This window comes from Micrasema longulum, unplaced genomic scaffold (assembly GCF_059751315.1).
Source record: "Micrasema longulum isolate JH-2025_06_02 unplaced genomic scaffold, ASM5975131v1 h1tg001608l, whole genome shotgun sequence".
Taxonomy (NCBI): domain Eukaryota; kingdom Metazoa; phylum Arthropoda; class Insecta; order Trichoptera; family Brachycentridae; genus Micrasema; species Micrasema longulum.
In genome coordinates this window covers 1-72,089 of record NW_028278789.1, presented here as the reverse complement: position 1 = coordinate 72,089, position 72,089 = coordinate 1, and the positions used below count along the sequence as shown (strand labels likewise).

At 31.5% G+C, this 72,089-nt stretch overlaps 2 protein-coding genes across 2 annotated transcripts; one reads left to right on the top strand and one right to left on the bottom strand.

Moving 5' to 3' along the window:
* Positions 1 to 37,477: 37,477 nt before the first annotated feature.
* LOC148274666 (trypsin-like) lies at positions 37,478 to 37,849 on the top strand. The gene has a single exon (XM_088236808.1). The coding sequence runs from the start codon at positions 37,478 to 37,480 to the stop codon at positions 37,847 to 37,849; it is 372 nt and encodes a 123-aa protein (XP_088092934.1).
* Positions 37,850 to 50,453: 12,604 nt separating this feature from the next.
* LOC148274665 (head-specific guanylate cyclase-like) lies at positions 50,454 to 69,299 on the bottom strand (the record flags this gene model as incomplete). The annotated part of the gene is made up of 4 exons (XM_088236810.1): positions 50,454 to 51,155; positions 51,983 to 52,137; positions 59,240 to 59,383; positions 69,133 to 69,299. Coding segments are annotated over 4 exons (665 nt in total), but the record flags the coding sequence as incomplete, so codon positions are not given.
* Positions 69,300 to 72,089: the final 2,790 nt, after the last annotated feature.

The window sequence follows — 72,089 nt, the reverse complement described above, 5'->3', positions numbered from 1 at the left end:
CCCGAATATTTAAATTTTAGTGGCCACTTTCAACGAGTTGTAAATAAATCACTATTAGAAAATGAAAATCAAGTTGGGGTAGAGTGGAGTTCGAACCTCGGACCTCTGATCCGTGAGTCCGCAATACCAGCCATCGGACCAAAGTCCGATTCGAATAATATAGTTAAACTTAACAAAATAAAATAAATTAATATTTAAAGCATTAACTCCGTGGGCAAACATTTTAAACATCTCGGAACCGGTAGACATAGAAAAGTCTGGAAGTAATTTTATAAAAATATTAAATAACATTTCGTAAAAGAGATTTTCACGATAATTTAATAAAAATCATTATTTAAATTTAGCGAGAACTCTCACGTCCTGCAAAAGGAAATCGACTGGAGACTAGCCGGTCTTATAGTGTACTAGTTATTGAGTTTAACAGGTATTAAATAAATTAATAATTGTAAAACAATTCATATCTATCTACCGTATTGTATTTGATCATGCCGTGTAGATTTTTTTCTCTACCTTAACCTGATCTCATTTTCTAATGGTGAGTTATTTACAACTCTTTGAAAACGGCCCCAAAATTAAAATATTTGGGTACATCATACGAATTTCATTTTCTAAAAAAATATAAATAAACATGCGGGTAAACTCCGCAGCTGGCTAGTGGCACCACTACTGACCGTGCTTAAACACATGTCCACAGCATAAAGTCCACTCCAGAATTTCCATCATGTGAAGAGGATCTAGTTTCTTGATTTTTTGTTGCGGGAGTACCTGAGAGAATCGTGACAACACGTCCGGGGGTAAAATAAATATTGGAAGACCCAGGTTGAGCTGGGACAATGAAATGAGGTTACAAATCATGCAGCACAGTTTTTACAAGTTGCAAATTGGAAAACGGCTGCTGACGACAGATGTAGTTGGAGGCAAAAGTTAAAGAAGAAGAAGATGTATTATTTGTTGGCCCCCAATTCAAGCCCACAAAAAGGAAGTTCAGTGTTTTTTAAAACAACAACAACAACAACAACAAACCATCACGCCGTTTCCCCGTAGGGGTAGGCAGAGAGGATAGAACGCCATAACACTCTATCTTGGCATAGAGACCTCGCTTCCTCTACATTCATACATCTTCTTATGCACGCACGCCGATTATTCCTACTTTTGACACGTCCATCTTCAAGTATTTGATGGACTTGATTTTAAAAAAATATATATATATATATGTTAATGTACTATTTAAATAAGCATTTTATATATAAACATATATCTTATTATCAGCGCAATGATTTTTTCAAATTTTGTATTTCTGAAATAACTCCACGAGTGACGTCAAAGGTTCTCTGTAAGTTCTACCAATTAAAACCGGATATCACTCCCATATCATTGATTGGTTCAAATAAACCAGTCACGTAGTTGAAAGTAGTGCGATTTTATATAAATATTGTTTTTTTTTTCCTACATTTTCATTAAACTTTTCGTACAATTCAATGCTCTAATTTTTATCGCACGCAAGAAGACAATTTTTGATCCAATTTCTCATAGAGCTGAAATTCCTTGTTAATCAAATGTTTCTATCCTCATTGCATAGTATTTTTTGTTGTTGGATATTTCATATAGTCATTATGTATCCTATAAAATTTCCTATTGTTGCTTTGCGATTGCGTTTTTTTCTCGCCTTGTAAATAAACGCCCATAGACAAGCGGTTTTTACGACATGACATCCATTTTTGACTGATGCGTAGCAAATTTTTTACCCACCCGTGCGCAAAGCAATTTACTCCTGCGAGGGAGGGAAATTAATCGGGCGTTCAAATTATCGATCGTGCGCGCTTAGCCTAAATATTATTTTCGAGACATAACAGTAATTATTGTTGCATTTCCTCATAAACTGTTGTGAAATCCGTTCACAATTTTTAGGGTATAAACTTTATTCAAAATGCACTCAGCGCCAGTTCGTATTGAAAATTCAATCGCGAAGCACTCGCATCAAGAATAACACTTTGAAAAGCATTAACTTAATCAAACGCAAGTGTTTTTTCAATTCCGTTTTTGAATTACGTTTTAAAAAATAATTATCCGACTACCGAAACTTATTTAAAAGCGTTGCTTACGGAGACAATTTTATTTTTAAAAATAATTTATTTAAAGTTAGCAATTAAAATATTGTGATCCAGTGTTCTTATTGTTCTAAAATTTCCATTTTGTTCGTATGAAAATTCAGTATTTTTAAAATTTTGTGATTAAATCGGGAATCGAACCCTGAATAAACGTGAATGAGGCGAACGTTTTAGCCGCTACACCACGTTATACGCCAAATTTGATTTATTCAAATGACGTCATTGTATTGCACAACAATTTGCAATATCGAAGTTTTACAAAGTGAGTGTTAAATTAGTGAAATTAATAATAATACAGTATTAAAATCGCTTAAATTAGTAAAAATAGAAGTTATTACGTGTTTTCTAAAAGTTCTGTTATAAAAATAAAGAATATTTATTTAAAATTCTAGAAGAGTAATTCTTATGTATTTTTCTTATTGTTGTAATTGTCAAATCTCAGAAGTGTTACGAAGCGAGTATCTGGTTTGATTTAAGTGAAATTAAAAATAATGTTATGAAATGTCGGTTTAATATAAGTGAAAATAAAAATATTTTTCAAAATGCTGTTTACAATTTCTATTAAATGCGTGTTACAAAATAATTATTTAATAATAATTTATTCCGGGCGTGGTTATTTGAAAAAACTTATTAAACAAGGTGGAAGCAGCAACTGAAATGGCGAAATATCAAGTAGAAGTCAGCAGTATGATAAAACTTAATTTATTACATTTGAACAGGGTTTTTGAATTTTTTTCATGCTTTTCTTCTCTAAATATACAAGAATTTATATTTTAACTATAAAATTTTAATCGTTTAGTACCTACAAAATTTAAAATTTAAGCACGTTTATTCTTACAAAAATCACGTTATTATTTTTTGAATGTTTTTGTGTCTGTTTTAATCATTATTTAATTAGCAAATAACAACTTTTTATGTGTAATGACGGAGGGTAGAGATGTATAAATTGTAGCGGAAAAAATCTAAATCAATTGATAGGTGAAATAGCTGATCGTCAAATAATTGATAATGTCGCAAGCTTCGGATGGAATACGGCGCTTTTTTTTATTGTCACAATTTTTGAAATTCAAATCAAAGAAAACTAAATATTCAAATTGAGATATTCAAAGCAAAACTTCATCGTTATCATTATCATTCCCTTTCCGCACCTGATGGTGCGTATTGGCGGGGAATTGTATTTATAGACCAATAGCGTTGTATCTTGTTTTTTTTTTGGTATACGAAGGTAAAATTTAAGGTAAAAGGTAAATCTTACGCTTCAGGTTGCTAGTCCAGGGAATATGAAATATTATTGTGTAAAAACACGTTTTTAAATAAATGTTTCATATCAACCATATCGGGAATCGAACCCGAGGCTTCTTGCACGGTAGGCAAATGCGCTAACCACTACACTATGAGACCAAATAAAAGGCAAAATTTTGTTTAATCTAAATTGATTTTTTGATTTTTTTATTTGAGATTTCCAACTGTTTTGCAATAATCATAAATACATGCGAGTTTATAATATGTAATATTAATAATTATTTATTGAAGATAACTTAGTAAATAAATACATAATAGTTTCATGAATACGAAAACCTTCAATTCTAAACATACAACCAACGGTCATTCCCTCTTTTTTTATATATTTATACTGCATTCATTTGAATAATCAAATAGCTATAAAAAAATGCATTTTATCATTAAGGCATCATTGTTCTAACTCAACGAGACTGACCCCTGTGTTGAGTTGAAACAATTTTTATGTATTCAGAATCTTGGTATTTCGGAATTAACTTGCGGATTATCCTTTTTTTTCTATACCCGATTCGCTGAAAAAATGTTTATTTTTTATAACTTTTTTCCGGTTATTTTATCGACGGTTGACGATGTCCTCTTTTTATTATTTTACGGTATAAGTGTTACGCCAGAGATTCTGATACCTAAATACGGACGCAAATTTTTATTTGCCAAAAAAGTGTGCAAGAAATGAAAGAACCAGATTAAAAAACAATAGCAAAAGAAAAGCGATTATTCGTAGAGGAGAACGCAAGGTAAGCAATTTTTTTTCAATGCTTATTATCTAAATAACACATTTTCGGAAAGTTTGTTTTAGTGTATTGATTGTTAATAAAAATATCAAATGGAGGTACCAAACTATAGGAAGACATGATAAAAACGTATTTTAAGAATGTGTTTTCTGGATTAAAATGACAAGTATGACGTCATTTCAATTCTAAGGTAAGTCTAATAACAATTTTAAATATTAAAAAAAAAAAAAAAATTAAATCAAAAATTTGCAGTTGGCAACAGAAAACATGCTATCGATGGCTTAAAACTAAAACATTGTAATTCAATTTTTGCCAAAAATGAGTAAAGTACTGAAAAGTATTAAGTATAACCTATATTTTTATGTGTTAAAACATTTCAACTCCTAAGCCTACCAATCCAAAGATTATATACTTACTAAGATATGTTGTAAATCCCGTAGACAATATTTTTAAAAGCATATATATAGTATCTCCATAACAATCTATTTATTTTTATATCAAACCAAAGCCCACGCCAAAATAGTGTATTTACATCAGATACAAAACGTTTTTTTTATTAAATAAAATCTAATCTTCTAAGATGTGCAAAACTTAAAAAGCAACTTTCTCAGTATTATGATTTATGAATGTACAATTTTTTATTTATTTTTTATTTTTATTTATTAAAATTTTGTACATAATGTTATTTGTACATTGGCGGGCTTATTACCAAATGGCAATTTCTTCCAACCAACCAATAAAATAAAAGTTTTATTTTTATAATTCAAGTAACAAAACACATTTATAGAAAAAAAAGATTAAAAAGTTAAAAATATATAAAAATAGAAATAAACGTATTTGTTAATTAATTACCTTAAATCAAAACTTTTACTCAATGGGAAAAAGGAAAAAAGAGGAAAGAGGAAAAAAGAAAGGAGGAGAGATTAAGGAAGAGAAAGGATTTTTTAGTTCTAAGCTATCGACTAACATATCAAAATAACAAGTTAGGAAAATAATTCTTAGGAATAAAATGTCATTTTAAATCAGTATTCTTATAAGAGCGTAAATTTGTTACTCATCATCATTTCCTTCCCGCACCTAATGAAGCATAGGGCACTGGATTGGTACACCAATCGCACCACATCTCGATCAATTTTGTAACGTAAAGCTAAAGTGATCAGTCTTACGCTTCAGGTACCAGTCCAGGGACTATGAAATATTTGAGTATAAAAACACCCTTTTAAATAAATATTTTATTTCAACCATGTCGGGAATCGAACCCGAGACCTCTTGCATTAAAGGCAAACGCGCTGACCATTACACCACGAGGCCGACAAATTTGTTACGAGGTATCTCAGAACTGTTTAAACAGGGTGGGTGTGTGTGCGAGAGTAAGAAAGTAAGAGTGAGAGTTATAGTTTAATATATATAATATATTTATTATTTAAAAAAAGATATCTTGAAAATACACGTGGAGAAATTAAAAAAATATTTTATTTTTTGTGGATGCCATACGTTTTGAATTCAAAGCAGAGATAGGTGAAAATGTTTGGCTTTGATTGCCTAAAAAATCTTTTTTATGCAATAGATAAGTTATGTCCTCTAACTATGAAACGAAAATGGAGTAGAAGTCTTTATTTAGGAGTTGACAGCCGATTAAAATATCAAGAGGCTATTTATAAATGCCAAATGCTTCACATATGAGGTTAACAATGCAAAATTAAAGCAGACAGGGAAAATTCCTAGGTAGAAGTTGTTAGGTTCGATTCCTGTCAATTTTTTTAAACAGAAGATGGAAACCGGCATGAAGACTTATTAAGTCCGTTGGTGAAAGCCATATGCTCTCACTATGGAACAGACATGGAGAGATTTTTTTTTTGTAGTATTTGATTTTCTAAAAACAAAATATTTTTACAAGAATCAACAGCAGATAAAAATGTAAAGTACTGTTTGTGTAAGCCATAAGCTTTAACTTTGAAGCAGATATGGAAAACTTATCGGTGAAAATTGTCGGGTTCGACACCTGACAAAATGCTTTCCTTTCAAAAGAGCGGGAAGCCAATGGAGACATTAATGGGGCATATATGGAAGCCATAAGCTCTAAATTTGGAGCAGACACGAAAAATGTATTGGAAAAGGTTGTTAGATTCCTGACAATACACTTTTTTTTCAGTAGTTAAAAGCACGCATAACGACGTACAGAGGCTGTTTGTGGAAGCAATATGCTCGCAAGTGCATAAATATGTATCTATATTGTAAGTTGAGCAGACGTGAAGTTCAAACTTCTGTCATTAATTTCCAAAAAAATATTTATTTTACAAGAATCAACAGCCAATAGAGCTGTGTAACTATTTGTGTAAGCCATTAGCTTTAACTTTAAAGCAAAATTGGAAAATTTACTGACAAAAATAGTTGGGTTTGATTCCTGACAAAACCATTTTTTTATACCAGAGTAGGAAGCAGGAGTAAAGACGTGTAGAGGCTGTTTGTGAAAATTATATGCTCTAACAATCGAGCGGGCATCAAGCGCCTGTTTGTGGAAGCCATATGCTCTTACTTTTAAGCGGACATGGTGTTAAAAATTTTATCGTTGATTTCCAATAAAACATTTTTTTACAAGAATCAACAGCAGATAGATATGTCGGGGGGGTGTTTGTGTGAGCCATATGCTCTAAGTATCGAGCGGATATAGAGTGAAAGTTTCTCTATTTGATTTATTTACAAGAATCAACAGCTGATAAAGATGTTAAGTGCTTTTTGTGTAAGCCATAAGCTCTAACTTCGAAGTGAACATCTAGAACTTTTTGGTGAAAATTGATGGGTTGGACTCTTGACAAATTACTTGTTTTTAAAAGAGCGGTAAGCCAATGGACACATTTAGAGGGTATATATGAAAGCCATAAACTATAACTTTGGAGCAGACATGAATAATTTATTGGAAAAGGTTGTTGAGTTGAAAACCGACAAAAAAACGTACAGGGGCTGTTTGTGGAAGACATTTGCTCGCCAGTGCATATATATATATATTATATAGTAGATTGAGCAGACGTGAAGTGCAAACTTTTGTCATTTATTTCCAGAACAACATTTTTTTTATGAGAATCAACAGCCAATAGAGCTGTGTAACTATTTGCGAAGGCCATAACCTCTAACTTTGAAGCAAAATTGAAAATTTTATAGATAAAAATTGTTGGGTTCGATTCCTGACAAAACTTTTTTTTTTAACCAGAGTAGGAAGCAGGAGTAAATACGTGTAGAGACTGTTTGTTAAAACCATGTGCTCTAACTATCGAGCGGGCACCAAGAGTATGTTTGCGGAAACCATATGCTCTCTAACTATCGAGCAGATATGACGTGAAAATGTATATCGTTGATTTCCAATAAAACATTTTTTATAAAAATTAACAGCCGATAGAGATGTCAAGTGGCTGTGCGTGTAAACCATAAGTTCTAACTTCGGAGCAGACATGAACAATTTACTGGAAAAAATCAGGGTTTGATTCCTGACACAATCCTTTTTTTAACAGCAGTTGAAAGCCATAGATGTAAAGAGGCTATTAGTGGAAGCCATATGCTCTCACTATCAAGCGGACATGAAGTACAAATTTCTGTTTTGATTTCCGTTTAGTTTTTTATACAAGGATCAACAGCAGATAAAGATGTAAAATGGCTGCTTGTGTTACCCATAAGCTTTAACTTTGGAGCAGACATGGAAAATTTATTGGTATAAATTGTTGGATTCGACCACCGACCAAAAAATTCGTTTTATGGGAACTGCAAGCCAATGGAGACATTTAGAGAGTATATATGGAAACCATAAGCTCTTACTTTGGAGCGGACATGGAAAATTTATTAGTAGGAATCGTCGGGTTCGATTCTTGACCAAACCTTTTTTTTACAGCTTTTAAAGGCCGATGTAGACATCAAGAGGCTGTTTGTGGAAGCCATATGCTCTAACTATCAAGAGGGAACTGAGTAAAAATTTCTGTCAGTGATTTTCATTTGAACATTTTTTTTATAAGATTAAACAGCATATAGAGATGTGAAGTGGCTGTTTGTGTGAGCCATATGCAGTAACTATCCAGCGGACACGGAGTAAAGATTTCTGTCATTGATTTCCGATAAAAAAAAAATTTACAAGAATCAACAGCACATAGAGATGTGTAAATATTTGTGTAAGCCATAAGCTCTAACTTTGGCGCAGACGTGAAAAATTTACTAAAAAAAAATTGGGTTTGATTCCTGACAACCTTTTTTTTCTACAGCAGTTGACAGACATAGACGTAAAAAGGCTATTCGTGGAAGCCATATGCTATAATTATCGAGCGGATATGGAGTGCAAATTTCTGTTTGATTTTGAGTGCAAAATTATTTCAAAAAGATTGACAGCCGATAAAGATTTGAAGGTGGCTGCTTGTGTTACCCAAAAGCTCTAACTTTGGAGAAGACAAAAAAATATTAATGAAAATTGTTGGGTTCGACTCCTGACAAAAACATTATTTTTATGGGAACTGGATGCCAATGGAGACATTGAGAGGGTATATATAGAAGCCATAAGCTCTTACTTTGGAGCAAACATGGAAAATTTATAAGTAGAAATTGTTGGGTTTGATTCTTGACAAAACCTTTTTTTTTTACATTTGTTAATGCCGATGTAGACGACAAGTGGCTGTTTGTGGAAGCCATATGCTCAAACTATCAAGTGGACATAAAGTGCAAATTTCTGTATTTGATTTCCTGTATAATATTTTTTACAGGGATTAACAGCCGATAAAGATATGAAGAGGCTGCTTGTGTTAAACAAAAGCTCTAACTTTGGAGTAAACATAAAAAAATATTGGTGAAAATTGTTGGGTTCGACTCCTGACAAAAACATTATTTTAATGGGAACTAAATGTCATGAGAGACATTAAGAGGGTATAAATGGAAGACATAAGCTCTTACTTTGTAGCAGACATTAACATTTTACTAGAAAAAAAATTGGGTTTGATTCCCGACACAACGTTTTTTTTCTACAGCAGTTGAAAGCCGTTTACGTAAAAAGGCTATTCGTGAAAGCCATATGCTCTAATTATTGAGCGCATATGGAGTGCGAATTTCTGTGTTTGATTTTCAATTAGTTTTTTTTAGAAGGATCAACAGCCGATAAAGATGTAAAATGACTGCTTTTGTTACCCATAAGCTTTAACTTTGGAGCAGACATGGAAAATTTATTGGTAAAAATTGTTGGGTTCGACCCCCGACAAAAACATTCGTTTCATGGGAACTACAAGCCAATGGAAACATTTAGAGGGTATGTATGGAAACCATAAGCTCTTACCTTTGAGCAGACATGGAAAATTTATTAGTAGAAAGCGTTGGGTTCGATTCTTGACAAAACTTTTTTTTTACAGTTAAAGGTCGATGTAGACGACAAGAGACTGTTTGTGAAAGCCATATGCTATTACTATCGAGCGGATAAGGAGTAAAATTTCTGTGTTTAATTTCTAGTAAAACATTTGTTCACAAGAATCAACAGCCGATAGAGATTTTAAGTTGCTGCTTGTGTAAGCCATACGCTCTAACTTTGGAGCAGACATGGAAAATTTATTGGAAAAAATTGTTGGGTTTGACTCCCGACAAAAAAAATCGTTTCATGGAAACTGCAAGCCAATGGAGACATTTAGAGGGTATGTATGGAAACCATAAAGCTCTTACCTTTGAGCAGACATGGAAAATTTATTCAATTTCAAATCAATTTCAATTCTTGACAAAACTTTCTTTTAACAGCAGTTAAAAGCCGACGTAGACGTCAAGAGGCTGTTTGTGTGAGCCATATGCTGTAACTATCAAGCGGATATAGAGTAAAAATTTCTGCTATTGATTTCCGACAAAACATTTTTTTACAAGAATCAACAGCCAATAGAGATGTCAAGTTGCTGCTGTGTAAGCCATAAGCTCTAACTTTGAAGCAGATACGGAAAACTTATTGGTGAAAGTTGTTGGGTTCGACACCTGACAAAATGTATTTTTCAAAAGAGCTGGAAGCCAATAATGACATTTAGAGGGTATATATGGAAGCCATAAGCTCTAACTTTGGAGCAGACATTGATAATTTGTAAGTAGAAATCGTTGGGTTCAATTCTTGACAAAACTTTCTTTTTACTGCAGTTAAAAGCCGATGTAGACGTCAAGAGGCTGTTTGTGTGAGCCATATGCTGTAACTATAGAGCAGAGGTAGAGTGAAAAGTTCTGTCATTGATTTCCGACAAAACGTTTTTTTACAAAAATCAACAGCCGATAGAGATGTCAAGTTGCTTCTGTGTAAGCCATAAGCTCTAACCTTGGAGCAAACATGGAAAATTTATAAGTAGAAATCGTTGGGTTAGATTTTTGAAGAATCTTTTTTTTCACAGAATTTAAAAGCCGATATAGACATTAAGACGCTCCTTCTATCTTTGATTTCCAGTAATAAAAATATTTGTTTTAAGAATCAACGCTGATAGAGATGTGAAGTGGCTGTTTGTGTAAGCCATAAGCTCTAATTTTTTAACGTGGGAAATTGTTTTGAAAAAAATTTTAGGTTCGATTCCTATTTTTTTTTCTCTGACGGGAGTTTGAAGTCGATTGAGAAATTTATAGGCTTGATGTGGAAGCTATTTGCACTATCTTTGGAGCGAAAATAGTGATTTTTTTTGTTGACGAAAAGTATCTCTTAAAGCCGTTTGTAAAAGGCAAATGCTCAAAGTTTAAAGCCGACGTGGGGTAGTGATTATTGAAACATTCGGTTCAAGTAAATTATTTAACTGTAATTGAAGACGTATAGAGGCTGTTTGTTGAAGCCATCAACTCTTACTTCGGAGCAAACATGAAAAATTCATTGGTAAAAATTGTTGGGTTCGATTCTTGACAAATGTTTTTTTTTACATGATTTGGAAGCCGATGGAGACATTTACAGGTTCTATGTGGCAGCCATATGCACTGTATTTGGAGCAAATATTGTGGAAAATATATTTCAAAGGAAATTATAGCCGACGAGGACATTAAGGTTTGAGAAAGCCATATGCTCCAAGTTTAGATCGGACTTTCAGTGATAACTATAGAAATTTTTGGTTTGAATTTATTTTTTTTATAATTGTTTAAAGCTGGCATATACATACACGTTTAGAGACTGTTTGTGGGTACCATATCCTCCAACTTTTGAGGGAACATGGAATGATGATCTTTAAAATTTTCTGTTTTATATTCCATTTAACATAATTTTTCTATAGCTTTTGAAAGTCGATATACTCGCAGACGCCTAGAGTCAATTTGTTAAGGCTATATGTTCTTACTTTGAAGCGGACATGGACTTACACTCTTTTTTATTCGTGTTGATAGCGACATCTAGAGGCTTTTTTTTTTTTTTTTTTTTTTTGGGGATATCAACAGTAATACATGTAATACAAATATAACAAATAACATATACAGAGAATAAAACCAATGACAGATATCCACAGAAATACATTAAATACACGTACAATACATACTAGTGTGTTTGTGTGAGTGTAAGTGAGTGAGAGGGTGGGTGTGTGGGTGTTATATTGGAAAGAGGGTGTCAGGTATCGAAAATATAAATATATATAAAATATTAAGAAATAGAGATAAAATTTAATAAAATAAAATAAAACTTTATTATTGAAACTAAGTATAAGACAAAAAAGAATGTTTTAAGACGCGCATTTTAAATGTTATTTTTTTACAATCAAATGGATCAATAAGGGGAAAGTTCAAATTATATTCACTAGCAAAACGTATAAGTGGAGAGTTCTGGGCATAGTTCGTACGAACTGCTGGCACATGAAATAGAGAGCTCGACGTGTGACGGGTGCGGTAGCCGGGGACATTTAATGATAACTCTGACAAAAGAGCCGGACTATCAAGGCGTCCACTGAGTATGTCATGAAGCACCCCCATGTCCAACAGTAGACGGCGATCTTCTAAAGTAAGCAAGTGGTGTTTTTTGCAGGAAGACATATAATTGAGATCGGTATACCTGCATCTCCAGTTAAGATGTCTAAGAAATGTCCATTGAATTTTCTCAAACTTTTCTTTATGTGTGACATATTGTGGAGACCAAACAGAAGAGCATACTCGAGCAAACTGCGAACATGGTAATGTAATCTGGTCCCCTCATTATGCTGTTCATATCAAGCGCCTTGAATCAGTTCAACATCGTTTTATAAGAAAAATTGCATGGAAGATGGGATTGGAAAGAGGAGACTATTCATATTCTGATATGGAGAGGTTTTTAAGCATATCAAGTCTTGAAAAACGCAGATGCATTGCAGATATAATCTGCATGTATAAAATTATGAACTGTCTCATTGATGCCCCTGAAATTTTGCAAAAGATTCTTTTTAACGTTCCCACCCGTAGACTAAGAAATAATGAAATGCTTTTCCTCGGTCACTACAGGACCAATTATGGTGCACAGTCGCCTTTGCCCAGAATGATCAGGCGGGTGAACGATCATCAAGATCTTGATTATTATGGTGTAAGGATGTCTTTCTTTACAAATCAGCTAAAGAATCTGTATAGTTAGCCTATGCTTTTTACTTAATCTAAAAAATCTATCATCTGTCTTTGCTGCTTATTTCTGTTCCTTATATTTTTTTATTCCTTTGTAAAAATTTCTTTTAATTGTAATGTTTATAATGGACTTTGTCCGTAAATAAATAAATAAATAAATAAATAAATAAACATGAGCAAAGTAGACCATTTTAATACACGCGATATCATTAAATACCTGACATGTACGAAGTACAAAACCAAGGTTTCTATGTGCACGGGTCAGTATGTCATCGAAGTGATTCTCAAATGTAAGTTTGCTATCAAGAATAACACCCAGATCGCGTACGGTATCAACTCTCTGAACAGGTTGGTTTGATAATATATAATGATATGGGATTGGATGTTGACCTCGCGAAAAAGAAATAAGCAAACACTTTGATACATTGACGTTAATACGATTTTTCAAATAGTATTCTGTCAAACGGTTTAGATCATCTTGAAGTTTAAGACAGTCAAGGGGATTCTTAACTTTGAAGTATATTTTTTTATCATCTGCGTACATCAAAAATCTTGCGTTCATAAATACAACATAAATATCATAGAGATACGCATTGTAAAACAATGGTCCCAAATGTGAACCCTGGGGTACTCCGGAGGAAATATCAGCAAACTCAGATCGAAAACCACCAAGAACAACAGCTTGGCTTCTATTGCTGAGATAAGATAAGATCCATCTGTGAACGTCTCCTTTTACACCCAAGTTTAAAAGTTTTCTCATAAGAATGATATGATCCACTCGGTCGAAAGCTTTTTCGAAGTCTGTATAAATTACATCAACCTGCTCAAGTTTGTCCATACAATGAAAAACATAATCTATAAATTCTATCAAATTGGAGATAGTAGATTTGCCTTTCAGAAACCCATGTTGTTGGGGAGGTATTCCTTTTACTATGATTGGATAAATCCGAGAATAAACTATTTTTTCGCACACTTTGCTGAAAGTATTGAGTATGGAAATACCTCTATAATTAGAAATTTTATTTTTTGAACTTTTTTTGTGTATTGGTAAGATATGAGCTTCTTTCCATTTCAGGGGAAAATATCCTTGCTTGAGAGATAAATTAATTATTTTATTGAGAGGGATACATAATGATTTTGCACATTTTACAATAAAATATGGAGGTACTCCGTCACTTCCAGCACCTCCATTTACGTCGAGTGTAGACAGGAACTTGTGTACCTCCCTTTCAGTAGTTTCAATTTTATCTATTAAACTACCGTCATCACAATATGGTGGTGCAAGATTTTCTACAGAATATGAAGTGCAAGGTTTGCTGAAGACCGAACTGAAGAAATCATTGAATCCTTGACAAATAGACTGACCACTGTTATATTTCTGATCTTTATACTCGAAGGATTTAGGGTAAGCAGAGCCACCTCGACGTTCTCTTATATATGACCAGAGTTGCTTGGGGTTGGATTTGATGTTTTTTTGTAAAGATACAACATATTTTTGAAAACAATCTTCCTGAAGTATTTTTTGTCGATGACGCAACAGAGCAAACTCATCGTAATCGAGAAGGTTACCAAACTTTTTCCATTTGGCATGAACTTTCTTTTTTTCTTTAATTAATTTTAACAAAGAATCACTAAACCAAGTAGGATATGAACGTTTGCGACTACGTGTGTCGAGAGGAATGTGTGTTACGATCAAATCATTAATTAAATCATAAAACCTGGAGACGGTATCTTCCAACGATAAGCCGAGGAATTGTTGAATCCAGTTAATTTGTAAAAACTTTTCATTAATCAGATCGTAGTTTCCTTTCCTAAACCTTCTAATTGGTAAACTGTTTTCCTTAAGAGGGACAGTAAAAATATCATTAATGAAAATTTCTAACGAGGGGTGGAAAACATCTTCCTTTACTAAAGGAGAATTAGAGCGACTTACTTCCGATGCAAAATTACTAAAAACAAGGTCGAGAATATTATTTTTAGAGTTCTTATTCAAATTGTATTGACGAAAGTTATTTTTTATGAGTAATTCGATCAAGTTCCTGGCTGATTCCTGTAACTCGGCTGACCCTTTATGGATATAAACCGGGGAGTCAAAAGAAATCCATTGAATATTGGATAGATTAAAATCACCCGCAACAAAATAATAATCATCGCCACCAAGTTCAAAAACACTTTCAAATATTGAAGTTAAACGCAATATATGTTGAGATAGGAAAACTTGGTTCTTACCCTTGTTTACATAGTTGATGCTGTCAGGAGGGGCATACGAAGAGCAAATATGTAAGTTGCGAGAAGCTGAAGAAGACGCAGCCGAACCCATGCGGGAGCGCAAGGACTCCGAAGGAATGGTAACCCACAAGCACTCCGAACCCACTCGCGACCACTCGGGACGCGCCCGTGCACTGAGGCTCCGATGTACCAGTATCATCACACCCCAACCGTCGAGCTTACCACTTTCCACGCGATCACGATCGCGGCGAAAAATATCGTACCTGCTGTCGCAAATTTCGGAATCGAGGATTCCTTCGCGTTTTGTGGGCATCATATGCTTTAACTACGGAGCAGACATGGAATTAAAAATGTATTGTGTTTTTATTTTATCTTGTTTGCGAAATACAGATCTTATTTGCAAGTAAAATTAAGGGGAAGAAGTTGTTTGTCTTTGTGTGCAATTTATATTTTAATTATTAAATTATATTAACACTTATTTTACCTTTCCTATTGCATGATTTAAAAAAAATTTAAGTTAGTAATCATTGGTATATTTATGGTCTTACAGTATGGTGTAATTTTACATTAAGGTAATCATTGAAACCAAAAATGCATGTTTGAAAATGGCGACATCGGGTTTTTTATGATGTAAACTCTTGAAATGAGCTTTCTATATTATACCCGTAAGATAAGTTTTAATTTGGTGAGAGGAACAAATAAAACAAGTCTAGCGTTTTAAATGGTTTTGGGTATGTGGAGGTTTTTTATGATTACACTCATGTAGTCGGATATTTTATGTTGAATTTATTTTACTAATTTTTTTTTATTATTTCATTATAATGTTTTCAGGTTTTATTTGCGCTTGCGTTGACACGAGATTTTTTCGAGAAATTTAATGCTTGAAGCAAATGATTGTTATCTTTACTTTAATATAAGGTACTACACAAACAATAATAATACTTTCTTCTAGATTCTTGATGCTTTTAAACATTTTTATTTTATCGCAACATCCAGTGGTGCATAGCGTACTGCATTAGTGCTGCGATTGCTGTGTTTTTTAATTACAGTTAATTTTATTTATAAAATAATCCCATTTGTTCTTTTTTTTCTCCATAGGTATCATTGAAGCTGCTATCAATTCCTCGTTTATTTTTTAACAAAATTCAAATGTTGGTTTTTCTTTATGTTTTATTTTACTCTACATTAGAAATATAATTTACTAATTAACAATTTTATGTTTTTCACTCAGGATGGAAACGTTTGGAGCGTTATCCAGTGGACAGAACGAGGCTAAAGAATAAGATAGTTGTTTTTTATCCCAATATCTACTATTTAATTTTTAACTGTATACGAACATATATATTATGTTAACTCTTGATGTTCAGCTTTTAATATGCATTTAATTTTAACATTTGTGTTATAATTTATTGAATATTTATCTTAGATTTCTATAATTGTTACTGTTATTTTTATACTATGTTGTATTTATTTATTTCATTAATTTTTACATAAATTTTACATTATTGATTTATATTTTTGTTTTGTTAAAATAATATTTGAATATTTAATCATCTAAATACGAACCACGACTAATAATTTTATTTATTTATTTTGCTTTCAAAATAATACAACTAGAATAAGGCCAACCCATCTTCTCTGCTAACGACTCCAACCAGAAACAAATTCTGCGGTATGGAGTCTTCATACTAGCAGCATTGTCCAGTTTCGGGGTGGCATAGCGCCATCTTCGTTTACATTCGGAATAATGTAAACACGCAGCCTGCACCTCGACCTGGTTGCAGCAAATCAGTTTTCAGCAAATCACTGCATCAAAAAATGAAATAAAGTAATTATTTTTTATAATATTTATAGATGTTATCCAAAATAACACATTCGTTTATAAATAGTTAATTGATTGTCATTTATTATTTTAATGAAAGGGCCAGCGCATCTTCTCTGTTCACCACTCACACCAGAAGAAAAGTTCTACGAGGTGGAGTCTTTATACGAGCAGCATTGTCCAGTTTCGAGGTGGCATAGCGCCACCTTCGTCAACATTTCTAACAATGTGAACACGCAACTTGCACCTCGGCCTGGTTGCAGAAAATCGGTTTTCAGCAAATCACTGCATCGAAAAATGGGATAAAGTAATTATTTTTTATAAATATTTATAGGTGTTTTCTAAAATAACACATTCGTTTACAAATAATTAATTGACCATAATTTAATTAATTTAATAAAAAGGCTAGCGCATCTTCTCTGTTCACTATTCCAACCAAAGGTAGGAGGTGGAGTCTTTACACGAGCAGCATTGTTTAGTTTCGAGGTGGCATAGCGCCACCTTCGTCAACATTTGGAACAATGTAAACACGCAGCCTACACCTCGGCCTGGTTGCAGCAAATCAGTTTTCAGCAAATCACTGCATCAACAAATGGGATACAGTAACTATTATAAAAAATAAATTAAAGGTGTTTTCTTAAATAACACATTCGTTTACCAATAATTAATTGATTGTCATTTAACTTATTTCATAAAAAGGCTAGCGCATCTTGTCTGTTCACTATTCCAACCAGAAAAAAAGGTACGAGGTGGAGTTTTTATACGAGCAGCATTGTCCAGCTTCGGGGTGGCATAGCGCCACCTTCGTCAACATTCGGAACAATGTGAACGTGAACACGCAGCCTGCACCTCGGCCTGGTTGCAGCAAATCAGTTTTCAGCAAATCAGTGCATCGACAAATGGGAAAAGGTAATTAAAAAAAAAAAAAAAAGGTGTTTTCTAAAATAACACATTCGTTTACATATGATTAATCGATTGTCATTTAATTTATTTAATAAAAAGGCCAGCGCATCTTCTCTGTTCACCAATCCAACCAGAAGAAAATTTCTACTAAGTGGAGTCTTTATACGAGCAGCATTGTCCAGTTTCGGAGTGGCATAGCGCCACCTTCGTCAACATTTAGAATAATGTGAACACACAGCCTGCGCTTCAGCGCGGTTGCAGCAATGCAGTTTTCAGCAAATCACTGCATCAACAAATGGGATTGAGTAAAGATTTTTTATGAATATAATATATGAGTCTTTTTTACAACAACACAATGAAAATTAATAAATTAATGAATTATCATTTAATTAATCTGATAAAAGGCCATGCGTGGCCCCTAATTCTCTTAAAACTGTTGGTTTCAAATTAAAATGAAAATACTCCTGTGATTCGTCATTACTAAAACTATTAGTAATGACGCACTGTAGCGGTTTTTTTCTTAAATCTATCAAATTGTTAGCATACAAAGAAAGCTAACCATGTAAAATGCGATAGAAAAAAATAATTTAAAGTTTTAGATCTGGATTATGGATAATGGAATAAAAAAGCAAATCTTCTCATGTCGCGTTTTTTCACAAATTTTGATAATTATATATTAATCAATTTCATGATCATCATCATTCTCTTTCCGCACCTAATGGTGCATAGAGCACTGAATCGTTACACTAACTGTGGCGTATCTTGATCATTTTTGTTACATAAAGGTAAGACGATCAGTCTTACGCTTCAGGTACCAGTTCAGGAACTTAGAAGGATTATATAAAAAAGATAATGAAATTTGATCAACAGTTCACATAAAATAAGAAATATAAAAGATAAGATTACCAACGACTAAAAAAACAATATCAAAACACATTTTGAAAAGGTTTAAATTGAGTCACCTGAATAAATAAAAGAAACGTAAAGATTTGAAATCATTTATTTTTCGAATAAATATTTTCGATGAATTTTTCTCTAATATTTTTGTAATATTAATATTTAATGCATTACCTTTGTGTTCAAACATTTAAACTAAATGTTATTAAATATTTGTATATAACCACTTACCGACTTTTCGATGTGTACCGATTTTGAGACGTACCCGTCTCTTCGTCAAGACACAAGACACCAATATTTTGATAAGCACATGCACTCAAGTGCATGTTTGTCCTAATCAGTGCATGTGCTTATAAAAATGCATAACGTGCTGGTTTTATATTTTTGTGCAACAACTATGGTGAATGTGCATAGTAGGTTTTGCATGTTGGTTTAAGTGGTGTCCTAACGAAAAGACGGGTACTTCTCGAAACCAATAGATATAGAAAGGTCGGCAAGTGGTTTTATATAAATATTTAATAAGATTAAGTAATTTTTTTTTGATAAAAATATATTATTTATTAAATATTATAATATTGGTTTTTAAGATTCTATGAACTTACTTTATAACGCATAAACAATAATAATAATGTTCAAATAATTCCTTCGACAGTATTCAGTGTTTTTTAACAAAATGCATTTTCTATTTTTTATAAATACAAAAGAATTATGTTTTTAAGACCTGAGAAGGGCTTTTTTGAACCTATATTTGCACCTCAATGGTGGAAAAGACACGCATTGATTCACCTATCATCATATCTATCACGTCTATCATTCGTATCATGAAACTAATTTTGTTTATTCTTTTTTATAGTTTACCAAAACGCGGAGTACTCTTCAAAGAAAATCTCGTTTCGTCCTCCACTCTCAGTGATCTTCTGCAACGGTTTCTGCACGAGAAGTTGAAGAAATCAATCAAACAATCTAAGGACCTAACAATACCTTAAAATAAAATCGATGATATAACATTTTAAAAAATCACTTGCACGTGATAAAGTCAGATCCGCTTTCTGTAGTTCACATAAAAATATTTTTTTAGAACGAATAACATTTTTAAAAAAAAATATCAAAAAAAGCAAATGGTTGCTTACTTCTACAGGGTAGAAACGAGAAGGAAAAGGAGGGAGTCTGATACTGCGCCGCGCTCCCCTCACTTATTCCCTGCAGAAGTAAGCAACCATTTGTTTTTTTAAATATTATTTTTTAAAAAAATCTTTGTTCTAAATATTAAAAAAAACGCTTTTTGTCTTCTTGCCCATACTGATCATTGCGGTGTCTAATGTGACAGGGTTTAAAAAACCCACTGTATATATTTAATCACGTTATTAGTTATGTACCAACGAGATAAAATGTTTTAAATTGAAAAAAAACAAACAAAATTAGGAATAGTGAGTTAAATACATAAAAAAAGACGTATGCTTAAATTATGGCTACTAGAAAAAAGATTTTCGTATTAATGATAGTTCAAATTGGTAATATAATAAAATTGAAATATGGTAAAGTACGTAATGTATTTAATTTATTTAAAATAAAATTGTTGTTGATGTAGGTTATGTATGAAACAAACAAAGTTATATATAACCTGCTAAGGAGTTGTATGCTTACAATCCAGCAAGACTTTATTTTAAATTATCGTGTAATTATTTTTGAAACAAAAATAAAATGCGAAAAGAAAGATAGGAAATTTTGCTAAGAAAGAAAAAACGTAAAAACTTATTGGAAACATTAAAAATATAAATAATTGCGAATTTAAAAAATTAAACTGACTTTTGTAAAGCTTTAAACAATGTATATAATTAAAAATGAACTATATGTTTAGTTCATTCAAATGTTGGTAGACAAGGACTTGATTTTATTTATTTATTTATTTAAACGCCTTGTAGGCTTTTACATATATTTAAATATAAAGAACAGACATATTTTACACAAAAGTAGCAAAAAATTTAAAACGAAGTAATAAGAAAAAGAAAATAAAAATATATAAAACCAATCTTACATATGGTACATACATACATATATTCCAGTAGAGAGAACAGAAGTGTTGTATTAAATATATCTATATCATTTGCGCATTCTTTTGCAAACACATGAATTCTCCTCATAGGCGAGTGTGCACTGTAGTTAGTTGTAGATACATTTATATAGAAGATTTTATCTCTTGGTAGTTATTAAAATAAACATTTTGTAACAGAGATGAAGAACATTTGAGAAGAAAGAATATGGAAGTCTAGGTATTTAAAAGTCAAACGACCTGTTTAGTAGGCATCGTCAAAGAACATTTTTTTTTTTTTAATGCGGGTGAAATAATTCAGCCAGATTGATAACTGCGTCAGTAAATATTTAATTTACAAAAACTGAGATTGAAATCCCTTACCACTTACATTGATCCATTTCAGAGGTCATGTGACCACTTTTTAGATCCGCTCATTGCAAAGACGAATTTTTAGCTTAAATAAACCGCCAGAAAACCTTTGTATAAAAGATTCGCGTTATTTATAGTTATAAAAATTACAAATATTAAAAAATAGCAGAATGAAAGGTATATGGTTCTTCAAATATATGCAGAATTACACATCATGTAAAGTGGCTACTTAAACTAGCCAATAATGTCATAATCCGTGTGAATGCTTAGAATCCATATTGCTATCTCGTAAATGTTCTAGGGTATATTTTTATTAAGTACGTTTGAAAATAAGTAATTGTTGTATTTAAAATGTTAACCAATGTAATAATATAACTCTTTTGTCAAATAAATTATTTCAGTAAAATATGGCTTGTTTTGGTTCACTGTACTTCACTTCTCACAAAATTACTCATGGAACGGGGGGACCAAACGACACCAGTACCTACTTGTATGTAGCGTCAGAAGAACAAAACTTAGGAAGTGTTTATGATCGTGCAATAATTTATTCATGTTTTCACGTACACATATTTTACTCATTCGTGTATTTTATTCATTTTTGTTTGTTTGCCGAATTCTAATGTACATACAGTGAAATTGACCCTTATATTATTAACATCCTTTTTTTGTTTTAATATTAAACGATTGAAAAATTAAAAAAACAAAAGCAGAAAAATGCTTCTTTCTGTTATTTTCACGATAATAAAAAATACGGATCAAAATCGGTCTATGGGGAATTTGAATCCTCCTTTTTAGTTCCGGCTAGGTTAACCTGGTTTTGAGATGACAACCCATTTATTTTTTTTATTTATTACTCTTCTATATTATGATTCAAATCATGACTGTTTTTTTTTCCAATTTAAGTGATAAATCAAGATATCCTCATTATTATAAACATTACCATAAAATTATATTATTTGAATTAAATTTAGTAGAAATAGATTTGTAAAAGTAAATGTTGCAGGGAAAGCACTCCCTTCACATACCCGAAAACCATTTTGAAGAACGTGGGTCTTCCCATCTGTTTCGTTCATACTAAAAAACAATATGGTTTTTGCCATTTTTACATTTTCAAATTCATAAGCGGCGATATAAATTTAATTAAAATCTGCTTCTTTTATTGGCCTTTTCACTGTCGAGTTTAGCACATTATATCGTTGGGTTTCTGGCACAAGTTGATAACTACAAATTTCAAAAAAATAATATGTCGTCATAAATGGTATTAATTAATCTTTGTTTAAAAAATAAATAAAAAATATTCATATTTTATAAATCAAAACATAATATTTTATAATATTCAGCTTGCAGTTTTGATTTAAAAGTGCAATATCTCACTTCTGACAAAAACCCGACGATATGTAAGGCTTACGTCAGATATTGTCATTCTTTCTCGTATAGGAAACCCGAATAAATGTAAAAGTTGATTTTTTTTCTATTAAATTTAGGTACAAAACTATTTGTATACATACATACATAAATATTCATAATATTTGTACAGTGATGAAGAGTCAAAGGTTAAAGTTAAATTTTAAAAATATATAATGAATTAAGCAAAACAATAAGTTTATGAAGGAAAAACCTTTAAAATTTATTATTTTAATAATATTGATGTTTTTTGTTGATATTTCTTCATCTACAGGGCTTATAACCTGTCAATGGCTGGTTTAAGTGGCCACTTCACACTCTGTGTAACATTCACCATTTTGCCTATATTTGAACATCTATATTCCTCCAATTCTTCCATCTGTTGATGTTTGTGAAGTTAAAGAGACTTCTATATTACCTTCTCTTAAATGTTCTTCATCTCTGTTGTAATATGTTAATATAAACAGCTCCCCAGGGAGTTGAATCCAGTCCTTGTCTACAAAAATTTGGACAAACTCAAAATATTGTTGATAAATTACCTGGTCCATGAAGAAGTATAGAAATTGAAAAAATAATATTTTCAGACGTTGCCAAGTATGTCGGTGAAATAATTCAATTAGATGAATCTCACCAGCATAAATAAAGGTTTCAGCTCTTTAACTTCACAAACAACAACATATGGAATAATTGAAGGAATATAGATGTTCAAATATAGGGAGAATGGTGAATGTTACACAGTGTGTAAAATGGCCACTTAAACCAGCCATTGACAGGTCATAAGCCCTGCAGATGCCTAGACTTCTATATTACCTTCTCTTAAATGTTCTTCATCTCTGTTGTAATATGTTAATACCTATTTGTCTTAAGATGCAGTCCAGTTTCCTGCGGCTGACTTTTTTATTTCGTTTAACTTTATATACCACACAATACCGCATATTTGCAAATCTACATAAATATCACAAAACATCCTGTCGCGCGTGTCAAGATCAAACTGGTTTGACTTCCCCGCATATTACGTGGTCAGACCTTAAATCGCCAAAAGGGCGCCCTGCCCGCGCCGCAAAACGCTCGCCGCTATGGTCACGCTCTAATTACTAGGGATTGGGTAATTATATTATTATTTATATAATTTTCAGTAACAAAAGAAATCTTTAACTGACATACCTACACAAAAAACGTTCCCTAAAATAAAAAAAAAGATTTTCAAACAGAATTAGAGTGCACAGATAAATAAATTATGTGAAATTTAAAAAAATTTCAAATAAAAAAATAAAAAAAAACGATTCTATAGGAAAACTGCAAACAATTTACTATGAATGTATTTTTTTTTTTTATTAAAAGTTGTATGTGAAATAAATAAATAAAATATACCTCAGTATTACGTTATTGAAATTATTTTCCATTTCTGTTCATCAAAAAAATTACGCTCCAAACAATTTTTTTACGTTCGCGTTTTTAAAGAAATTGCTTTACATCTATTCTGATGTAAGTATTAATAATTCAAATAATGTATGAAAATCGATGTGGGTAAATCCACAGAGAGTTGAATGCCAGCCACAAAAAGGCTTTATTATTCAATTTTCTCAGAAAAAAAAGTAATTTATAATTCCATTACTCGGTCGAAGGATTCCGAAGAATACAGTCTGGTGGGAAATAAAATTGAATCAATATTTAACAAACTGTATGGATAAAAATGAACACAAAAGATCAGTTTTTGATCCACCTACCAATTTGTAAATTATCATAAAAAATGAACATTCTAAAAAAGAGAGTATGAAAGTCTAGACGTATAAACGTATGACCTCTGTTTACAGAACTAATGACATATATTTTCTGGGCATTTGACTTGTTGGCAGATTTAAGTGGTCACTTTACAAACAGTTCAACATTGACCATTTCGCTTATGTTTGAATACTAAAAACCCTACCTCCTTTCCCGGATTAGTTTTAGAGGCCTTGAGGCCCCTTGTCAAATCCACCAATGGCAAACACATTTTTTTTAGGTTCAATGAACGGTTTATTACTCTTAACTTATAACTTGCTACTTTTAAATTAATTTGTACAATTTTGACGGCGATAGAGTATGTTAGTTCATTGGCTTGTTAGTTAACCGGGATAAACAAATCTGGCCGGGAGTACAAGACCCGTCACCACCCCTTCATAGGCCATGAAGCAGTACGTATAGAGCAACCTTTTCACATTTTTTTTGTTTGGAAAACCAAATTTCTTTATTGATATCGGTGAGATTATCCTGGCTGAATCTTTTCACATCTGAAAATCCTCAATTTTCATACTTCTTCTAATACGTACTACCTTTAATCAACGCAACAATGTTTTAAATACATACGATAAATGTTTTTTGACAAGAGACTTCAATAATTTCTTCTCAAATATATTTTCCCTTTCCGTTCCGTCAAATTTCAATCTTGATTACACTCCTAGTGAGTGGAAAACAGTTTTGTCTATAAGCATTTGAACATACTCAAAATACTGCTGATTTTTTTTTTAGTAAAAATTAAATAAAACCGTCACGATTGGTTATATTATTTTGTAAACAATTTAATGTATGACCAGTATTTTTATCACGCTTTTATTTGTAAACTCGTGTTGCAAATCTTAAATTGTTTTGTGCAAGGAGTTTATTACGAATTCATTTTTTATTTCACGCGTAACACATGAGAACGTACTGTTGGTAGAGTTGTTAAACCTTCTAATTCGAGAATACAAACATTTTCAGGAGACAATTGAAACACTCCAAAACTTTTAATATTAGCTCAAAAAAGCCTTTTTTTTATATTTATTAATTTCAAACTGATTAAATAAATTACATGTTTGGAAATATTTTTGTGCTCATATTAAAAGTTGAGGACTGTTTTAATTGTCTCCTGAACATTTTTGTAATCTGGACTAAGAGTTTTTCAAAAATCTTTATTAATGCATTACACCGATTTCATGACATCGTTAAAGTCCACACTGCACGATAAAAAATAAGATGTAGCGGATAGATTTTCATTGTTTTATAATTATTATTTATTAAATGGTAGGAAAACGCACTAAAAAGTACACCGTGAAGTCTACTAGTAGTCACATAATTTTCTTTTGCGGGATTTTTACCAATAGTTGCCGCTGTATTAATTGAAAATGGTATGAATATTATGATAAAAGTCTGTCTTACCTTATTTCAACGTGTAGTGTGGATTGAGACGATACACGTGAAATAGGTTTTCGAATCCAAGTACCGTGGGTGGTAAAATTATCATATCCAGAAAGGAATTAATTATTTTATTTTATTGTGTTCTAATAAAAAAAAAGATAAAAATAAACGTAAGACAAAGTTACTATTAATGTTATATGCTGATTGAAACCCCGTTTAAAATCCGTCTTACATCCAAATTTTCCAAAACGATTTTATTGGATTTAATTATTCTCTGTCCGTGCATCCATACAATCGTTCATTCCGAATATTTCTGAAAAAATCGAAGGTACCTCAAATTAACCGTAAAAATACGTTATTTTTTCAAAAACAGCAAATGTTTACATTCATTTGTTTGAAAACAGCAATAGCCCACATCAATTTGTATTTATGAACAAAAATATTTTTTTTTTCCCAGCATTTCTACCACTATGTAGCGGCGCCAACCACTATCACTCATTGTTTGACATTTAAAAAGTGTTCTGAATATTCTTTTAAACAGGTTTTTTGACAGTGTTTACAAAATATTTTCACAAATCGAAATAAGAAGAGTTCAACTAAAAAAAAAACGGCTATTTTTATTTCAATCATTCGTACAAATTTTTATTTTGTTTTCACTAAAACCTACAAAGGTCGAAATAGTGTCCAAAAACATCAAATATCATATCACGATACCATTTTGTTTAATATTCCATACTTTCAATTTTTATAAATTTTCATGATGCTTTTTTTTTTATTGCTGTGCCTTGTTAAGTCCCCCCGACGTTAGTGATCACTACGGCGATAGTTTCTGGTCCAGCGGTACTCTGCAGCCAGGACAACTGGTTGTTGGATGTTCTCGCTATAGTAATTCCTGAGAAAAGATGACCAGAGTGGTTTCCCGTTGCCTTCTCTGGTGGATTTTTCTGTCGGGGTTGCCTTCCCTTTGCTGGTGAGTTTTGGTTTTGAGGCGCCAGAAACTCGCCTTTTATCCCCTTGTTATCTGCTGTAATGAAACCATTTTTTACTTTTATTTATTTATTTACATACTTAAGTTTACTGTTCATTATTTGAGACAATAAGTCCAAACTCCATGGGACTAAAAATCCTGTGTTGAGATGGGACAAGCAATTATATGACACAGATACATGAGTATATCACTACAAATATAGAATTAGGAACATAAAAATTAATTGTAAAAACATATATATGGCACATCAATATGGTAAACAGTAAACTCAAGCATTTGGAAAATCATCACGGAGTTTCCTACTCAAATCCCTCCCACTAAGGAAAATCCAGTCCTTAACTCCTTTCTTAAAAAATGTAAACTTAACATTAACTAACTAAACATAACAAATGTAATCTCATTGCTTAGGGTTTGCAACGTGGATGCTAATGAGTTAGACTAGTCAGTAGTTTTGCCGGTGGAATGCAACTGGAAGTTTGCAGCATTTTATAGAAATACCTTATCCTAAGAAGGATACTTAAGAGTGAAATATATGGTTGAAGGGGTAAGTTGGGCAACTCCACTAACCTGCTATTTTGTTGAAGCGTGACTTGGTGCTGAAACCTGGTGAAGAAACTGGCAATCTCGTGACCCTGGCACAGCTCCTGTTCGGAGCAGGTGGTACGGGTTGGCAAAGATCGGTTTTAAGAGTTTGTTTTTTTTTTAAAAATAATAACCCGCTAAGCCTCTATTTTAGAGGCTTGTCAGCCGGTGGGAAAGAGGAAATATGGAAGGAGGTAATGAAAAATTCACCACAACACCCAGACCAATTGAGAAAAAAATCTTTCATGAATTTTTTTCTTGCAACTGGCGGGAATCGAACCCGCGACTCCAGTTTCACAGTCGGCCGTCTAACCAACTGCGCCACGACGCCTGTCAAATTTGATAGCACTCCACTGGTTTGACGTAAGTTAACTACTGGATTACATGTGGTTTTGGCAGGCACTACATGCGTTTTAATTATTGCGTATAGCTGCGCTAAGAAATAGGAAGTAGGACGGATATGAATCGGTAGATATAAATTAGTTGTTGAGAGTTGGTTCGAACATGTATTATACACCTAGAATTAAATTAAATAAAAAAAAATTATAAAGATTGAAACATAAAATTATAAAACAACTTTAACTTAGTGTAACCAAGTACCTCTCGAAGCAAAAAGAGCTTGTCACTTTTTTAAAGAGGAACGGCATTTAAAATAAAACAAAACATTATGCTTCATTCCCTTTCCACACCTAATGGTGCATAAGGCACTGCATTGGTACACCGATCGCAGCGATTCTTTATCATTTTTGTTACATGAAGATAAGATAAAAGAAAGACATGTAGGGACTATAAAATATAAGAGTATGAAAACACTAAGCAAATAAAATAAATAGTAAATATCTAAGACATAGAATTATGAAGAGTCCAGACGAAGCGTAGAATCATATTTGAATACATCGGACTGTGTCCAAAAATGCCCCAACTATGTCGCACTTTCACCGTGCGAAAACTTAAAGTCTCCGCGTAATGTTGCCATGTTGCAAAAAATATAACCATAACACAAATGTAATTAATATAAAAATTAAAAAAAGCGATTTGTTAATTTCTCTAAAATTTTATTGTACGCGCGAAAACATTGATTGACACAATATAACTAAATTGTTTTTAAATTTTTTTTAAAACATAAAACATAGGAGGTAAAACAGAGCATTTAAAAAATAAAAGATTATAACATAGCAATGAAATGCATATTGTCAGTAAAAATAGTAAACGGAAAATCCCACAAAGGCACGGCCTGTTCGTGGGTAAACAAGAAATGTTTATGAATTGTTTGTAAATAAATAAATAAATTACTTCCAGGTTGAGAAACACTGATTTTGAAGGTAGCTACCCCAAACATACTCGATCAATTTTAAAAAAAACTTATTTTTGTTAAGTGCTAAAGTTCTGTATAACATAAGTTCTTCCGCTTTTAGATTGTGAAAACAAGTACGTTGTGAAACTATTTTAATCTTACTACTTATTCTTTATACGAGTCACAAGTTGGGTTAATTTAAGCTTTGAGTATCGTGAAACAAGATTATTTTCGTTTTATTTCAAATAAAATTCGACTCTACAAACTTTAAAACGTAAGAACTTCACTTTTAAATTATGAAATACTAAGCTTCCAAACAGTCAGCCAACCTAGCGATGAGAATATAAATTCGTGTTATTAATTTTCTGGAGATAAAAAACGAGTGATACTTACGAGTAAATGATGAAATATTAATAATTTAGATGCAAAATATTATCACTTATAATTGAATGTGAATTTAAAGAAAAAAAAACAAAACATTTTATAATATTTAATACATACTGTCCGTAAAGGTTTATAAATAAATCAATTTCAAACAAAAAAGTTTTAAAATCCACAAATTTGGAATAACTTATTACCGGTTTTATTGTTTATGACGCTTTCAGATAATAATAATAATTACGTATAACTTATATAGCGCTATTTTCGTAATATCAAAGCATAAATTAACCCAACTTGTGACTCGTATAACGAATAAGTAGTAAGATTAAAATAGTTTCACAACGTACTTTTTTTCACAATCTAAAAGCGGAAGAACTTATGTTATACAAAACTTTAGCACTTAACAAAAATAAGTTTTTTTAAAATTAATCGAGTATGTTTGGGGTAGCTACCTTCAAAATCAGTGTTTCTCAACCTGGAAGTAATTTATTTATTTATTTACATACATAATATATTGAGTTTTTCTAGTGACATTTCTTGGTGGAACTGCATTTTAATTATAATTATAAAAATACTTTATAGTTTTATTCCACTTTTATTTATAATTATTTTACCAGTGACCGGGTTTCGTCGTGACTGACATTCTGACCGACATTACACCAGTCTGACGATGTCGGTTACGACGAAAACCGGTCACTGGTAAAAAAATAAAAAAATAATTATAAATAAAAGTGGAATAAAACTATAAAGTATTTTTATTATTATAATTACATACATAAGTTTATTGTACATTATTTGAGACAAAATGTCCCAACTCCATGGGACTAAAAGCCCTGTGTTGAGATGAGACGAGCAATTATATGACACAGATACATGAGTATATCACCACAAATATAGGATGAGAAACATAAAAATATAATTGAAAAAAATATTTATAAAAAACATATATATGGCACATCAATATGGTAAATAGTAAAGTCAAGCATTTGGAAAATCATCAAGGAGTTTCCTGCTCAAATCCCTCCCACCAAGGAAAATCCAGTCCTTAACTCCTTTCTTAAAAGTAATTTCTGTTCTTGAGAGCTTAATACGTTCTTTCAAAATATTGAACACTCTCGATACATGAAAGATGTCTCTGAGCAAAGGTTGTACGGGTTTTGGGTATGACATAATTCATGCTCTGGGAAAACCTCGTAGGGATATTTTGCTAAGACCTCTCCTTATTGTTTGACCAGAAGTGTGTAAGTGTAAGTGCTTCTTTTAGGTACAGAAGTCTCATATCCAGCACCTTCAAGTATTGGAACAGCTGTTCTGACGGGTATGTTGGAGGGTGCGGGAACATTATTCTCAATAATAATTTCTGTGAAATTATGAGCGGCTTGAAAATGGATGTCGCACAGCCCCCCAGCCCTCTGTTTCATAGGTTTCCGTGCATTGAAACAGAGCAAAGTACACACTTCCGAGAGTGTCAATATCCAGAATGTCTCTAAGAGAGCAGAATAGATGGCACAGCTTTCTCAACCTAGGGTTTAGTGACTGGACCTGAGCCTCCAATCGCAAATTCCTATCAATGATAACTCCAAGGTATTTAATGGAATCAACCTTAAGCAGGTCTTGAAAAACTGCTGTCCGCAGGCTGCATGCGGCCTTATTTTCCCATGTTATTGCAACATGCTGTATCTTAAAAAAGACAGTTTTTTTATAAATGATTTAAACAACATTTTTTTATATTCCTCGCAAACCAGTATTACGAATAATTTAGCGTTTTGTAAAAAGATAGATAGCTCTCTTATTAACCCAAATAAAACAATAAATAAATGAAAAACGTATTTCGCAGTTATAATAAAATTTGCAAAACTACGTTAAAAAAATGTTTATTGATTTATAAAGGCAATTCGCTGTGACTCAAACATTTTAAATGTGCTCGTTCTGTTTCATGTTTGACACGGCAATTGCGCTGTAATGGCAAAACGGCGTATTCGTAGGGTTGTCCTGGCAGAGCGCTGTATTTTAAGATGCAGTATTTGGTTATTACATGAGTTTATGTTTTGCACTTACATCATTATGTCTTCGTCAATTCAAGAGTTATGATGTTGCGCCTTGAATCCGCAGCCTGTAGTACGCAGATTATGTGCAATTCTGTACGCAGGCACATAATAAATGTACACTGTATGCTTAACTACAGTTGTATTAAATATTATAAGGCCCAACTGTGTGACCAATATTCAAAAGTAGATATATTTTTAATAATATGTATTACATTTACATTTTTCGTAATATTATAAGTTTTGTATGATAAGTTATTTTATTAAATGTTATTAAATATTTCTACATAACCACTTACCGACTTTTCTCAGTCTACCGGTTTCGAGACGTACTCGTCTCTTCGTTAGGACACCAATTAAACCAACATGCAAACCAACATGCGAAACCCACTATACACCTTCACCATAGTTGTTTCACAAAAATATAAAACCAACACAACATGCATTTTAATAAGGACATGCGCTGATTAGGACAAACATGCACTGATTAAATTATGAAAATATTCTCTTGTTTGAGAATTAATGAAATTTAGGCAACAACTATGGTGAAGGTGTATAGTGGGTTTTGCTTGTTGGTTTAGTTGGTGTCTTGACGAAGAGACGGGTACGTCTCGAAACCGGTACACAGCGAAAAGTCGGTAAGTGGTTATATACATATATTTAATAACATTTGGTAAAATGTTTGACCACAAAGTTAATGCTTTAAAAATTAATAATAGTTATTTTATGTTATGTATAATTTTTATGTGATAACATTTACAAAAATAATATTATGTGGAAGCCTCTAATTGGACTTTATGATATGTATTTATAATATAATTGTATATTGCGAATTTAAAAATGTATGTTGGCTTTCTAATAAAATAAATTAAAAATAAAATATAAAATAAAATCCTTGGAAATTAACTTCAATAAAACACAAAAGTAAATTCGTGTTATGCAACTCAATGAATATAATTGATTGTGCGTTGTTAAGCCAAAATATAAGCTTATTGCCAAAAAATAGGTGAACTTGCATTTTTTTTTGACTCGCGGGCTATAATCGTATTCTTGAAGATAATAGTTTTTTTCTCTTTTTTAAACTGAAAAAAAAAATTGAAAGATTTCAGCGTAGAACCACATTTGGAATGGTTCACGTCCATCCCGCTAGTAATCGAACAAAAACCTCAAGAATACTAGGCAAACGCGCCAACCACACATACTGAGGTGAATGTATTTTCACTCGATTTTATTTTTAAGGATAAACAGTAGTTTAGTAGTTTTTTAGTTGGGCATCGAGTTAAAAACGCTTGTCCAGGGTTCTGGTTTTTTTTCATACACAGAACTATTTTTTGTCCGCCCGGACACATAATAAATTAAATCAAGTATTTGACTGATAGTTTGACAGCTCTGTAATCTCAACTTCCTGCGGTATTTTTCAATCAATATTAATATTTTTTCATTATGATGAGCAAATATTCATACAGTAAAAATACCAGAGTATTTGTGATGCTGTTTTCCTGATTTTCTGTGAGTCTACTGAACGTGACTAGAGTGAAAATTTTTAATTGTTTAGTGGCAAAGTTCTATATAACAGTAATACCAACGGAGACTTTAAAGCCACACAAGATAATTACTGTGGAACTTTATCCTACTTTAAGTGCAGTGCACTTGATACCTCTACCGTCCATAGTTCCGTTTAACTTTTTATAAAGTTTGCAGAAAAAACTTTTATGTTATCATTAGTAATTAAAATTAAAGAATAGGCAGTAGAAAAGAGGAGGCCACAATATGTTTTGAGTATCAAACAAAAGGTTACTGATTGCAGAAAACAATTGGACAAACTAGAACATATAGGATTATTCCTTTACTTTATTTTTATTTGTGCAACGTTCATTTTGGATATATTGTCTTGTGATACGATTTTAAAAGAAAGGAATGCATAATGATAATGTGTTTCGATAATTGAAACGGTATTAATTATGAAAAATAATATAAGATATTTATTGTGGATACATATAATCGGTAGAATTTCATAATGAAATTCGGTAATGTATCCAAAATAAAACTCTTTTAAACAAATTAATTTTACTTTTATTTTTTAAATGGGCTTTCCTAATATACCCATAATGTACCTAATATAATGCAATCAGTATACCCCCCCCCCCCTGATAAACAATTAGCACTATCTAGCACCTATGTATAGTTACACAGCAATTATTTTTTAATATATAAGGATACTTTGTAAATATTAACGCCAGTTTGATAATGTCCTTAGAAGACGAAACGCGTCACATATATTAAAATATATATTAAAGTGCTTTATTTTGGATACCTTACCAAATAATAATATGAGAGACATACCCTGAGAATTAAAAAAAGTGATTTAACCCCGGCCTTAACTTAAATATTAAAATTAGGAATTATAATTGAACTTACGCCCGAAAACGCAGGCGGAGTGATTAGGCTTTCGGATTCTCGAGCTGCAAAGTGCAGGCAGAGTGCTGATATCGCATGATTCTGACTTCGGTCCGATGATGGTGGAGAAAACCGCAATAGCGTGCTGATGGCTTCTTCGGTGAGAGCAGGGCTTGACAAAGTTCCTCATCGTCGTTTCTCAATGCGCACCAAACATATTGATATATATATCGGTGCAAAAGGTTCTGCATTTCTTTCGATTGCAACGTATTTTGTCCGCGATTACAAACGCTTTATTTATCGGAGACATCTACATATCGAGACGGTATACCGGTTAAGTAAAATCAATATATATGCATGAAATATCAATTAGCATCAGCATTATTAAACACGAAGTAGACACATTGTGTTTTTCATATTTTTTTGGTTAATAAAATAAAAATTCAATGTTAACTTTCCGTTGCTCATGGCCCCTGGATCATTTTTGTTTCGTTGTAGGTAAAATGATAATTCTCACGGTTAAAGTGCCAGTCTAAAAACAATAAAATATAGCAATGTAGAACCATCATTAAAACCAGTACTTCACGGCCTCTTTGCTAGAAATCGAACCCAATGGGAACCGTGTGAGTTGAAGTACTCTCTTATGGTGGAGAAGGTTCAGAAGAAATTTCTTCGGTTTCTCTACACGAGGGAGTGCGGATATTATTCATGGCTTTATCCCACTGAGTTCCTCCAGGGTGTGCTCGGTCGCAGCAGTTTGAAGACAAAAAAGAAAGTGTATTTAACTACGCACTTCTTTCGGTTGTTGCGCGGTATTATTGACAACCCTGAAATTATGCGGAGCATTAGTTTTTATGTTCCGGATAATTACCTTAGACAGCGTCAGCATAAACTTTTTCACATTCCAATATACAAGACCAACTTACCAATGGTTATGCTTGTTGAAAAGGCTATCTCTATATTGAACAATACTACTTTGGACATTGACATTTTTCACGTCTCAGAGGGAGTTTTTCGTTACAAGATTCTTTAACTTTTTTAACATATTATTCTCTGGATATATACTTATGTGTTTTTTTATATTTGCCTAATTTTACCTTATTATTTTAATTATTTCTATATGTATGAATAAAGGTATTCCATTTTGTAATGTACATATATATAAATAAATAAAATTGAAAAAAAAACATGGTTGGCAAGTACGCCAACCACTACATAACGAGGTGGAATTTTTCCAATCGATTTCCAATTTTCAGGATTTTTACCGGAGAGCAATTTTCGAGTTAAAAACACTTGTTTAGAATTCTAGTTCTTTTTTATACTCAGAACTGTAAACTTTATCCGGCCGGACACAATATACAATACAAATTTCTAACAAGATATAATAAACGCGTTGATTCGTCAAGCTGATTTTGTATAAATCAAATGTGTGATTATTTGACAAATAATAAATTGAATTATTTTTACTGCCCATAAAATATTAAAATCTATTGTATTCCTTATATTCAACAGTTTTTTTAAGTCGTATAATGCAGGGGTGTCCAAATTAAAGCCGGCAGCGCCGTAGCAGACTAGACTTGACCGGCTGGTATACAGCATGCCGCCTTTTTTTATTGCTTTGTAAAATTTACAGTTTACGTAAGTAAATCAATTAAAATGAGATTTTTTTTTTTTTATTAAACTTTCAACTAAAAAACACAAAAACTGAAGTAAATAAAAATTAAACGTTTTAATTAATAATATAAGATTAATCCTTAAAACTTACAATCAGTGTGACATATTCTACATAAATCATTATTTATATTTTATTTATAATTTATTGCAAAAAAATAAAATACATACTTAAATAACAGGGAATATATATAAAACCGATTAATATAAAATGAAAACGGAGTGATCTCTGTTTATGATAGTCTCCATCTAACCAGGCACAGCCTGTTGATGATCCAAGATAGAGATTTTTTATCTTTAGAGCGTAAGTAGTCCTGTACTAATAAAACAATAACAAAAAAGAAAAACTAAAATTTATTAATTATAAATGCCTAGCTAATCAAATGTAAGAAATTAAAAATCATTATTATACAAATCTAACGTATATATATGTGCCAAGAATACATGTGACTTAAACATAAATAATATAGTATAATACATAATAAAACATATATAAAGCAATGAATTACATAAAAATATAAATAATATGTGTACCAATTATTAGTACTACGTTTATTGATTAACATGTATTTTTCAAAAAAATCTCTCGCTATACTATTTATATGTGCAGTTATTTTTATTTTAGAATTTGTTTTTCATTTTGAGTCTTTTATATTTGGCAAAAAATCATTTAATATTTTGGAGCTATTAAATTGTATTGTTTTTTACCAAAGGCAGTTGATGCAAATGGGACAATACAGTTGCCGAAGTAGTGTTTATATTCTGTTCTGTTCTTTTGACCTCACTTAAACCGGGTTGTGGTCCCGTAGGTCATATTGTGGATTCAGTGATCAAAAATCAAGATTCAAATTCTCCGACCATGGCGCGATTCCCGTTTTTACATTCGATTATTTAAGACATTTAGGGAATGGTCTAAAAATTGAAATATTGATGTAAATAATATGAACTAAAATATTTATTTTTCAGTTATAAAATAATCAGAATATTAAATTAAGCATTATAATAATCATGATAAATGATTTTATGCCCAATGATAAAAACAGTGCCTAGTTCGAAAGGGCGATCGTGTGCTGACTTTGCATATTTATAAATATTTTATCTATAAGTGCGCACTACAATGGAGCCAAATGCGCAGCGGGTATGTGATGAGCCGTAGAAGTCTGATGGGGGTAGAGGAAGCCAAGAATATCCTCATCAGGCGCCTTTTACTGTGGATAGCGTGATAGATGATGCAGCGCCAAAAATACATCACTTGCCGGCTTATACCGAAGCATAAAATTGCGCATAATTCAAAACTACAGTATGTATGCTTTGTTTTGGCCCTAGGGACTTTGTGAAGAAGTTAATGTGGTCCTTAAGCTAAAAAGTTTTGAGACCCCTGGTACAAGAATGGATGTAAAAATATATAATTTATGAAAATTCAATTATCGTAAAAATATAACTTTGCTGTTATATTATCTTTTGCTTTTGGACTTTTGTAGCTATTGAATGCTTTGTTGTAACCTATTTAATAAAAAAACTCTTATTAAAGCAAAAATAATTAAAAAAAAAAAATTATAGCTCTAAGAGCCTATGTATTTATATTTTGAAATGCATTTTTGAAATAAAATACGTCGATTCATAAAAAAAATACTAAATTTGTCTACGTATTTTTCAAGGGCTCATCAGAAATAAAGAAAACAGTTTTTACATTAATTTTAATTTCAACTTGAAAAACTCGTAATTCCAGTCAAATAAAATCATAGATTTGATTTTTCCATTCAATAATCATTTCAACCAGTTTCAAAAATAATTTTTTTCTCAGATAAGCGCCAAACGTTTGTTTTTAAAAGGCGATAAAAACAATGACATTTTTCATAGTTGAAAAAAAAAGGTTTAATTAAAATAATAAAAATACGTATATAGTTTTATTCCACTTTTATTTATAAATTTTTACCATTGACCGTGTTTTGTCGTGACCGACATCGTCAGATTAGTTTGAAATTTAAATTTAGTTTCACACCAGTCTGACGATGTCGGTCAAAATTTATAAATAAAAGTGGAATAAAACTATAGTCGTATTTTTATTATGATAATTAAAAATGCTGTTCCGTCAAGAAATGTCAGTAGAAAAACTCAATATAAAAGAAAAACTCTATAAAAGGAATGTATTTTTCAAATTATTATGAAAACAAAACTTTGTTATCAGTGTTACACCATTTTATTATTTTACAAGAACACAACTATAGTTTCGGGAGAGCACTCCTCCCATCGACGGGTGATATAACTAGGTTTGGTTCGGTTAAGTTTTATATCACCCGTCGATGGGAGGAGTGCTCTCCCGAAACTATAGTTGTGTTCTTGTAAAATAATAAAATTGTGTAACACTGATAACAAAGTTTTATTTTCATAATAATTTATAATGAAGTGTTACGAAGTGAATGCCGATTCAATTAAAAATATAATGTATTTTTTGTTTGCTTCAGTGAGAATTTGCCATGACATGCTTTTTCCATCACTACAAATCCCCTCATGAAATTTCATTTATGGCTTTGTACTTTTCCACGCGTTTCACTAATGCATGGTAATTTATTTTCTTTTATTTCAGATACAATTGATAACATAATGACGATGCTTTTACTTTTTGTGTTGTGTTTTATTACTATGGTAGTATTCGATTTTGAACCAAGTTCGAGAATTATCGGAGGCCATTTATCAAGCAAGGATGTTTCCCTTTATCATGTCTCTATCTTAAACGTGCGGTTTCGTCACTGTTGCGGTGGTGCTATTATCAGTCCGACGTGGATAGCCTCCGCTGCTCATTGCAAGTCAGCTTGTGGACCGGACTTGCGCTGCGCCGTGAGGTACGCCACAGGGGGATCGCTAACCGACGGAAAAACTGCTCTAATTAGATTGTTTATTACCCATCCCTTGTTTGAAGAAAAACCTCTTGTAAAATATGACGTAGCGGTTTTAGAAGCACCGATGATAATGAACGAACTCGCGAAACCCATACCAATTGCAAGTATTAAGTAATTAGGTGTTGGTATTGAATTTTTAAATAATGATTTGTTACTGTTTATTTTGAAATTATTAAGACTAAGTGACAGGAGAGTTATAACTGATTTATTAAATTTATATAAAATAATCCATTCCATGTTTGACACCCCTGCACTTTTATCACTAATTAGTTTTAATGTACCAAAAAGGACAACTCGGCAAACCTACCAATACTGTGGCAACAATACTTCGACATCATATGGTAAAAATGCAGTCATCAATAGACTTCACTCTCTAGGCAATAAGTACCAGGACATTGGTGACTCATTTCACATGAAATTTATTACATATAGAACGGCTCTTCTTCTTTATTTTATTGGTAATAGTTCTAGGTAACTATTTGTTACTTTTGTTAAAAATTTGTTTTAAACTTCTTTATTAGTGTTTTTTTTTTCTTTTTTCGTCTCTTTTCTTAATTATTTTATAAGTAAAAAATATTTCTCTTTATCATTTTTTTACATCATTATATATTTTTTATACATAAACATATACTATTTACCTAAATATTAGTTTTCAATAATAATACATATATATATATATTTTTTTAATGTTATTCAAAATTTGCTTCTTAGTTATTTTTTAAATTGGTTCAAAGTATTTCTAATACCAAATTATCTTTTTTTATCCATAATTCTACAACTGGTAATATTTTATTATTTTATATAGTTTATATTTCTTAGACTTTCTAAATTAATCATATTGTTTTAAATGCTCTGTATTACTTATAATTATGCTTACATGTATGTATATTTAATTGTATTTGTAACTAATATGTAAAAGGCACTAAGTGCCGTTTATCTCAATAAAATAAAAATAAAATAAAAGTATAGAAGTCCCGATTGGAGAAATATTGTCATCGGCCAGCTGGGACTGGGTGGCAAACAAAGATGGAACATGCTCGCAAAGTTTGAAAGAAACTGAGCTTAAAAAATTTCCATGTCCGACAGTTTTGGTTCCTTCTTTTATCTGCGCCCTAGAAGTGCGCTGACTTACCAAGGGTTATTGGTTGGAGTGACGGGATTCGGCACCAAAATTCCATCAAATTTTCTGGCGTTTGCTGAAAGAAATGTTTCCGAAAAAATCGAAAATCGTTTCTCAGTCCGCTGCCATCCTGGATCGGTGACAAATTATGGATTCGTTTCAACTTTCAAAGATTGGATAAGTGATACCATCAAAAATCACACAGCAAAATATGATATTGAAAATCTTCCCGAACATGAAGAGTGGGATGATACTTACATTGATCGAGTTCATGGATTCGACCGGTCTTCGCTGAAATTTTGTTCACCTCTTCCTTTACCGTAAAGAAAACACTATTAATAATTGTTTATTAAATTGATGAATTACTTCAAATAAATTGATAATAATTCTAATTTTACTGCTGTTATTTTTATACCTTATATAAAATCAGTTATACCTTAATTCTCCCTTCCCGGTAATATGAAGCTAGTACACATTGCATCTAATAACTTAAATATCTTCATAAATTTTGGCGTAAAATTTTTCGTCTTCCTCCGTTTTACATTTATGTATCTGTTCGCATTTAAAAAAAAATGCTTGTTGAGAAAAAAAGGCATTTTATCAAGAATTTTAGAAAAATCGCGGGTCATGTCACAGAGTACGAACTCTCTATTTTTTTTGTAGATAGGAAGTCAGTGTTAAATACGGTCCCAACATCGCTTAACCCTGAAAAATGCCTAAAAATAACATTCAAAAGAAAGACCCGTGGCATCGATTTTAATTACAAATTAAATAATACAAATATCAAATCTGTCGAAACAGTCCGTGATTAAGGTATCCTCTTAGATGAAAAATTAACTTTTAATCGTCACATCGATGGTATTACTGAAAAATCTTTTAGAACACTAGGATTTATACTACGCACAGGCAAACCGTTTCAAAATACCGATACTCTTAAAAAATTATATTTTTCTTATGTTCGTAGTTTACTAGAATTTTCTTCACCTGTCTGGTCTCCTTATTATAAAATTCATTCCTGCAAAATTGAAAGAATTCAAAAAATGTTTATAAAAAATTTAAACCGTAGATTACATCTCAATTTTCCAGATTATCGCCAAGCGTGCGTTTTTCATAATATCCAAACTCTCGCTGATAGACGAACCACAGCTGATATAGTGTTACTCACCAACATAATATCTGATAAAATAGATTCCCCCGAATTGGTTAACCGCATTCACCTTAAGGTACCACAGAGACAAACGCGTTATACACAACTTTTCCACATACCTAAATGCAGAACAAATTCGTCAAAAAACGCTACGATTAACCGTATTATGGATACGTATAACAGGAAATTTAACGAAATAGATATATTTACCAAAAATATTAAATTTATCAAAACTGCCATAGGTAATAAATTGTCTTTGTCCGCATCCTCCTCTCCGTTGCTCTCTATCCCTGAACATATATAAGTTTTATAGTGAGAAGATCTTTTAATATAATTATGTATCCCCGTACTGCGGGCCAACTGTTTGTGACACCTGATTTTTATAATCCGAATCATTTCTATTAAACTTATATGTTATTCTTATTTATATATTATGTAGGTGCATATAATATGCATTTGTGTGTTCGTTTTGAATCAACGTTCGCGTATTGTCAATCCTTATTTTATTGTTGTCATTATTTCGTATTTACTGCATTTTGTGATTACCTACTGTATTGTATAGGACTCGTCGCACATTATTCATTCGATGTGTATCAGTTAAATTTAAAAAATAAAATGCTTCTTTTTTCTTCAGAATACGGTTTTGAAATTTAACATACTTAAAAAAAAAAAAAAAAAAACGATTTATATCATTTCGTCATTTGAATTTTAACAAAAAGGTTTCTAACTTTTTACTAAGCTCTTTGTTGTACCATTTTTAATACAATATACAAGTTTTAAGCAAATATATTATTTTCATACTTACGCACCCATACAAACGCACCCTGTCACTCTTTCATTCCCACACGCACATGTATCCTCTCCCTCATTCGTTCACGCATACACACATTCACATACACATGAATACAAACGTCACATAAATAAAATTACTAAACTTCTTTTCTTATATATTATGTGTCATTATATTTACAGTGGATTTTTTTAATTGGCTTTAGTATTGTTAAGATTTTTCTAATTATTTTGTTTTTGTTTATGTAATAGCTGTAAAAATCCCAAATAAAATGAAATAAATAAATAAATAAACATCACTGTGACTGAGCTGATCTATTGTGACCCGTCCCCCCTATTAGCCGTAGTCTTTTAAGAGCCTGGCTGCTTAGTGGAGGGCGAGTACTCTCATATTGTTAAATCTCCTCCTCGAAGCCTAACTTCTTAAATTGTTTAACTTTTATTTCTGTAGATAGGGTTTCAGTGCTAAATAAGGTCCTAACATCACTGCGACTGAGTTGATCTATTGTGACGGGTCCTCTTACTTAAAATTGTTTAACTCTTTGTAGCATAGTGGTATGAAAAACGTATCACATATTCTATCTATTTTTTTATACTAAAATCGTGATAAATATTCATTACAACATTGATATAACAATATCATAAATATATCATTTTCGCTAACATAAGTCACTTGAGATTTAGAAAGTTCTTTACTTAACAATGTTTTGAGTATTTTAGAATGTTTGAAGACAGACATACTAATTATATTCAGATATAATTTTGTTGCAACGGAGAAGGAATATGTTAGTCCAGGGCTTATGAGCTGTCATTAGCTGGTTTATTGTAAAGAAAAATAAACAGAATCCTGTATCATGTGGGTGAGATTCATCCGGCTTAACCAATTCACTTGCTAGTCAACGCCTTAAAACAGTTTTTCCTTGTTTCACCTTCTTCTTTTACCAGTTAAATTTAATCAACAATGTTTTGAGTATGCCCAAATGTTTGTTAACAATGTTTTCTCTCTATTTTGCAACAAATTTAGTTCTTTACTTCCTTACTGGCACGATTGTAGTCAAATTCATACTATCCGGAATAATGTTTTCAGTTTTATTTATTTTTTTACATTCAATATTGAAAGAAATAGTATTTGTTTTTTTTCTTTTAATGAAATAAAAAGCTGTGCCTCAAAGAGTTAACCAATGGTCCATCAAGAAAGCAGCTTTTTTTGCAAATAAAAAATATTACATTTGCGAAGAATGCGCATAGAAATATGTTTATTCTAATATCAAGTTAAATATACTTTCTACACCCGTAGATTTTAAAGAGTACAATTTAAATAATCAGGTTGTGATCCCGTGGCTAGTGTTGCGGACTCACGGGCCAGAGGCCCGAGGTTCAAACCCCACTCTACCCTACCTTAATTTCCATTTTTTAATAGTGAGATTGAAATATTTTTGTTAACAATGAGAACGCTAACATTTCTTTATTTATAAAAAAAATAAAAAAAATACCCTTTTTTAAAACTTTTCGCCTTTTACTTTGATACCAATTTTTTCCGTTTCTTTAATTTTTAGTAAGTTATTTATTTATTGATATTAAAATATAATTCAACGAATCATAAAAAAATAATGAGTCCCCATGTAATTTTTAAACATTTATTATCTGGAGTGTTTTTCAACCTGCGGGTAAAACCGGGGGAAACCTTGCTACGAGTGTCGCGGGCCCAACCAAGGCAAAAATGTAGGTTAGGGAGTGGCGCCAGATTCTAATAATTTGTCGTTATCCCTTCTCAAGACTTTAACTTGTTTCTTCATGACTACGTCCCCCCCCCGAACTTAGTATTTGATAAAAAAGAAACTGTTATTCTCTAGAAACAGCTGAAACGGTTTCACAAAAAATAATTAAACTATTACAGTAACAAAAAACTGGTCACTTTATAATTAATTAACAAATTAAACCGTTTTTCTAAAATAACAGTTAAGAGTAGTGTGGTTGTGATAATTTTCAACCACGCTTCCTTTCTTTCAAAAGCATCCGTTTCTGCAGTCCTTGATGACCACTGCTAACACGTCTTTGGCATTTCCCATCAGAACACGGAGCTGATTACTTAACATTTGCTGAACAGCATAGATTAACGCACAGCTGACAGCCGACAGAGACCTGGAAGTCATTTTTGGACACCAGTATCTTTAATTTATGCTCAAGTATGAAGTAAAGATGTGGATGTACCATTTTTTATGAATAATTTGTTATGCATAGTTAAGACACTAAAAATAAAAAGATAAAAAATACTTTATAATTAAAATACGCAATAAAGAGAAAATGTGTTTATTTAAACATGAATGTTTGTGATTAAGCTTTATACTTTTTTTTACAAAAAGCCCAAACATACATTTTACATACATATACACAACTAAATAGATACGTACATACAAACATAAAAAGATGTTGTTATATTTTAGGTATTTTCTAATTACAGTTTTCTATTAAGCATAGATCTTTGTATTTTGTACAATTTATTGAATAATACTTTTAATCTAAAATAACTCAGAGGCTTAATGCATGAGCGTAATAGTTATATCGCCTGAACGCCAACCTTTTTATTATTCTCTAATTTGTATGAAAGTTTCGTAAAAAATAAACACAGTGAAAAATATTAAAAGATAACGATTCACAATTTCACACATGCTAAAGGTCTAAAAGAAGCTTTTATTATTTTATATTTTCTCATTGAATTATTTTTGTTTTTTTTACAATGAACGAATATCAAATTTTAAGTACTAAAATGGCAAGGATGATTGTTTTCAATGATGTTCAACCCTTAAATTCCTATTGGATTAAATTATCGCTTTTGGCATAAAATTATGTATGCAAAAACCCAACAGGACTGATCATTGTCCTTGAAGATTTAATACAAATTTTTATGTCTAATTTTATAAACGAAAGGGGATGATGGGCGTCAGATCAAAGGACGTTAATATGATTTTGCTCTGCAAAATTTAGTATTGTGGTGTCTCTGTTCAAGCTCACTTTTCTAATAGATAAAATTTGGTATAATACATCAGTTGAATGTACGATCACATTTAAAATTAAAGAAGCTGAGATGCATTGCGTGTTTAATTCATTAACAAAATTCTCAGTACAATATCATGTATTTGAATAGAGATTTATGAAATTATGACATTATCTCGTTATCAACTAATAAAAAAATATTTTGTTATTATTTATATTGAAAATTTCAGGCAGTTATGTTTTTTTTTAGTGAAAAATTTCCGTGTAAAAAACACAAAATGTAAGATTTTTTTACGAACTTAAAGTTTGTTGTTGTTAATGACTTCGCAATTTATCGTTTTAAGCAGTTGAAGGAAATATCATGAAAATTGTTCCGTTTTCAAAACCACATTTAAATTTGCCTTAACAATTTTTTTTCTCAATTACAGCAGTTGTTTGTTGTACTTGAAAATAGCTAAAAAATGTATGAATAAGGAAAATAAATGTAATTTTTTTATTTTTATATATGTTTTGTAAAGATGTTTTAAAATCATCAAACAGATTCCTTTTATTTACTTATGGTTCCTTACTAGCAATTTTTTTTTGTTAGCAACCATGTTGTCTACGTCAGGATATTTTTTACATTGACTACTTCTGCTTTTCCACGTCCACTCCTAAGTGGAGTATGTAGACATAACCAGACGCTTATTTTACCTATCTCTAGCCAGCGCTCCTCTCTCCAATTCTGCGTCCCTTAGTTTCACCGAATAAAGTTTGCCTTCTAAAACGGCGGAAGCCCGCAAGTGTAAAGAAGAGACAACTTTGGCCAAGGCGTCCTAAGGCGTCCGCAGTGGGTTTCCAGACAAGGTTTTTCACCGCAACCCTTAAAACGCTCGTTAAAGGAAGCTGCTGTGTTTATTCATGAATTTAATATTAATCTTAGGCAACCCGTTGCCACGATGAATCGATTAGAAGCCTGTTCCATCAATCTTGAAAATTTATTGTCGAGTTTTTCTTTTGAAATTAAATTTTATGATCGTACTGCAATTTCATGAACATTAGAAAAATACGTTGTTTAATTAATACACAATTTTTACCAGTGACCAGTAACTAAATACCAAACGTTTATGATGTAAATAAAATGTCCTTACCCAACTTGACCGATCACATTGGAAGTGGATTCGTTTATCGCGGTCACGTGGTCAAACACCAAACGGCTAAAAAATTACGGTGAGAAACTCTTTTTGTGTCGGTCACTGTGAATAAGCAACAGATTTCTGGCTGATGTCAGTCAATACGAAACTTGGTCACCGGTAAAAATGAAAAAAAAAAACATTTAAACCAGGTTGTGGTCCCGTGGTATTGTGAACTCACGGGCCTAAGATTCCAGGCTAAAATCTTACTGTACCACAAATCGATTTTCGTTTTTTCAGCACATGTTATTTAGGACGTTCAGGAACGGGTCTAAAAATAATAAATCTATTTGTGCAGAAAAAGAATTTCAGTACTTTTTTTCTTACTGAAAAAATATATGTTTTTCCCTTGTAAATAATTCCAAATATATTTTTTGCCGTTCCATCAAGAGATGTCAATAGAAAAACTCAACAATGTATTGTAAAGATTAATGAGTTTGCATTTAGTTACCTTAAAAGTTTCATATTATATCATTTTAATGTACGTTTTTTTTATATTTCCATTCAAATCATGCATTGAACTCATAACATGATTTTAAGAAAACTATTAAATAATTTTTGAGGTAACTTTGCTTAAAAATCAGTATTAAAAAAAATCTCCTGGAGCTTACGTACAGCGCAGTAATCAACATTTTAAAGTTCCACGATTTTGATTAATGAAGCTATTACCGAATATTTCACTAAACTACGTAAATTTTATTTATCAGTGGGTTATATTTTATGTGATTTGTTTTCTAAATTCTACAGATGTAATATTATTTATACATTTTCAGTGCAATTAAAGCATTTAATTTTTTGCAATACATTTAGATTTTAGAGTTAGAGATATAGGTATTGTAATATTATTATAGGTATTGTTTTATTATTAATTATAGGTTAAAGTACATTTATGAGTATTTATATAGTAAACTTAATTATTAAAATTAATTATGAAGTATTTTAACTCATATATTATAAAACATAAGCAATGGCTAACATATTACCTTATACATAATCACAATACCAGATAAAAAGTAATTATTTGACTTCCATTTAGAAAGACAGTCACTGAATTTAATTGTATAAATTTATATACACGGCTTTTCTGCCATTCACAAAACATATTCTTAAAGGAATGTTTACAAAATAATATAATATTATATATCAATACATACACCAATGAAAAAAACGTACATATGATTTATATGGCAGTTTCAAACATTATGATCGCCAATAAAATAACCAACTACTTTACACAAATCATTACTATTTTAACCCGATCTATTGAAATGGGTTTCTTTTTTTTAAAAATAATTAAATTGGTAATTTTGATGTTGTGGTTCATCATTCTCTTTACGCACCTTACCGTGTATAGCGCACTGTATTGGTACACCAATCGCAGAAAATCTCGATCATTTTTGTTACATGAAGGTATTTTAGTGTAAAAAACATCTATTTCAATCAATATTTCAAGACCTCTTGCATGGTTGAAATACCGCAATTAGATTACGTACAAAATGCTCAATGCATAATTAAGTTAAGGTTCGAAAATGATGCTTGTATATGCCTACAATTTCAGAAGAGAAGTTCATTCGTAAAAATGTTAAGCCTTCCATACCCAAATAAATTATTTTGGAAAAAAAAAACATTTCGTGTTTTTAATTTTTTTTTTGCACCTAATTTTTTAAAAGCACTAGCTCTTTAACTGATCAATCAAACGAAATCGACAAAACTCGTAAAATATGTGTTTCATTACAATGTAAGTTTTTTCAGTCAAATTAGTTTGGTTTTACATGTTTAAAAAATTATTAAGAAGACTGCAAAAATTTGCAACAAAACAAACAAAACGGTTTTATATTTTTGTGCAACAACTATGGTGAAAGTGTATAGTAGGTTTTGCATGTTGGTTTAATTGGTGTCCTGACAAAGATACGGGTACGTCTTGGAACCGGTAGACCGGTAGACAAGTCAGTTTTTGGTTTATTCAAATATAAAAAAACATTTTATACAATGTTTGATCACAGGGTTAATGCTTTGAATATTAATAAAACAAAAAAAATTGCCAAAATTCCAAAATAAACAGAAAAAAATAGGATACTTGTTATCAAAAAAATAAATTCTTTATAAATTCCATGTATTTAATACAAGGATGTGAGGGTTGAGAGTCTTTTCGATGGGGTAATTTAATTACGAACTAAATCGTTTAGAATCACTTTATTTATTCAGTGTTTCAACAGTGGTAAGGTAAGGTTTATCAGGTTAGCAAAAGGTAAAGTAAGGTTAGGTAAGGTGTTGGCTTGGTACCAGCGCATTATTATTTAAACCCCTAGATTTCTAGCAATGTCGTAGTGTAAGTTGAGGTGAGAGATAAACGATTCAGGGTTAGTTACAATTAAAATTAAATATATAAGGGTGAATTTGTGTTAAATGCTGGTAATATGATATAATACTACAATGAACTTAGTAACGTAGGCGTTCAAATGCAAAACTGGTACCTTGGAATAGATTCACTAGACTCTTAATTAATTTTTATCATACTTTCAATTAAGTGAATAACCTGTTAGGCTTCTATTTTATGGGGTTATCAGAAAATTTGAAAGAACGAAAATGAAAGATAGTTTTGAAAAATTTACCGCAACACTCAATAAATAAAATTAAAAATTGATAAAGTTGTTAAAATAAAAATATGAAAAGCACATTATTAAAGTATACTTAATATTAGTCAGAATATACAGCAGTGAGTGCGATCTGCAAATATATATTAAATATATTTTTAAATAGGTACATACAAACGATACTTAAAAGTTACGTTTTTTTTAAATTTCTAAGTAATTATTTCTTGTCAGCAATTTATTTTGTTTTTTTTTTTAAATATTTAATCCTCTCAGACCAGAATCCATTCCTGTGGATATAAAAACATTTTGAATTCTCTACTCCGTACTAACGAAATTTTAAGTAATTTTTTAGTTTTAATTTTTAATATGTTTTGAAACTTTTTGACATTAATTTTTAATGAATATTGTCGCTAAATTCATGAATCATGTTTTTATTTCTTAATATAAATGTTTATTTAGTAAAATAAATAATATTTAACTCATTTTACTGGAAATTCACTTGAAATGTAATTTATTACAACGAGAGGATTCGCTCTAAAACAAACAAACCAACCAGAAGCCAGCTGTTAAACAGAAAAAAACAAATTTTCCGTATAATACTGACTGCCAACAAGATCAGATAAAAATATTGGCGTACTTTGGGATACCAGTAATTAAAAAATAAACTCTGCCCCCTTTAGTTTCCGTAGGTTCCGTTAATAAACAAACCTAAAATATTCAACATATTTAAATATACATCCGGGCTGATGGGGTTAAAATTTTCTACTGAGTTAATCAAAAACGAAATTCTTACCTTGAATAGAAACAAAAACTTCAACACAGTTTCACATTCCGTATTTAAAAAAAATACTTTTTAAACCAACGTGCGTTCAAATCGAAGCATTTCTCTGATATGAACAATGTGTTGTTAAAATTATTTCCATATAATATAATACATTGTGGAAGCAGGCCACCCTAGCGTTTCAAAATGTTCCCAAAGTTCGATTGAATTACAGGGAGAATTTAATTGCTTTGATATGGTTTTAATGTATTTAGAGTATTATTAAACGTATTTTATTAGGCGCACGAAGCATGACGGAAAATGCATTTTTGGTTGCAGTTTCCGCATATATTTCTCATAGGATTTTTAAATTTGCGATTTGAGATGTCCATCACTTTATAAATTTACGTAATAACATATACGCATAGAATTAATGGTTCATCAATAATATTGCTTCTGCTGAAATAATGCGAAGTGATATTTCTGTTATTTGTCTCTTAAATATTTTTTTGAGTATGATTAAAATCAATGAATTCATAAATTGTCAATAAAAAAGTTGTTGTGGAAAAAACAGGTGGTATTTAAAAAATATTTTTAGCACAATGGTTGTATGAACCAAATTGCGTTCTTAATTAATAACAATGAAATGCAATACACATTTGAATCAGAGATTAATTATTCAAATTAATTTAATTGATTGCATGATTTATCACACGAATAATAATTCAATTGGAAAAGTCCATTCGATTAAATATCTAGTTGTATTTTGTACTGATCGAATAAATAATGAAAATCTTATTTACACCAAATGAGTTTATTCGATTTCAATTCGACTAATAGACGCGCGTTTAATTTATTCTTATGCAAGTGGACTAATTAATGAGTTGCTTCAACTTCACTCCGAATAAAAGTTAGCAAGTAAGACCAATTGAACAGGAGATTTACTGAAGCTAAAGCTTTAATTTCAATGAATTCATTCAAATGATCATTAATTTTTTCGGATTATTCAATTACTAATCAATTCGTCTTGCCCTTACTTACTCTAACTCTACTTACGTACTCTAACCACATTTTTGTCGATTATGAGTTATTTTTTGTGTTATTAAACTAATTTTTATCTAGAAACATAAAAAAAAAACACAAATACATGTAGGTATAATCGATATAAAAACACATTATTTACAATTCGGATAAAATGGTTGATTAACTGAAAACAAATAATGAAAAACCTTACAAGCTCTCTCCGCTAATGTTTGTCATAGATTTGCAAATATTGCACTTTACGCAGAGTACGTCTAATAGATCATTACATTAATTTGATTTATTATATAAATATTTGAAATTAAATAAATATTCACACCGCAGTGATCTTCAAATATATCGATTAAAAATATAGTATAATATACGTACAGCAACCGGAAGCAAAAAAAAACATCGGGCTTAAGAAAGAGACTGCCGGCCATAATTGGCTAACTTCGACATTGTAGAGCGTCGTCTGTATCGCACGCGTCCGGTATCTGTATGAATGACAAAGACGACGCTCTACAAAGCCGAAGCTAGCTGACAAGACAGGCATTTTTTTCTCAATCCAAATGTCCTTTTTTTATTTCTAGTACTTAATATGTTTACTTAAATATAAAACATCATTATTTCATTTCAGCATTTGATTTAATAACTTTGATAGTTAAAAATGTTAAAAAAGTAAAAACGCTTTGCATTAATCAAAGTAAAAAATAGAAATAAGATCAAATTTAAGTAAGCAGCTTACAATCTAATAGTTATCAACAAGTTTAGAATCTTGCCTACATATTTACAGTTTTTTTCTAAAGTTCTCCGAAACGTATTCACTGTGGTTGTAAGTAGAGATTTTTAAAAATCAAAAGACAACAATTGTAAAATGAAAAATCTGATCTTATAGACAACAATGAAATATTTGTTTAATTGAATTGGATACCATGGGTACAATTATATAAATAAAAAATATGAGGTAAAATAAAGGGTAATATAATGAACTTTTTTTTGTATTTAAGGTAAACAAGAAAAAAATAATTACTTATCCATATTATTTAAGATTTAAAATTTTAAAAAAAATACACATTAAGGTATTGAGATCTCTTAAGACAGTTGTGAAAACAATTAAAGCTTTTTTGTGATACATTCAAAGTAAGTTGTGTAGGAATATTTCAAACTATACCACAAACATCTTAACAAACTTAACCGAGAAATCCATCTTATGCAAATCGTGTTGCTTTAAAATAAAGAGGATAGTGATACATCTAGATAGTACTTTTCAGACTACAAATCTGTTTCTAAAAGGCCAATTTTGTTTCGAGATTTTGGACTTAGTCTAAATCCTTTAATTTCTTGACGCAATGGTTCGAAACGATGCGTCGTTAACGCCGACGCTTTTAGTGATTCCGGAGGCATAGGTTTTAAGGGAAATCTCGATAACTGCGAAGGCTTGACTTGGGACAAACTCGCGTTAAGATTAGGAATCAACGCCATTGTTCGAGATTTGAGAGGTTTATCAGGGGTAGAAAGAGGCAGATTTGACGCTTGTAAATTTTCTGTGCTTGTTGGCGTCGAAGCCTTAAAAAAACTCATCTGAGACGCCCGTTTTGCATTGTCTGGGCGTCGCTCTCACCGCTACTCCTTTGGCTGGCCGATGTCGTAATCCTTCAAGGCTTGGATGATGTGGGATTCTTGAGAGGCTTCAGGGTCCATGCCGGGATGCAGGTAGCGGTTCAGGAAGTGACATGTGCCAGGAATGTCTTCGGGAAATGAGTTAGGAAGGCAAGAGCGATCACGTGCCTCCATCTCGAATCCAGGTGACTTAATCAACCATCTTTAAATGAAAAAAGTTAAAGAGTTCAAACAAAATCGAATGAAAAAAACATCAATCTTAGTTTTAACCATTTTTTTTGGTAAAAAATAACACACAATAATATTATTTAATATTCATATTGGCTGATAGACAAGATTAAAATTTTGAAAACTTGCGGTTGAAATGCAATATCACAATCACACTATCATAATTTATTTTTTTATGAAGAGATAATATAACATGATTTCACTTAAAAAGGTTAAAACTAAAACATTTTGAACTGAAATTTTCGATTCTTACTTTTTTGTTAAATTTATGATTTTTAATTCATTAGAACAAATTTGTTAAATACTTTTTATTATTACGCTTCAGTACTAACAAACCTGTGTTTAGTCTAAATTTCATTAAAGTGTAATCTGATGGTCAAAAAGTATTTATATTTTGGCTATTATAAATGACTCTAAAGTGCATTGCGTCCAATGTTTATTTACTTAATTTTTTGAGTAGCGTGATTTTTAATGAACGTCGTTTTAAAATAGCGATAACGTATGATTTTCTTACTTCTTATCAAATAACAGCTTTAAACCGTACGTTATATTCCATAAATTCATTTTATAAAATCAAATCGACACATTTAATCAAAACTGTAAAAAAAAAACTTAGTTAACCTGTTAAAAATATATGCAGCAAACTTAACTAAAATTTTAAATAAAAACTGAAATAATTATGCCTTTGTGTTTTGCACGGCCTTTTTGAGTGTCCAAAATAATCCACGTTTGTTAGAAGGCTGTTTCGCTTTAAATTAAGTAACAAAACACTTGGTTTAATTAAATGTAAACTTAACTTACTCATATGTAGTAGGACTAACGTTGATCTTAAGAGGTTCTGAACCAGATTCAAATTTGTTGGCGAGTGTACAATTGTGTCCGAATAGGCAATATTTTAGCATAGTTTTTCCAACAACTCCAGCCAGAACTGTACCCGTATGAAGTCCAATGCGCATCTGTAAAATAAAACACATTTAAAATGATTTTTTTTCATTTATTTTTTATATTATTTTGCAATGCCTGAACATTTTAAAATACGCAAGACTGCCAACAGAGGCTGCTGTAAAAACACAATAAAAGATGAACGCATGAGAGATCGCTTTCCTTTCCTTGCCGTCTGCCTCCGAAGTTAAATGTGACATTTAATCTCTTAAGATCTAAATTGTAAAATTGTTTTTGCTATTTGTAAATTTAGCAAAAGTAAATCTCACGTAGGTTATCTTAATTGCGTTATTTTTAATAATACTATTTATAAAGAGTTGTAATGAAATAACATTAAATTGGGATTAATCTAACACTGATTAACACACGGCAAACGAATAACCCATGTACTACTGCTCCAATATTTGACGTTAGTAAAACTAAGGGTAAAAAAGTAAAAAAATATGAATTCGAAAAGTTTAAAGTTGTTAGTCTTTGATTGAGATGAATTGACCTTTTTCACTGATCAATCGTTTTATTTATCGATTTACGCCGAGGTGACGAATGAAAAATTCTTCTTTTTTACGTCATTTTAATCACTCATTACATGAATGTCATTGGCTGGTTTAGGTATAATGTTTTTTATCTCCGTTGTAATGTTTTATACTTACTAACTCTTTAAGGGTTGAAATTCGGGTTTCGTATTTAAAAGTTTTGACGAAATGTTGAAAAAATCTACTTACGTTTTAAATTTTAAGTCAAAATTCAATCAATATTTATGGAATCAGTTTTAAAAGCGCCCTTGAGATATATTATTTGGAAAATGGCGCTTTAAAGGTTGTTCATAATGAAAATAATGATGACGGTGGAACATATATTTTTTTAAAATTATGACAAGTCGAAAAGAAATGGACATTAGATTTACAAAAAAAAAACACGCTAAATCAAAAATACTCATGGCTCTGTTTTTCTCATTAGTGTCTTTTTAAAAAAAACTAATTATTATATTTCTAATAAATAATCCAACAAAAACAGCTTCTAATTGTTTTCATGGTTGAATTTTTTTATACAATTTTGTGAGCAAAATAGATTATTGATTACAGAAGTCATTACGGATACATATTGAATCGTTTTTGTTACTTACGCCTATAAGAAAGTTAGATTGAAAGAAAAGTATTTATCATTCTTAACGGTTCTAAGTTTTTGCGTCGGATATATTGAATTTATTGTTCCTCGTAGAAAAAAGCTCCTTCGATTAATTTCAGTTTAAAAACTAAATTGAAATTTGCGTAAAATGGTTTTTTCTTGCATATTATATAAAGGTTAACATAAATTTTGTCCGTTTTCTTTTAAGTTCTAAAATGAGCTCCGAAAGGATGAAAAAATGATAAAATTTATGGATCATTCTAAATATTTTTTTATGTTCTATAAGACATTGTATTTGCTTTTACGTTACATGTTTTATTTTATTTAAATACAAGCCTTCAAAAAAGAATGTTAGGTAGACGATAGTGAGCATTTTAAACAATTTTTTTTCACGTTCAATCTAAGAAATAAAGGAAAATCCAAAAAAAAAACATCATAAATCATTATCGACAAATGTGTGGTAAATTAATAAAAAAGATCATGTTATTGACTAAATTGAATTTTTTTGTTGTTGTTATGCTTGCTTGTTCTCTTCATTTGGACACAAATATTAAATTAAAATTTACACAAAGCAAATTTCTACTGATAAGATGGAATCTTTGAAAAATGTAGAAATCTATGCACTGACATGGTTTATTTTTATTTATTTATTCTGTTTGAATAAACAGCACATTATTAACTGTACTTGGCTTGTTTGTAAGCTGGCTGAAAATTATGCGTGTGTGGAAATCTAAAACACGACTTAAACCAATCAATAACAGGTCACACATAGGCCCTGTAAATTTTTAGATTTCTACATTTGCCAATCAACCTTTATCTCGGTTGAGACACCTATACAAAAAATATTTTGTGTCTCTTTGGCCAGTTTTGTTTTTGATTGATGTTTGATTTTTGTTGTTTCTGTTTTTAAAATTCTAAGATGGTTGGATGAATTCCAATATAAGAAAACAAACATTTAAAACTGAAACAGAAAAAAAAATAAGAAGAAAATATGGAAGTCTGGGCATTTACAGGGCTAATGAATTGTCATTGACCGTTTAAAAAAAATAAAATATTTTAACATGTATTTTTGCTTTAACAGTAAATGTTACCTTTACAAAATACACAATTTTTTAAACAAAATGAAAAACCCCACAAAAGCTTAGTTTATGGTATGCATTAAAAAAAACTTACTCAGTATAAAAAAATTAAAGAAATCCTATTAATAAAACATAAATGTTAAAATGCTCAGTTAGTAAAAGCGTTGAATTCATTTTACTAAAATACCTTTATTAAAGTGGTATTTTAAAATATTAAATGCTTAATTTTTATCCATTATAAAAAAAAAATAATAAAAACTCAAATGATTGGTGTTTAACATATTTTCTATTTTTTTTTTATTTAGTCTTAAAATAGTACAAATATAATACACGAATATCCTAATATTGACTTTAATCTAATAATCAATAATATATAAACAATTTTTTATCATTTCTATACAGTATATGTGCACTTGAAAGCAATCACGAAAAATATTAAAGAGATCAAAAACTTTAAACAAACTAATTATATTACTAAAAAAGTTCCAAGAATAATCCAAAGAAAAAAAAAACATAAAACACAAGAGTAAAGTCAATGTTCAATTACTTAATTAAAGTACTTACTCATTGCTTACAAGAAAACCCTTTTAATATGTTGATTTTCGTTAAAAAAATCATTAAATCATTATTTTGGAAAACCCAGAGAAAAAAAAACTTCTTTAAAGCCAACCCGAATACGAAGATTTTGTTTTTTTAACTTAATTTTAAATGAAATTTTATGTTTTGGTTCTCTTATTTCTAAAAGTATTTCCTTATTACCGTTTGAGAATGCATTAAATAGTTTAAGAGCTAGGAAAAATAAGGGTCTTTGCATTTATTTATTATGTAAACATAACATATACCAACAATGTTTGATTATGTCCAAATGCTTGCAGACTGGCTGGATTTCCTCCCTAGGGAGTTGTTCATATTTAAATTTATTTCATCAGACATAATCAAATATTGTTGAATTACTACCTGGTAAAAGAAGAAGTATAAAAATTGAAAAATTGTTTTCAGGCGTTGCCTAGTAGGTGATTTGGTTTCTTCTGATGAATCTCACCCAGCGATGAAGGTTTCAGCTCTTTTACTTCACAAAAGTCAACAGATGGAAGTGTTGAGGAAATGTGGATGTTCAAACATGGGCAGAATGGTGAATGTTACACAGTGTGTAAAATGGCCACTTAACCAGCCAATGACAATTCATAAGCCCTGTAAATGCCTAGACTTCCATATTACCATCTCAAATTTTTTTCCCTCTTAGTTGAAATAAATTTAAATATAACATATACCGCTTAAAGCCAATAAATACAGTTACATGAATAAACATATGTTACAAAAAACTTTAAAAAAAGACATGCAACTTTGCATCAACGACAAACAAGACTAGTAAAATAATGATAGACAATATATACGTAAACACGATTAACATATAAAACTTTGAGCTTAACCATGCGATCCATCTTCATCCCACACTGTTTTAGTGGCGAAAAGATATACAAAAAGTCGGAAGATCTGTCCCGAAGAATTCTAAGTTATGAGACGAATTGACTAATCTACACATTTTGTACATAAGGGCATAAAAACAAAAGTTGCTCTTAGAAGATTTAATAAATAGCAGAATATGACTTTTAACAATAAATATTGTATACCATTCTACCTATCTTTAGAAGTTCATGTTAAGTAACTTCATCTCTTGGGATTTATGAAAATGCAACGAGCATAAACCTTAATATAAAATATATGTGTGTTAGATTGTTGTATGCTGACGATGCAGTTCTGTTAGCAAGCAGCAAGGCTGATTTTCAGCAAATAATCTCTAGAATGTATGATGTATGCCTGGAGAGCGAATTGGCGATGAACGAAGGTAAGTCAAAAGTGATGGTATTTGAAAGGGATAGTAAGGTTACTGACTGCATAATAAATGTAAACAACGAATGTCTCGAGCAAGTAGAAGAATTTGTGTACCTCGGAAGCATGTTTTCAAGAGATGGAAGAGTAGAAAAAGATGTTGAAAGAAGAGTGAATGCGGGCAACAAAATGAACGGAGCACTAAGCACAGTAATTCTAATAAAAATATGTCAATCGAAGCTAAACTGGCAGTGCACAACGGAGTTTTAGTCCCAACACTTATGTATGGAAGTGAAACATGGAACTGGCAGAGGAAGGATGAAAGCCGAGTGAACGCGGTTGAAATGCGATCTCTTAGACGAATGTGTGGGAAATCAATGTATGACAGGGTTACGAATGATGAAATCAGACGAGAGTGTAAATCTGAGACAAGTATAATTGATAAGATTAAGAAAGGGTCTCTGAGATGGTTTGGTCACGTAGAACGAATGGACGACGAGAGAATGGTAAAACAAGTATATATGGCAAAAATGAACGGCAACGTTAGACGAGGACGACCAAGGAAGACGTGGCATGATCAGATAAACCAAAATCTTAAGTCAGGTCATGTCAAAAGCAGACAGAACCGAAGGGCATGTATGACAAGATGTATAAATGTGGAAGAGGCTAGGAGTGTATGCCAGGATAGACGTGTGTGGCGGTCCATTCTCTCTGCCTACCCCTACGGGGAAATGGCGTGATGGTAGTAGTAGTAGTAGTAGTAGTATGTGTGTTAGATTCATCTGACTGAATTATATCGCCTAATAGGCAACACCTAAAAACACCTTTCAATTTAATTATAGGCACTTCGCGTAGTACCACTTGTTTAAAGCAACAATAAGAACAGTATATCTCACCAGAGATACGTACATAACATTGCACGGAATGCAGGACTGGCCAACAGAGGGCGATGTCAAAGATTATAAAACAATAAACAGTAGTAAAACTATAGTTTTTTAATCAATAAAATACATTATAAGTGTAATACATGTACCTACTAAGTTAAACATAAAATTTAAAAAAAAAACATGATTTGTTGCCTGCCATGTTCCTTTACATATAAAGTGGACTTTTAGTTATTGCAAAGATGTTTTTTTTTTGCACCACAACAGGCCAGAAGGCCCAATTACAGTGGTGAATGACATAACAGAACACGCAACCTTGAGAAAATTTACATTTAATAATAATTATAATTATGGAAAACTTATATAGCGCCATTTTCGTAATATAATACCTCAAAGGTGCTTTACAAAGTGATTATAAAATATATAAATTTAATTTTAACTTTTTAATTTAAGAAAAATAATGTACTTTTTCATATTACTTTTCCACCACATGCTAAGAATTTATTCAAATGATTTAGAGAACAAGTGGGTTTTGAGTTTCTTCCGAAACATCACTTCATTCTCACAGTTTCGGATTTCTGCTGGGAGAGCATTCGATGCCGTAGGACCTGCGACCGCAAATGCACGTTCGCCGAATTTAGTGCGCTGTTTGCGTAGAGGTATAATAACTTTTCCTTTCGACGTAGATATAGCTGATCTAAGCGTAAGACGTCTGTCAGCTAGTTCATCTGGAATGCAGAGTTCCCTTAGATATTCTGGATCAGAGTTTTGCAGTGACTTATACATAAGCCAACAGAGTTTGTATTTCACCATCTGTGGAAAACGTAGCCAGTGCAGTTCCCGAAGTAGTGGAGTGATATGACTGAATTTAGAGATTCCAAAAATAAGTCTCGCTGCGGCATTTAATACAGCCTGTAGGCGAGTCATTTTATTCATTGGTAGACCTGCGTAGATACCATTACAATAATCGACTCTAGACACTACAAACGCATTTATTAATTGACGGGCGGCATCAACTGGCAAATTTTTGCGTATTCATTTAATCTGTCTCAGCTGGTAAAAGCATGAACTTATCGTTCTACCAATTTGAGCGTCAAGAGAAAGGTCAGAATGAAGGATGACTCCCAGTAGTTCAACAGTGGGTAAAGCGTACTCCTTACATCGGGTAGTGCCGTATCCTGAATCAAATTCTGTCGTCTGGCTGAAGCCATCCATAGTTGTTTATGTTTGTGTTCTCACCGGGAATCGAACCCGGAACCTTCCGTGTGTGAGTCAAGCGTCTTGACCACTACACCACGGCGGCCGCCTTTTGTACAGTTATCATAAAAAATGAATTTTACATTACATCAGTATTTTCTTCACATTCGCCTAAGCCGTAAGATTGATCACATTCATTATATCCCTTATCTTTCCTACACCAATTGCGGTGTTGTATTGGTCATCAATCACGCGAAGGTAAGATGATCAGTCTAATGCTTCAGCTATCAATCAATGTAAGATAAAAACAAATTTTTATCTATCAATAGTGCAGTTTTGTATTTTGAATACACTTTACTTATTTACGAAATTATCAAAATAACAAAAATATCACACGAAATATAACAAAGGGTAATTTGGTAGTCAAATAGCAAAAGCGACCATCTGCTATTGTCAAAAATGATCAAGAGAACTGAAATAAGACTCAATTTGAAGACGTTAATCTATAAACTAAAAAAAAACTTTTTTTATTCAATAATTAGTGGCCGTTTGAAATAGTGCTTTTTGAAACTTTATTTCCTTTGCGTATTAACTGATATATTTACTAAAACTCTTGACAACTAAAACACCGAAAAAGTTCCCTTACATATAGTCCCTTCTGTTATCTGACTACCGAATAGCACAATGAGGTTTTCTAAGTTATTGCGCCTTGAGTTGTTTGCACTCTTTTTCGACGTTTCGAATAGTATTTTAGCGTCCATCATAAACAACAAAAAAGACTGCAAATGAGACACCGTTCAATAACTCAGAAAACAAATTTATTAAGAGTAATTGTTTTAAATTTTTTAATTTATTTTATTTTTTTAGATATTCAACAAAAAAAGCCGAAACATGATATAGTTTAAATGTCAATACGTTATTGAGAAACGATGCAATTTATGTGTGATTGTAGTATAATGCACTTTTTAAATGTCGAATACGTATTTTTTTTTTTTACTTACCTTAATAGGATCTCCCAAATGCGTTAAGTGGTCTGCGCATACTTCTACCATGCGCAGTGCCATCCAAGCTATTCTCTGCGCATGTGTGTCCGTACTACCTTGAAGACCACTGGCCACACAGTAAGCATCTCCAATGGTTTCCACCTGAAGAAAAATACGACAAAAATAACTAAGTGTGGTGTACGGTACGAAATATTTGGAGAGGAGAGGAGTTAGTTAGTGAGGTAGGAGGGCGCATATTCGTAAATACCCGATACGTTATCCGTTCGGGATGTTTCGGAATCCACCCGAAGTAGCTTCATAAATAGCTGACGTGTCGGATGGAGATAACTGACCACCACCCCAGTTATAACTTAAACAATCGAATTATTTTTTTGTGCATTTATAGCGTAGCAAAAAAACTACATGAAAACGAGAATATTTGTGTTTAGTGACGTTAGCAGACGCTATTTGGGGTGATTTTGTGGTGTTACGAAATGAAAAGTGTTAATCAATAATGATTTATATAACGATAATAAATATTTACAGGAGGGCGAAAAAACAGTATAATTTCAAAAAATACACCCTCCTGTAAAATTTTATTTTGGAGATTGGAGTTTTGCAAGTTAGTCAGACGATGTGCGGGTGGAGGTGGTTGTTGCCGTTGCCGCAAGCGGCCGGCATTGCGCGGTAGAGCACGAAAGTGTACATAACGAATAATAAATTATATTTCCATCCAACACTCAACGATATAAACATTGTTGATATTTTTAGAAAATATTTTTCAATTGCCATTGATTTGAAAACTGATTTCCCTTATATTAATGTGCATCCTGTTATCGCTGAGTATGCCAAACTTTACCAAAATGTTTTTTTGATAATTTGGTCGAAATCATTAATTTTGGAGTTTTATGAAGAAATGTCTATAAAAAATCTTAATATTGTTAAGGCTTCACCTTCGATTGCACAGCATATTTGTATCTATTCGTTTTGGATTTAGGAACCTTTCTTAAATCGCCGATATAGTTTTTGACCGTTTGTACAATATAATATTTAAAAACTTTAGCATTTATTTTATATCCTTAATTGTAATGTAAACTAACTAAAGAAAAATCTCTTTGTTTTTTATTTTCAAAACTCACCTATTTAAAATTGCTTCTAATAGTGAAAAACGACCATGCGTTTTATAAAATATACTAATAAAATGTTACTCATATAATACAATGTTCCATTGTTTTGTTAACCTATACCTATTAAACTTACGCCCCTCCCTTAATCCCTTTCTCTTTTTCAACCATTTCTCCCACAATATATTTTCTAATTAGTGCATGTGCTTAAAAAAAGGCATGTCGTGTTGGTTTCATATTTTTGTTGAACACACATGGCGAAGGATTTTTCATGTTGGTTTTATTGTGTTTTGACGAAGTGACGGGTACGTAAACCGATAGACATAGAAAACTCGGTTAGTAGACTCGGTGTCTTTGACCACAAAGTAAATGCTTTAAATATTAGTAATTATAAAATAAATTTTATCAATTGAGAAAAACATTTTCTAATACAATATTTTTTAAAAACCAAAAGCAAAGTTCACAAAACAGTGGTAAAACCTGTAATGTTATACTATTCAGAATGCTGGACAATATCCAAAAAAGCACGAGTAACAGCTGGATACAGCTGAAATGGAAATATTGCGCTGGGTTGGTGGTGTAACACGCATAGACAAGATCAACACAATGAGTTTATTGGAAGCTTGTTCAAAGTGGCACCTCTAGCTAAAAACTAAAAAAAAAAGTAAAAAGAGATGGTATGGTCACTTCAGGTGTAAATACGAGTACTATTTATTTAGAAAAAGCGCTAAGATTCAGATAAAACCTAAAGTACGTTTTTTAAAAAAAAATTGCAGTTGCTTATTTTTAGCCTCGTTTATTATGAACATGGCTTATATATACTCAAAAAGGTATGTTATTTCTAAATTTTCTAACCAAAGTGGGATAATCGGTTGTGATCTTATTAAAAGAACTTCTTCGCATTTGCTTTAAGAAAAGGGAACCAAAGAATACTCATTCGGAAGCCGGACTATTGACAGACATCAACGGGGTGTTTCATCGTCACATGGACAGCTATTGATTTCTAAGAGCTTAAGACGGTGAAGATAGCTCATAAAGTTGGGACTTATTTGCAGGGTTACTTGCAAATTTTAAAATATCACACCAATCAAGTCATTTTACTGCTCCCTGGTTAGGAGTCGTTTAGAATATTATATTTCTCCAACCTGGTCGCCTCATCAGAGTGTTCATTCTGATTTATTTGAGCGCGTCCAGAAGAAATTTCCAAATATATTAATTATATATTACATATTCAAGCTGCTTTATTGAATTATAATGCATTGTTATCTTTAGCAAATCTTTTAAAACTTTCCGATAGAAGAATCCTAACTGACCTAATATTACTTTATGAAGTGATCAATTCGTTCATTGACTGAGATTTGCTGGAGTTGGCGTGTTTTCCTGTACCTGGTCTACTCCTTTTCGTTCTGCAAGTTCTAGGACCAACGTCACACGCAGTCGCCTATCCTAGGCTCCACAGATATGGTAATCAGTATGAGGATATAGCTGACATATTTGTTTCTGGACTTTATAGTTATAAAACGAGTCTTGATTTCGTTTTTCTCTGGCAATATAATTCTTAGACATTTCTTTGTTTAATTTTTTTTGGTTTCTTGCTTTTTCATATTTATGTTTATATTTTGTTAATACTTTTGGTTACTTATGTGGTACCTACTTGTTACTGTTGTTATAGTTTTGCAATTTCATCATTTTTCGTTATGTATTTATTTATGTTTACACATTTTTTTTTTCATATTTATGTTCAATATGTACATATGTTACTTCTACTACTACTACCATCACGCTATTTCCCCGTAGGGGTAGGCAGAGAGAATGGACCGCCACACACGTCTATCCTGGCATACAATCCTAGCTTCTTCCACATTCATACATCTTGTCATACATGCCCTTCGGTTCTGTCTGCTTTTGACATGACCAAACTTAAGATTTTGGTTTATCTGATCATGCCACGTCTTTTTTGGTAGTCCTCGTCCCACGTTGCCGTTCATTTTTGCCATATATGCTTGTTTTACCATTCTTTTGTTGTCCATTCGTTCTACGTGACCAAACCATCTGAGATACCCTTTCTTGATCTTATCAATTATGCTTGACTCAGATTTACACTCTCGCCTGATTTCATCATTCATTAAAGACAATTTATGTCGTTTATGTAAAAATAAATAAATTAATAAAACCACCGTGACATAAACCCTAGAGGTAGAAGCAGACCCCCTACCATATGGTGGTATACTATTGAAGAGTTGGTGGCACAAAATGTTCTCATTGTGATAACCCAGGACAGAAGATCCTGGCGCTTGCCTACAAGAATACCCGACACCGGATAAATCGGAATACAGGGGCAGAGAGAAGAATTTGACCAACAAGCGCTTTCGCCTATGATTCAGGACTGGACTACAACACCTCCAACAAGATCTGGAGATATAAAGATCTAATAAGTATTTTATTTAGGGACCGACATCATAAATCTGAACCTCAGAGCCTTAGAGGATAAAACACGGAAGTCCACTTTCTGCCTCTTTGAAGTTAAAAATGCAGAAATTATCGCAAGAAGCTATTTCATCATCATCATCATTCCATTTCCGCTCCCTAATTGGAGCATATGGTATCCACAAAGAGCATTCATGCAATTTCCAAAATATCATAATTCTTGAACCAAATGAGATAATTTATATCGGCTGCCAACTCCTTTGCGTCCTCCCAAGTCATATTCTCGTCCCGAAGTTCTGACATAAACTGCCGACGAACAGTCAGCAGTGGACGTCCAGGACGTCAAGAATCTGATGCCTTGTAAATTAGGCAAGCGTGGTTAAGGCTCTTAGGAGGAATCCGCAGTATATGGCAAAGCCAACCAAAATGACCAAGAATTTTTTTTTTCATTGAAAGTTCTTTATGGATTGAAATTATCTCATTTGGTTCAAGAATTATGATGTTTTGGAAATTGCACAATAACAAAATCTTGTTTCCTGAACATTTCTTTCACAGAAATATAATTGCCACTTGTTTCCAAAACAGATAATTTTTATTTCATGAAGGTTTTTTAGTGAACCAAAATTGGGATTAAGCAATATTTATTATTAAGCAATAGAAAAAGTATGAAAGTAGTAAACATTGTGAACAATTTACTAGTTCTAAAGTTGTCTACTCAGTCAATAGTGCTCTTTGGTAAAATAAAATAAATTATAACTAAACTTATGCTATCTTTATAACTTGATATAATACGTGATAATTTTACTAAAATAAAGCCTAAATAATTTTTAAAAAAGTAAATAAATTAGGTTTTCTGCTTTGTTAATATAAAAAAATGTATTATAACGTGTTTAGTCACGGTTTTATATTTAAGATATTGCATCAACTTTATATGTAGAACAAAATCTAACATATATGATGTATGTTTTTCTATATTTACATCATTGACAAACCATATTTGTCATGAAAGTTTGATGCGGGTACTTAGATCCTAGTCAGAAAACGGAAAAGGAAAATTATATCATTCCTAGGACTAATTACAACACTCTAATTACGAAATTCATTAAAGGGGTAGGTGAGCATATTATAAACTTTCAATTCGGTAATGTAATTTAAAACCATAATCAAACTACAAAACCACGCATGTTTACATTGCTTTTTTAAACATTATTTTATATTTACTTCTTCTCACTATTTTTTAAACTCTCACTTCATTTTCTATTTTCCAGTCAGTCTTTTTTAGTAATTTCAATAACAGAGAGATTACAAGTAAGTAGTATTTAAAAATCTAATAAAAAATAATGATGAGCAATACATTTTACTGCTCATCATGATAGTTTAGGTAAATTGTTAGACCTGGTGGCTTTTTAAGGACTTTTTTAAGGATTTTTCTCGCATAAATAGTTTATTTTATTCTGTTTATTGACATACTGTGCAATACAAAAATGCACCTTCTCAGTAAAAAAAAAAATTCAAACGTGTCGCGGTAAAAAAACCTTTCAAAAATCACTCTTACGTAATTTTCCTTTCGTTTGTTCTTATTTTTATTCAATCGTTGTATGAATTGTAGCTTGTAGAAATACAATTTACTTTTTTATTCTAAATATTATGTATCGAGGATAATATGTTTTTTATGCAAATAAATGCTGCTACCTTATGGACAGATTTGCAAACATCCCGCAAAATTTTGTTCACCACACGGTTTACACTTTCCAAACTCAAAACATAAGTGATAGGTCTCGTTTAATTTACAAATAAAAAACGAGTGATACTTCGATCCACAAATTTAGAATATCCAGTGACCGATTATATTGCTTTCACGACATCTTCGAGATAGGTATCCTTTTTGTGGACAAACAAATTTGTGGGTTTAAGAATCACTCGTCTTTTATTTATATAATAAATTACAACGAACTTCCATCAGGAATTTTCACTTACAAACTTAAATGTTTTTGATAGGTCTCGGTCGAGGTTCATTTTTGACTGATTCTGTTTTCAAAACTGCTGCACCCACGTCTATATCGACTGGTTTCACGGACATCACTCAATCTTTGAATACCGAAATGAGAACAAAAACGTTGACTCACCACATTGGTCTAATTTTTATTCAAGAAATACGCCTCAACTACGGAAGCTTGATTAGCTCCTCCACGGACTGATAATCAATACACAACCCGCAAAACTTCCGCGTCTAATAATATCCCAATCACTCTGCTTCTACTATAACCAGAGAGAGTGTGATTTAAAGAGTCAAATCTGCCGTCAGATACAGTATCACACTTATCAAAATATAATACAGTGATAATAATAACGATCACTTTGGCCCCACTCATTTTTTATTTATTTTATTTATTTATTCACGCTCTTTATCAAAATACAAATACCATGTTCACTTTGCCCAGCTAACAAAGGTGCATACCCCGTTCCAAGCTAGGCAATTACATTTAAATATATTATAAAAGTTAACAAATTTATATAGAGCACAGACAAACAAAATAAAAACTTATTCGGATACACATTTTGATTCATATACATATAGACATACACATATATACACACGTACATATATAACATATATACATATATACACATGTACATACACACACACGTACATACACCCATGCGCATACACATACATACATTTATAAAAACATAGACAATTTATTTATGCGAAACTTCATGGTTGTCATCTATAAATATATATATTTTTTATTATTCCTTATTTTTTTTATTTTATTTTTGACATCCAGTAAGATTCTCCAATCCATGGCATGCATCAAATTTTCTGACTCCTCCTTTCTGATTTTCTGACGACCAATGTCATGAAAGAGTGAGGTCAACACCTTCCGTAACTTGACAACACTCCCGTCTTTCCACGATTCTGGCAAAAAGTTATGGACCTTTTTGCCTACGTAATAGTGTTGTCTCGATGCCAGAACAGTGTTGACCCCTTCACTTAGTATCAGATCCCTATTAGAGTATCTATTTTCCTTCCTACAAATATCCAACTCATCTAAGCGAGCAGGAATCCATCTATATACAACCTTTTGCTTAAATTAAAAAAATAACGGATCGATTTGTAGTGCTTGACTGGGGTCTGTTGTTGGATCAGTGACGGTAGCATGAGTATGGCTGGAGGATTGATCGTTTGGTGGAGGGATTCTCCCTTTTTGTTTTGAAACGAGAAAGGAGAGAACTTTCTCGGAACTATTTAGACTGATGTTTATGTTGCTTGCAGACCCGACGGTTGGGCCTGGTCGCTGGTTGCGTACTGCGAACCAGTTTGTTTATAAATTAATTCAACATGACATTGGCAAAAACATACAATTTATTATGCAACGCCATTTAATTTAAGAAAAAAAAAAATAATAAATATCAAAAACGATAAAAATCAGTCGTATAATCACGTATATCAATTCTTATATAATAAATGCGAAAGTGTGTATGTCTGTTTGTGTGTTTCTTTCACGTCACAAGAGGGCTATCGATCTACCTAATTTTGTGCAGGGGAATAGCAGGATAGTAGGCAAGTGTCATAAAGTTATTTTCATCCTGAAAAAACATTTCTCTCTTTCAGAAAAATTCTTAGTAAAAATATGAATAAATATTAAAACAAAATAACGATGTTACTTTTATTGTAAGATACGTTATATAACGCCATTTTTGTGAAAATCACCTCAAAGGCGCTGTACAATTAATGAATAAATATCCCAGCACCTCTTGCAGCTACAGAGCGCATAGACTATTGGAATTCAAGTTCCTCCTTTCAAATTATGATATGTTTCAACTGTAACAGATATGAGCTAGATTACGGCACGTCTTGCAGCTACAGAGCGCATGGACGTTAAATAATCTAGCCCCCATTTAACTAAGGCACGTAGGGCCGTTGAAACAAGTCAAGTCTAGCACGTGCCATACTTATTTGGCGATTTTTTTTTAATGTTTTCACATTGTGACATTCAGTGACAGGAGACCTCGCATTTAAATTTGAGTTACTCTTATTTATACTAATATTTAAAAAAAAAACTCATATTAAAATGAAAAAAAAAATTCAACACTTTAATAATATTATCAACTCGGTAAGCCTGCAAAAATCGAATCGTACTGTTTATAAGCATAACCTTTACTAGAAGGTATATTAAAATTAAAGAAATGCTAAAAAAATCTTTTAAAACATTAATATTTTCATTAAAAGCAGGATACTTGTAATTTTTAAATAATTTGTAAGTCCATATTTATTGATACATGTAAATTTTATATACATAAAATGGATTTATGAAGTATAAAATATTTTTTTTTTCGAACTATTTAGAAAATTTAAAAGTAAATAGAATGTACGAGTGTTTACGGTAAAATATATTTTCATTTTGACATTAAAATAGATTTATGGAAGAGTTTTTTCATTAAATTAATTTAAACTAAAGAAGCACAAATAGACACGGAAGGTCGTGTTAGCGACAGGAATCTTCCATTTTGTGTGGTATAAAAATAGTTTTTTTGATTGTGATTAATGTTTTTGCGTGTCCAAAAGAAGACAAATTATTTTCGAGAATAAGGTCTATTCATTTTCCGACGCCTGCAAAATGAAATAAATGTGACGTAAATGTGAGATTTAATTAGTAGGTCAGGCAAAATAGATTATTCTAGGAAATGGAGATCATATTTAATGAGTTTATTTTAACACAAGAAGTGCATTAAATTCATTTAGGTTTATCCAGCACACTGCCTGGCATAATTTTAGGTAATACATAAGCAATATTTTTTTTGTTACTTGTAGGACTCTATTATAGAGGAAAAAGTAAAAAAAACTGATTGATTAAATAAATAGATATGGTTTCTGTTAGCCTTATTTACGGGTATATAAATATAGGATTCTGAGATTATGCTCGGTAACAATTAATAGTTTAAGAACCAGAAGGGATGTTATATAAATTTAATTAAATAGATACGATTTTTTTCTAGTTGCGCGGTATAGATATAATTTTTTCCTTGTCCACACCCGGTAGTGCAATGAGTACTGTATTAACATTCCAATTGGACTATATCTAGATCATTTTTGTGATATAAAAAGGAAGACTCGGAAAGCTACGCTTAAAACGTCAGCTCTCAATTTTGCAGAATTTCTACCACATTAAGGTAAAAAAATAATTAAAAGTTAGACTCTGCACTCTGGTGGTTGCGAATTATGTGGGTATGCATCATTTAAATATTGTCACAACTCTACATCTTTTGTACCCACGACCACTGTTTACTTCCCACCTGAGTATACTTTGATCATGCACCACAAAAAGACCTCGTGTAGTGAATCACGCGTTTATTTTATTGAACATGTGCCGCATCATAGACTTTGGTTCCACCAACCACCAGTTTTCAGCTCTAGATCAGGGGCCTATCCAAATGTTGGTGCCACTCGCAATTGACCAACCGGACCACCGCAGTTCCATCAATAACAATTCAGGTTAGTGGCATCTATTCCTAATCCATCTCATTTGTTGGAGTTGTGACTGATTGACACTGCATACCGCATATCTAAGATATATTATTTCATCAAAATTAAAATGCATTCCACTCCGCTAAATAATATCGTAAAAGCCCTAGGGCTTCACCCCCCGCATTTTTTGCCCCGCATCCACATGGGAATTTTTTTTCCAGCATCTGAAATGACTGTTATTTAAAGAAAAACACTGGACAGGTAGGTTAGTAAAATGTTTTTTCCTTCTATTTTTGATGCGTTTAATTTCAGAAACAATCAGCGTATGAGGTTTGAACTAACACAAATCTTCACAGACCGTGGCTGGTTTATTAGCTACCTGCACTGTTTTCAATTTTCCTACATTTAGCTGTCCATGTGATGATGAAACCTTTTAAAATGTTCACAACTCATTGATGGATTCCCCTCTCAGCGTTGAGAGACGTAAGCAAGAAGGGGAAAACAGAAGAGTTAATAAGAATCTAAGGCACAACCATTTCGTAAATGTCAAAATCACAACAGGTAGCATCTTGCGCGCTTAGAATAGTACATATAATAAGTATCTAAAATGAACAACATGACACAAAATGCCGTGATGTCTTTAAGTGAAACGGAAGGCGTTACGATGACAACCAATAGTTCAGCTTCTTTTAAATGAGTTTCTGGAGGTATATTCTTCCTTGACTAAATGCAGAGGGGAATTCCTTCAAGGTTCACAGTCAATTTTTTTTCCTAATTGAGATAAAGATTCCCAGAAATTAAAACGCACTTATAAAATACAAACTTTGTTCATTACAGAATGGTCAATAATACGGCAACAAGACAAAAAAAAGCATTTTAAAAATACGTACCTTGTACACGTCCAATTGACCACAGAAGACATCAAATACGCTGTATAAGTCTTCTAGCATGTTAATGACCATCATTGGAGTAGTTGTGGAACAAATCGACGTGAATCCCACGATGTCGCTAAACAGCATGGTCACTCTATCGTGAGTCTTGGCTTCTATCGTCTCACCTAAAAAAAAGAAAATGAAACTTTTATGGTAAATGTTGAACCAGGTTGAGGTCCCGTAGTCGTAATGTGGACTCAAGGGTCAAAAGGTCCGAGGTTCAAATTCCACTCAACTACAACTCGATTTGAATTTTTTCAGCACAAGTTATTTACGACTTTTAGGAAATAGTCTGAAAATTAAAATATTTTAGTAAATACTAAGAACTCAATTATTTTTTTTTCTTTAAAAAAAAATTATCATAATTGAAATGAAAAAATATTTTAGAAAATAATATATTTGCAAAGCTTTTGTTCATCATTGACTGATTTTCATCATCATCATTCCCTTTCCGCACCTAATGGTCCACATGGCACTGCATTGGTACACCAATAGCTGTGTATCTTGATCAATTTTATAACACGAAGGTAAGATGATCAGTCTTACGCTTCAGGCACCAGTCCAGAGACTATGAAATATTCTAGTGTAAAAACACTTATTTCAATTTATATTTCATGCCATCCATGTCGGGAATCGAACCCGAGACCTCTGCATTGTAAGCAAATGCGCTGACCACAACACCATGAGACCGACAACAACCTGAATAATTTTACTGATCATTATTTCATAATATTAAAATCCATGTAACACTTGTTTTTATAATTAAAATAAATACAGTCATTATCCAAAATAGATAAACTTTACTACTTTTCTTGAGTGGTTTATGCTATGTATATGTGCCGCATGTAATGTATACGTTTGTGTATGTTTTATATGTGCGTTCCTGTGTGTGTGCGTGGATGACTCGGAGTGTGCATTCGGTATTTTTATTTATTTTAGTTCATTACCTCTATGGAAAACGCAAATGTTAACAATTATTCTTCTCTCCCTTGAAAATCTTATTTATTTTTTGTCACGTTTAATGTTTATATCTTTTGCATAATTTATGAAAACTTAATTGGTCTTTTAATGTTTTTTTTTTGTTTTTAAAACTTATTATGTATGACTGAATGTTTTCTAAATAAAATAAAATAAAAATTAAATAAAATAAATAAACAATATTTCGCTTTGGCAGTATGGTGTAAAATCATTTCAAAGGCACGCAATAATTCTTCATTCAAACTGAGCCAATGAAATAAAATAAACCTTTCGTTTTTTAATTTAAAGGTATTATGTTAATATTCATTTGAATAAAATGGGAATTCAGTTGAGGTCTGAAATGAATGGAACTATTGGCAAATCGTAAGTGTAAAGGCAGTTAGTTTGAGGCTAAGAGGCCGGTGACAGCAAAAGCACGGTCTTCAAACCTATTGCTTGGGCAGTGCCAGAATTCTAAAGGTTTACCGAAGTTTTCCTCTGCCTAAATCAAATACTGACCTAGAAGTAGATTTACAGAGCCACGTATTTTTCATCAGCGCGTTTGCCTATGATGCAAGAGGTCTTAGGATAAATTCCCGACTTGATTGACCCGAAATGTTTATTTCAATAGGTGCTCATACACACACAAGAATATTTAATACTCCTCTTTTAGTTCCTCTTATCAATATGTTAGTTATGTTTTTAATAGACAAATAATTATAAAAAACGTTATTGCTTTTATCATAATTTTAAAGAAATTCGTGGCAACCGCGCAGTAATTGTTAGCACTCTAAATAATTAGAATTAATATTATGAAGCTCATGGGATCGATTTCTTAACTAGACTAAAAGCATTAAGGGTTAACTGGTAGTAGTTTAAGTAACATGATATATGTAAACATGAATTACGAGGCAGATACCAGAAAATGTATTTATATAATTGTTTTAGGCATTAGAAATTTATTTGACGATTCATAGGTTCCTTTTTGATTTGCTAAAATACTTTTTTTTTTTTTTTTCTTTATTTGAAAAAAATATATTTCTGAAACTAACACAGTCATAAAATAAACAATACATAACAATAACAACAAATAACAAGACCAATTATGGGTTTCATACAGGAACAAAAATATAAAAAAACAAAACGTACAGTTTGCTAGGGGGGAAAGAAAGTGGGACGGGAAAATAGGGAAGGAAGAGAAGAAGAAGAAATCAAAAGTAAATATAAAACAATGAAAAATGTAGATAAATGTACACATACGACATACATACATATACATACACACATATCCATATTTATATATTTATATATATATATATATATATATATATATATATATATATATATATATATATAAATATATATATATATATATATATATATATACATATATAAATAAACATATATATATATTTATACATACATACACATTCATACATACACATACATATATACATACATATACAAACATGAACATGCATATATATATATATATACACATACAAACACACATGAACATAAACGCATACACTAATGCACATACATACGCGTACATGTAAATAATAAAATAATGAAAACTATTAAGTAAAACAATAAAAAAAAGTAACTAAAAATTTTGCTCTTGTGACGTTTCTATCGCAATTTTGATATAGGTACTTTTTAAAACAGTATTTTTTTTCGTTAAAAAAATCTATCGCCCAAAAATTATTATCTTATAACGAGCATTTTTGATAAATGTATTCATTTTTGCCCATACTTATTATATTATGAGAATCAATCAACAAAAACGATCAACAATCTTAACAACAACAAAAAATATAGTTTTTAATGTTAGCTTAGAATGAAAGTTTGCGTATAAAACTGTAAAGCGCCCTTGATGTAACTCTAAATAAAATCGCGTTTTATAAATAAGCCATACAATACTATTAATAATACGATGCAATAACTTTTACTTATAT

Coding starts and splice junctions, on each gene's coding strand:
- LOC148274666 (XM_088236808.1), top strand. CDS start 37,478: ATGGTAGTATTCGATTTTGAACCAAGTTCGAGAATTATCGGAGGCCAT.